The 72,089-nt window shown below is 42.8% G+C and overlaps 2 protein-coding genes across 2 annotated transcripts; both read left to right on the plus strand.

Moving 5' to 3' along the window:
- Positions 1-7,994: 7,994 nt before the first annotated feature.
- LOC122665394 (uncharacterized mitochondrial protein AtMg00810-like) lies at positions 7,995-8,825 on the plus strand. The gene has a single exon (XM_043861543.1). The coding sequence runs from the start codon at positions 7,995-7,997 to the stop codon at positions 8,823-8,825; it is 831 nt and encodes a 276-aa protein (XP_043717478.1).
- A 15,439-nt stretch (positions 8,826-24,264) lies between these two features.
- LOC122664510 (hydroquinone glucosyltransferase-like) lies at positions 24,265-38,865 on the plus strand. Its single transcript, XM_043860354.1, has 3 exons — positions 24,265-24,273; positions 37,171-37,177; positions 37,294-38,865. Exon 3 carries the CDS (start codon positions 37,308-37,310, stop codon positions 38,733-38,735), a length of 1,428 nt encoding a protein of 475 aa, XP_043716289.1. The 5' UTR covers positions 24,265-24,273; positions 37,171-37,177; positions 37,294-37,307; the 3' UTR covers positions 38,736-38,865.
- The last annotated feature ends 33,224 nt before the right edge of the window (positions 38,866-72,089 follow it).

The following is a 72,089-nucleotide window of genomic DNA, read 5'->3' on the forward strand; positions in this document are numbered from 1 at the left end:
TAATTTTCAAGTTCAACTAATTTTCTATCATATTCTTGAAATTTTTAAAAATTTCAAATACTTCATCTTTAGATTTTAACAGGTATAAATGACAATACCTAGAAAAATCATCTATAAATGTTATCAAATACTTTCAACCTCCTCTATTTGTATAGCTTTTAAAGTCACAAATGTCAGAGTGTATAAGTTCAAGAAGTTGAGTGCTCCTAGAAACCGATCTGAAAGGTTTTCTAGTTATTTTGGTTTGAGCACCCATTTCACATCTGTTAAATCTAATTGAAGTGTCTAATGGTAAATTATGAGTTTTAGCTAGTTTGAGCAATTTCTTATAGTTCACATGTTCTAACCTACAGTGTAGTATTTTGGGATCAAGTGAAATATGGTTAACCTGGTTTAATATCTCATTAGCTAAACTCAACCTAAATATACCATTCAAATTATATGCACATCCAAAATAAAAGGAGTTAACAGACAGTGTTATTCTACCATTACTAAAAGTAATAGACATGCCAGCATCAAGCAAAATTCCAATTGAAATTAAATTCTTTTCAAAACCAAGAAAGATTTTAACATTTTTCAAAGTTAGTATTTTACCTGATGATAGAACCAAGTTCGTTGTCTCTTGTTAAATCACTTCCACGACGTCTCCATTTGCAACAATGACAGTCTCTGCTACTTGAACAACATCAGTGAGGAGGTTCTTGCTATTGCAAACATGACAAGTCGCTTTAGAGTCTAACCACCAATCTGAAGATGTACTGGTCAACCCCTTACCGTTGCCAACCATGGCAACAATGTTAGTCGCTCCAGACTGCTGCCTCCAGCTAGTATTAATAGGAAAACTAAGGTTTAGGTCAGATGAGCTAATTACTAGATTGCCCCTCACAGCCTGAGTATTAATACAAGTAGGAATATATTAGAACATATGAAGGGATATTACATAAATACCCTTACAATTCTATATTTCTCAGTTGTGCTCTCTGTTTTCAATTTTTGAAAATTATTAGATATACAATATAGAGGGTGAAGAATTTCCAGTCAAATTGTGCTTTAGGGTTTGAATAGTGGCAAAACTAGCAATATGTACTTTAATTTTGCAGTGGTGGAATCTAGCAAACACTTTGATGTTGTTCTGTTTCTTTTCTGTAGGCTAAGGACTCATTGTTGTACAGAGTCCTACATAATTACAACTAATCAGCAACCAAGTGCATTGCATCCAATCTACAGATTTTTGCTTCCTCATTTTTTGTACAATAGGAATATGAATATCAATTCCCTTTCTTGGCTGGCCCTCATCACTGCAAATGGGATAATTGAGAGTTCCTTCGCACTATGTAAGTATTCAATTGAGCTTCATTATGTGACCTTTGAAAAATTCTGGTGATTTGACATGGAGGGTCTACCAGTAGACCTCAGTAGGAGGTACCACATATATGGTTTAAAGTTTTGAAATTAGGGAAAAAATAGCAATAGGAAACTATAGTGAAAATGTAAGTATAACATGAGTGTCATATCTAAGTCATGAATTGTATTGATGAATGATACAGATTTCAGATGCCTAATTAAGAATTTTAATTCAAAAGTTGACTATGATGCTCCTGAACATGGGTGCACTATAATGCTTTATAGTGCTAATGGAAGTAGGTAAGACAAGTAAATGTAAACTTTTATTGTTGAACGATTTTTTCAAATTGCTCTTTTGTGGGATAAGAAAGAATGGAATGAACGTGAAGGAGAAATAAAAAGAACTTATCGTGGATTCAGAAAGAAATCAAATGGTGGTGTTCAGTTTGACGCAACACAAAATCACTTTTTTTGGCTGCTGGTAAGAATCATAAGATAAATTTTTGGGATGTGGACAATGTCAACATTCTTTTTTTTTTTTGGTAAGAATAATTTCAACATTCTCACAACCACAGATTTTGAGGGAGGACTCCCAGAAGGTGTTGTTTTAATTTGATTATCATTATCCACTTGTAATTGACCTCATATTTAAATCAGATCCATGCATCATTGCTTTGATTACTTCAGAGTCTACCTCGCTTCCGATCTCACAAGGAAATCTTCTTCTTGTTACCATAATAGACAATGGTTTTTGTTGGTCAACTGGGTCAATTGAGGTTTGCTGGAGTGGTGTTGTTATTTTTGGCAACCTTATTAGCCATATTGGTGATCCGACAATGGTATTTGGTGAGTTGAAAGAGCTGAAATGGTCAAACAGTCACCTACATAGCTATAAGGGTATTTTGGTCATTTGACAGGGTTACAAGGGTACCTGCACTTGAAGAACACCATTTAACAGCATATTGAGTCCTTATATAGTGTTTGGCAAATGGGTGGAGCAGCAGGTGAAGGTTTCATTCTATTAAAGTTGTGATTTCACAGGTTCTTGCAATGGTAGTGACTTTAAGGTCATTTTTGGAAGGTTTAATGACATTTCTGGGTGAAGTGGTCTTCATGAGAAATGAATTTCGTCAAGTCCCGGTTCCATCGCAACTAGTCTTGCATTATTTAAGTGTTAGAGGAGAAAGTTACTGTTGTTTCCGTATCGATGTGCGAAAACGGAGCAAATCTAGAATAGGCAAAAAGTTTTATACTTAGCCAAATTTTTTGGTCATTTTTTTAAAGTGCTACTGGAGACAGGCGTTTCCCATTGTTTTATAAAGTTACAGAATCATGGTGGTCGTTGGATGTTGTTCATCATGTCATTTTTTATTGATCCGAACAGGCGCATCTCCATTGGCTAGTTCTTTGGTATTCGGTATAGCTGCGCTACATCGAATCAAGATCTCATTGAAACAAGCTGTCACCATATTTTGGAATGTGATCTCTCGGTCAATCTTGCAATGCAGATCGTGCCTTGTCGATTGTCACTAATATTTCTGAATATTACAATTTTGCCCTCCACTTGCCATTTTTGTATCATTCAACTTTGGAAGGCAATATCTCTCTCATTCGAAGTCCAAATAGGACAAAATTTTTTTTGATTTCGTGTATTTTTTTGAAAGGAATCCATTAGAGCCACTTGCAGAAGCAGAAAACGTAGAGAAAAAAAGTTTTATGCATGGAATACTTTAATGGATCGGTCTGTGAAGCTACAATGAACATTCGGATGTGTGCATCGACTCTCGAAGGGATACTATAGTAGATTGATCTCTGGAATACACAGGAGAGAGGTATTCTTTTATTTTACAAGTCCTATTAATTTTTTTTGGGGTTTGCTTATGTGTTGAAAACACCCCTAGTTTTGTTCATCCTTTGGGGAAGGGCTTGTAATTGATTTTCAATTTAACATTGTAATACCAATCAAGTTGAGGCTTGATTGGCTTTAGGGTTAAAGCCCTAGACTGTGTAGGATCATAGTCAAAAGCAGGTGTTGTTGCACCTGGATCGTTGTAGCGATCATAATTTGAGTAGTGTATTGGGGAAATACGAAGCCCTTTACAGGTATTCCTCTGTGGACATAGGCACTTTGGCCAAACCACGTATATCTGGTGTCATTACAGTGCTTTTATTTTCAACATATACTTGAAGTGATTGTTGTGCAGAGTGGTGGGACACTGTTTGGTAGACCCAACCACATTGTGGTGTGTGGTGGACATGTCTGTGTGTGATTGGTAATTACGGGACTGCCCCGGCTAATCTTGAATTGCAATAGGTGAAGTATCGCCAGTAAGTTGTTTGCTTGAGATTGGAAGAAAAATTATTGAGATCCACAGATTCACCCCCCCCCTCTCAGTGGCACCTGGGATTCACAAGTGGTATAAGAGCACACCAGGTTACCCGATTACAGAGTTTAACTACTTCGGGATAATTACTAAGGGACAGTGCAATGGCTTCAGGCGAAGGCAACAGTGGTCACAGCAACAACAAGGTTCCACAGTTTGACGGGTCAAACTACTCTTTCTGGAGCATCAGGATGGAAACATATCTGAAATCCCTTTGTTATTGAGTTTGGATGTCAGTGAAGAATGGTTACACAATCCCCACAACAGATATCACAGATGCAACTGAACTGAGGAAATATGACAATGATTCAAAGGCCAAGAACGCTCTATTAAGTGTGTTAATCAATACAGAGTTTGCTAGAGTTATGGATTGTGAGACTGCAAAGAAAGTCTGGGACAAGCTGCAAAGCATTCATGAAGGTGATGAGAAAATCAAAGAAGCTAAGCTGCAACATTTTAGGGCACAGTTTGAAAGCTTGAAGATGTCAAATGGAGATTCAATTGATCATTACATGAGCAAGGTGAATGATGTTATAAATGCAATCAGAGGACTTGGTGAAACTCTCAAAGATGCAGTGGTAGTTAAGAAGATCCTCCGATCCTTACCTGATATGTACAATCCAAAGGTGTCAGCCATAGAAGAGTCCAAGAATTTGAATGAGTTGACTCTGGATGAGTTACACGGTTCTTTAACTGCCTATGAGATGAGAATGGTGAAAACCAAACCCACAGAGAAAGAGGCCGCCTTTAAAGCTATGAAGAAACTCAAGATAAAGCAAGAAAGTGGTGATGAAGACTCTGAAGATGAATTAATTGTATACGTAGCAAGGAAGCTCAAGAGTGGAAAGAGAATATACAAGGAAAAACTTCCCTTAAAGTGCTTCAATTGTGGTGGCATAGGGCACTTTTCCTCTAAGTGTCCAAAGAAGGGAAAAACTGATGAATCAGATGATGAAGACCCACAAGTGAAGAAACCAAGTTTTAAGAAAAATAAGTCATTTCCTAAGAAGAAAAACAACTACAAGAAGAAGACTTTGATTACACACAAGGATAGCACTACCACAGATGAGTCATCTGAGGATGAGGAGTCTGATGATGAAAACTATGAGACTTTGTTCATGGCTACCTCCACCAATGATATACATGAAGGAGAAAAATTAGATAAGAAAGAAGAGCAATCAGAAGATGAGTATGATCTTCAAGAAGAACTATACACCGCCTTAAAGAAACTCAAGGTAGAAAGAAAGAAGATAAAAACTCTTGAGGCTCAACTTGCAGAAGAAAGTGAGAAGATCAGTCAATTGTTACTTATCATAGAAGAAACCAAGAAGATCAATGAAGATATAAGCTATAGCTTATCCTCAAAGATTGACGAATGCACTCAACTTGAAGAAGAAATTGTCACTTTGAGAGCTGAATGTGAATTGTTGAAAAATACTGACTATCGGGCAGCTGTTACCTCAACTCCAATAGTTATAGTGTCAAGTTCAAAAGGCAAAGAAGTAAGTGTACTAGTACCTGAGGAAGATCATCATGAAGTTCATGAGAGTACTATCTTGGATGAGATACTTAGTGTACAAAGACCCAGTAATGACAAATCTGGTCTTGGGTATGAGAAAGGAAGAGTTTCTAGTGGTGTGAAAACCAAAGGACAAGGCACGACACAAAATCCAGTTCTGTTTGTTGGGGGGAAAAGAAAGAAAAATGGCTCTAATTCTGAAAATTCAGATAAAAGGAAGGTTGATAAGGATGGATTCACTACAATCAATCATCATAGGTTAAATGGCTACAACAGAAACTTATGGCAGATTCATAGGTTCAATGGGTATTGCTATGGTTTCAACATGTTTGGGCATTGTGTGGTAGAGTGTAGAAGGAATGAAAAACCCACAAATTTTTTAAGCAAGAATAAATTTGCAGCTCTTGCAGATGATGGCATTGAGTGTTATAGGTGTGGAAAGATTGGTCATCTAGCAAGGAACTGCAAGACCTTACTTCCATCTCAATGACAAGCTATGAGAAGTCAAAAGCAAACCCTCCCAAATAGGCAACCTAAGAAAAAGAAGATGGTTATTGAAGAGAAGGCAAGAAAACCCATCACTGTTATTGAAAAAGCAGTTTGGGTTGAGAAGAAAAAGAGAAAGGACAACAATACCTCATTAATTGTTCAAACTGCTTTCAAGGTAAATAACAAACCATCTCCTTGGATTCTTGACAGCGGGTGTTCTATACATATGACTGGTGACAAGGGAAGTTTCTCTAATCTTGACAAGATTGAAGGTGGCTCAGTTAGGTTTGGGAACAATGATGGTGCCAAGATTGAAGGCAGGGGAACAGTTAACTTGGACCAAGGAAAAATCAAATCTAACAATGTATTGTATGTGAGTGGATTGAAACATAACCTTCTTAGTGTTAGCCAGATATGCGACCAGGGAAATGAGGTTGTATTTACAAAGGAAGGTTGTGTAATTAAGAGGACCAAAAATGGAAGAACTGTGGCTCATGGTTCCAGGACACCTAAAAATTTGTATGTCCTGTCAGAGAGTATGGAAGATAAATGCATGATTAGTCAAGAAGATGAAAATAATCTATGGCACAGAAGACTTGGACATATCAACTTAAAAAATTTAGCCAAGTTAAGTAAGAACAAGGCAGTGAGAGATCTTCCAAGAATAAAGAATCCAACAAATCATGTTTGTGGACCATGTCAAAAGGGTAAGCAAACAAGAGCTATCTATAAGTCAAAGGAGTATCACTCAAGTAAGCCATTGGACTAAATTCATACCGATTTGTGTGGACCAATGAGGACTCAAGTAATAGGAGGTGAGAGGTACTTTATGCTTTTTGTGGATGAGTTCTCTAGGATGACATGGGTTTCATTTCTCAAGGACAAAACTGAGGCCTTGGACTGTTTCAAGGTATTCAAGAAAAGGGTTGAGAATGAAATTGGCAAGTCAATCAAGTGCATCAGGTCTGACCAAGGAAAGGAGTTCACATGGAGTACTTTCTCAAGTTTTTGTAATGATCATGGCATCAAGATTCAACACTCAACAGCAAGAACCCCACAACAAAATGGGGTAGTTGAGAGGAAAAACAGAATAGTTCAAGAAATGGCAAGGGCTATGTTAATAGAAAATAATGTTGCAAAGCATTTTTGGAGAGAAGCCATCTACATGGCTGTCTACACATGTAATAGATACCTATTGAGACCAAAAGAATCCAAAACTCCATATGAATTATGGTTTAAGAGAAGAGCCACAGTGAAACACTTTAGAGTGTTTGGTAGCAAATGTTTCATCAAAAGAAAGGAAGATAACCTTGAAAAATTCGATGATAGAGCAGATGAAGGGATCTTCCTAGGCTACTCTTCCAAAAGCAAAGCTTATCGATGCTATAACAAAAGGTCTGGTAAGATTGTGGAAAGTTCTGATGTTAAGATTGATGAACAGATAGGATCTTCCAAACAAGTACAACCACATGGTACAATGTTTGAAGATGATGATTTTGATGATGATGTAGTTGATGTTGAGAAGCAGTCAGATAGTCATTTAGAAGTTCAACAACATGATGATTATGGCTCATATGGTCCGAAAATTGACACAGAGACTGAGAGAGATGGCAGACCTAAGGATACCCAAACACAGAAGAACCATCCTCCTCAACAGATCATCGGTGACCCAAGTGCTGGAATTCAAACAAGGAAAATAAAGAAGCCCAAGTAGATGTTTTCTTTATTGTCACAGGTTGAGCCCAAAACAGTTGATGAGGCAAGTAAAGATGAAAATTGGGTAAAGGCAATGAATGAAGAGTTGGATCAGATAGAGAAGAACAAAACATGGGAGTTAGTTCCCAGGCCTGCAACCAAAAATGTAATTGGCACCAAGTGGGTCTACAGGAACAAGTTAATGAAGACGGTAAAGTTGTCAGAACAAGGCTAGATTGGTTTGCAAAGGATATGCACAGGTTGAAGGAATCAATTTTGATGAGACTTTTGCACCAGTTGCAAGGCTTGAATCTATTCGGATGTTTTTGGCATTAGCAGTGTACAAGGGGTTCAAGGTATATCAGATAGACATGAAATTAGCCTTTTTGAATGGTAATCTTGAAGAAGAGGTATACATTGAACAACTTGATGGGTTTTAGCTTGGTGATGACCCCAATATGGTATGTAGACTAAAGAAAGCTTTATATGGCTTAAAGCAAGCACCACGAGCATGGTACTCAAGGTTAGATACATACTTACATTAGCTGGGGCTTCGCAAAGGTATGGTGGATAGTAACCTGTATGTTATGACAGAAGATAGCAGTAAACTAGTTATTGTTGTGTACGTTGATGATATCATCTTTGGAGGACATTGCAATGACCTATGCAAACAGTTTGCGGAGAAGATGAAATATGAGTTTGAGATGTCAATGCTTGGTGAACTCTCATATTTTCTTGGTTTACAAGTGAGTCAACGTCAAAAAGGTATTTTCATCTCTCAGATGAAATACACAAAAGAAATGTTAAAGAAGTTCCAGATGGAAGACAATAAACCAGTGGGTACACCCATGGTTGTGGGATGCAAATTGAGTACTGATGATGAATCCCCCTCCGTTGACCAGACACGTTACAGATCAATGATTGGCAGTCTGTTATACTTGACGGCGTCACGACCTGATATTCTACAAGCAGTATGTTTGGTGGCTAGATTTCAAGCAAGCCCGAAGGAGACACATCTTTTAGCAATCAAACGAATTTTCAAATATCTTAGGGGTACAGTTGATTATAGACTATGGTACTCCAAAACTGATAAATTCACTCTCACGACATTTTCAGATGCGGATTGGGAAGGCAGCATTGATGATAGGAAAAGTACTAGTGGCGGTACTTTCTATCTAGGACAGAGTTTGGTGGCATGGCACAGTAACAAACAAGAGTCTGTTTCATTATTGACAGCAGAGGCCGAATATATTGCAGCGACAGCTTGTTGCACTCAGTTGATATGGATGAAGAGGCAAGTTGCAGACTATGGCATCATTAGTGCTGAACTAATTCCTATTATGTGTCATAATATGAGCGCCATCAACATTTCCAAGAATCCGGTGCAACACTGAAGGACAAAGCATATCGACATTCGATATCACTTTTTGAAGGAGAAGGTGACAGATAATGAGGTGAGATTAGACTTTGTCCCTACATCAGAACAAGTGGCAGATATTTTCACAAAACCTCTTCCCAAGGAGAGTTTTGAGCGGCTTTGATACAAACTTGGAGTTGTGACTCCAATTGCACAGTAGATAGCACATGTTTAAAGGGAGCTTCTAGATAGGGGGAGTTTCCATGACCCTTTGTACTTGTTGTCAAAGGGGGTGAAGTTGGTGTGTGTGTAAAGGGTTGCCAATAATTCCAAAGGGGGAGATTATTGGTCAACTGGGTCAACTGAGGCTTGCTGGAGTGGTGTTGTCATTTTTGACAACATTATTAGTCATATTGGTGATGCGACAATGGTATTTGGTGAGTTGGAAGAGCTGAAATGGTCAAACAGTCACCTACACAGTTATAAGGGTATTTTGGTCATTTGACAGGGTTACAAGGATACCCGCACTTGAAGAACACCATTTAACAGCATATTGAGTCCTTATATAGTGTTTGGAAAATGGAAGGAGCAGCAGGTGAAGGTTTCATTCTGTTAAAGTTCTGATTTCACAGGTTTATGCAATGGCAGTGAATTTAAGGTCATTTTTGAAAAGTTTAATGGAATTTATGGGTGAGTTGGTCTTCATGAGAAATGAAGTTCGTCAATTCACGGTTCCAACGCAACTGGTCTTGCATCATTTAAGTTTCATAGGAGAAAGTTACAGTTATTTCCGTGTCGATACGCAAAAATGGAGCAAATCTGGAATAGGCAAAAAGTTTTATACTTAGCCAAATTTTTTGGTCGCTTTTTTTAAGTGCTACTGGAGACAGAAGTTTCCCATTGTTTTATAAAGTTACAGAATCATGGTGGTCGTTGGATGTTGTTCATCATGTCATTTTTTATTGATCCGAACGGGCGCATCTCTATTGGCTAGTTCTTTGGTATTGGGTATAGCTGCGCTACATCGAATCAAGATCTCATTGAAACAAGTTGTCACCATATTTTGGAATGTGATCTCTCGGTCAATATTGCTATGCAGGTCGTGCCTTGCCGATTGTCACTAATATTTTTTAATATTACAATTTCACCCTCCACTTGCCATTTTTGTATCATTCAACTTTGGAAGGCAATATCTCTCTCATTCGGAGTCCAAGTAGGATGAAATTTTTTTTTGATTTAGTGTATTTTTTCAAGAGGAATACATTGGAGCCACTTGTAGAAGCAGAAAATGTAGAGAAAATTTTTTTATGCATAGAATACTTTAATGGATCGATCTGTGAAGCTGCAATGAACATTCGGATGTGTGCATCGACTCTCGAAGGGGTACTGCAGTAGACTGATCTCTGGAATACACAGGAGAGAGGTATTCTTTTATTTTACAAGTCCTATTAATTTTTTTTGGGGTTTGCTTATGTGTTGAAAACACCCCTAGTTTTGTTCATCTTTTGGGGAAGGGCTTGTAATTGATTTTCAATTTAACATTGTAATACCAATCAAGTTGGGGCTTGATTGGCTTTGGGGTTGTAGCCCTAGACTGTGTAGGATCATAATCAGAAGCAGGTGTTGTTGCACCTGGATCGTTGTAGCGATCATAATTTGAGTAGTGTATTGGGGAAATATGAAACCCTTTACGGGTATTCCTCCGGGGACGTAGGCACTTTGGCCGAACCACGTATATCTGGTGTCTTTGCATTGATTTTATTTTCAACATATACTTGAAGTGATTGTTGTGCAGAGTGGTGGGACACTGTCTGGTAGACCCAACCACATTGTAGTGTGTGGTGGACGTGTCTATGTGTGATTGGTAATTACGGGACTGCCCCGGCCAATCTTGAATTGCAATAGGTGATGTGTCGCCAATAAGTTGTTTGCTTGAGATTGGAAGAAAAATTATTGAGATCCATTGATTCACCCCCCTTCTCAGTGGCACCTGGGATTCACAATTTTTTTTTTTGGGTTCTGATTGCTTCTATGGATGTTCAGTTATTTGTATTAATTTTGTCCATGAGTTCATCACTTTTATCAAGAGATTTCACTTTTGATTTTCCGAATCCAACCAATCTTTCAGCTGAACTTTAATCTATTATTTTAGAAGCAGTTTGAAACTTAAATGATAGTAGATGATCCCCCCTTCCCACACCCTCATGTTCTTCCCATAACCTTTATTTTCTTTGATCCCAAATTTATAGGTATTTCAGTACAATTTATTAATCAAATGCTTTTTTTTTTCCAATTTTAGTCTCACAACAAACCAGTTTTAAAGAATCAACAGTTACAATTGGTCAAGCACAGAAATCAAGAAAATTGGTTGAAAACTCATGAATCGAACAGTCCAATGGCAGGAGTTTAATACATTTATCAATACTATCATTATAATTAACTTTGTAACTAATGTGGCTGGATTGAGTTTTTATTTGTTTTGGTTACTTGAAAGTTTTATTTACCAAAAAGATAGGGCAACTACAGGAATGAAGCTTTTAAGCAATAATGATAGGAATGAATTCTTTGTCTTTAAAATTTTTGAGAGTATATTGGCAGACATTATCTTCTTTAAGAGAACATATGACTGTAGATGACATTGGTGTAGTCTCCTTTTAACACATGAACCTGTGAGAAAGTGCTAGATGATTTTTATGCCTATACTAATGCCATGTCTACCCTCTGCAATAAATTTTCTTCAAAGAAATCTCATCCTCCCTTATAATTGTTGAGTTTCAAAATGTGCTGCTACTCCCTCGCAGATATCAGAGCTTTCAGTAAAGGATTTGAAATTGTCTTAGCCATATTATTCAGTACCTATAGTTATGTTGGTTGTGGACAAAGAATCCTAAAAGGATAGTCAATCAATTCTATTTACTTCTCTCTCATCCAATTGAGTACACTCTTAGCTGAAATTGTGTTACTAATTTTCTACTCTTTAGCATTAGCCCATGGTATCACCGTCTCTCCTTTGCATAAACCTCTTATTATCCCCATCCATTTTTCTTACATCCCTTCCATTCTTTGTCTTCTCTATCTCATGTGCACACGTGAAATTTTACTAGTATATATATATAGATATATATATATATATATTAAATTATCTATCATTTAGATAAATGAACACATTTTTATTATTGTAAACGCTTCCACACTCTTGATTTTACATTTTTCCTATAATGTAAATGCGTTTTCGTTCCACACTCTGATGTGCTTGTGAGTTTGTATTAAGTTGATTGTGATTCAAGCCACTGCATCGAGATCCTGGTAGTGGTTTAGGATGTTGGGAAACATCCTAGTCATATCAAAACCTTAGGGTGGAGTTGGGGTGTGACACGAACCCATAGGAAAACCCCCCAAAATCCTCAGTTCCTAATTTAGGGTTTACATAATGGGTTGGGTCTTGAATGGGGAAGAAGGTGGGAACCATAAGAGGTTATTTAGTCTCACAATGATGGCATTAATGCCATCTATTTGCAGTTCTCCCTTTGGGTTGGTGAAGCCCCATTAATGGCTAAACACTCCCAAACCCAAAACCCAAAATAGAATGAATAGTGAGAGAGAGGGAAGAGATGGGGGAAGGGGACACTCACCAAGTGTGGAGTGAGTTGAGTTTGGCTCCTCTTCTTCTTCTCTTCTTCGATTAGGGCTTGTTGTGTTAAGAAATTGCTCAGCAGTCCTTCGAGTGTCGTAACCTGCAAAAGACCCTGGGTGACAAAGGAGAACCGGTGTGGTTCCGGCCTAGGACTCTCCGATGCCTAAGTTAGATCTCTCTGAGCAAACAGATGAATAGTAGTATTCAAAATGAGTTAAGATGTCCCTTGATGGGGCTGTGTACCTTGCCATTTATAGTAGAGCATGGCAGTGTGGAGAGTCCCACTTGATGTAGAGTGTTTGCCGTAGGTGATAGAGTCCCTGAGTAGTAGGGCTTATCCTTGATAGGTTGTCTTCCTGTGAGACGTAGTGTCATGATTGACTTAGCATCCTTGGTGGATAGACCTCATCTACGTGGTAGATGAGGTTCCTAGTATATGAGTCCGTTTATACGACGTGACTCAATAGGCGGTGGCCTAGAGTCCTTGGTGATGCGATATGTGTCTCGTTGATGGTGGTGGCGACTATCGTGTTTGAGGGAGACTGTGCCCGGGGATGACGTGTTCGGGGAATCCGTGTCCCGGGGTCTTCACCCCAAGGGGGTTGGTGCCCAGGGAGGTCAGCGCCCCCAAAGGGGGTTGGCGTCCAAGGGTGGCCGAGCCCGATGGGGTTTACGTCCGTGGGTGTTGGTGGTCGGTGCCTGCGGTTGGTCCTTTATGGGCCCTGTTTTGGCTCCCTTCCTTGGATCGGGACACGTGGCGACCTCTGATTGGTTGGAGTGAATTTGGGTTCATCATTTGCCCCCCACTCTCTTGGAACAGAGTGCTCAAGAGAGTATCCTTTGCATACTTGTACCAATTAGGGGGTTCCCTATAAATAATCTCTTCTCTGAGGATGTGCCTATGAATTACTTAGTGAGGGAGAGGTTGTCGGTTCAAACCTCTCCTCTCCCATTTTATTTTATTTTCTTTTTGTAGATATATGCTCTTGTCTCATTCTCCCTTTTCACTTCTTCTATTTCTCTTCCTCTCTCTCTTGTTTTTGCTCTCCTTGCTTTTTGCATCTTCCACTTTTTCTTGGGCTTTGAGTTTGGTTACTATTCATTGTTCCCCCCATGTGTTTGTTCTTGGGTCACAATGAGAAGTAGTGTTCTCCCTTTGCTTGCTTGATACCTCTTGGCTATTAGCTTTTACTTGGCTTGCTTCGATGTGCATGGCTTAGTACTTAGCCTTGGCTTTGTGCTTGTACTCTCTTGCTTGTTGATCTATGTTTAGCTTGCCTTGGTTGATGCTCGTCCATTGTTCGCCATCCACCATCTACGCCCTGCGGTCGACGCTCATTTCATCTGCATCGGGCTCTGATTGGCGCCCATCACGGTTGGCGCCTGGCTTGCTCCTAACTCGATCGGCGCCCTTCTAGTTCGCGCCTGGCTTGATCCGCGCCCTTCTTGATCAGCGCCCTTCTGATCCGCACCCTTCTGATTCGCGCCCTTCTTGGTCCACGCCCTTCTTGATCCGCACCCTTCTGATTCGCACCCTTCTTGGTCTGTGCCCTTCTTGGTCCGCGCCCTTCTCGTTTTGCACCCTTCTGATTTGCGCCCAAGTGTCCGCGCCCAACGATCTGCGCCCAAGAGATCCGTGTCCAGGTGTTCACCTGATGATCTACGCCCAAGTGATCTGCGCCTGAGCCTGTTCGACGTCCGCGCTTTGGTCGACGCCTACCCGATCGCGCCTGGTATGTTCTTTTCTTTCTCTTCTTCTCTTTTCTTCTCTCTTTTTTTTTATGTTTTTTTTTATTTTTTTATTTTTTTTTTGATTGGCTCTGCATTGGTGGTTGCAGGTTGTCATCCCTCTCTTCTCCTCAGTTGCTTAGTCCTGGGAGGTCATCGATCTAAGTAAGTAGTTAGTCTGCTTCATTGTTTTTCTATGTCATCATCGGACGACTCTGATCCAACTACGGTCGTTGTTGGATCTGCTAAGGAGTCCTCTTCGGGGTTGTCATCCCCCGCGAAACATTCTTCTTCTCTGCCTTCCCCTGCTGCTAGTGATGGGGAGGAGGAGGTTTCTAGAGGTTCCGCCCCTAATAGGGGTCGTAAGGCTTCTAGAGCCTCTACTTCAGTCGGTGACCCTAGGAGCAAGTTGGCTCACATTTCGAGCATCTTGACTTCTTCGGACTTGGCATCACTTCGCCGAGAGTACCATATACCCTCCGAGGTCGTGCTCCGCGTCCCTGGTCCTGATGACTGCGCTTACTCCCATCGAGCGGATGAGGTCTGCCTTTACCGTATCTTCTTCACCCATGGTCTTCGTTTCCCTGTCTCCCGTTTTGTGGAGTTAGTGTTGGAGCACTGGGGTCTCACTCCTGGGCAGGTGTTGCCCAACTCTTGACTTGTCATTCTGGGTTTCTATGTGTTCTTCTTCCGGATGGGGCGTGCCACCACCATTCCCCTGTTCTCGTACTTCTATGTGTTGAAGAAGGGGGAAGGAGGGTGTTACCACTTCGCTCGTCGTCTCCCCAAGGGGTCACTCGCCGTGCTTGATCCTCTGGTGGGGATCACCAGCTCGGTGAAGTATTGGTGTTATACCCGCACCCCGGGAGTATAATTAATTATTAATTCTTCCCCGTGACGTGTAGTTATCACTGCCACTTATGCTGGTGAGTTGTTCTCACTGGTGGTCAAACCCAGCTATAAAATTATTGACCATAGTACGAGTTTGCTTGTGGAAACTAGTCGGGACCACGGAGGTTGCACCTTGACATGTCAGGGGTAAGTAGTTGACCAAATTTGTTGTGTGCTTACTGCCCTCTCAAAGCCCTCGAAGTGTGGTCCAAAGGCCCTGACCTCTTATGGTGGGAACCACCTTCCTACTCGCATCGGAGGCAAGGTTACTGGTTGCCTCCGACCCTGCATCCAATGCTGCTAACAAGGACCCTTGTGGGTGAGACCCTGTGGCTAAGGTGCTATTGGTGCCCTGCCATGTTTGACCCTACCCAAATAGACCCTAGGGTACACTATGAGGCCTTATCCAAACAGGCCATTAATAGTGGTTTTCTATAAGAGAGAGGTGGGTAGGACTATTCATTAGTCTTGGCTCATTTCTACCTAACCTAACCTAACCGTGCTTGAGAAGGGAGTTATGAAGAGAGGAGGCGGCAAGGAGGAGAAGAAGGAGAAGGAAGGGAAGAAGAAGAAGGAAACGGCTGCTGGGTTTGGAGCTTTAAAGAGGGTACATCGTGTGTACCTCAAACCAGGTAAGCCAAGTGCCCTTTTCCCCCATTTTTCTCTCTTCCCCCTTGCTCGTTTGAGCTTGGGTGGTTCGTTGGTAGCAGCCCCAAGATGGGGTTTTCCTTTTTGAAACCCAAGGGGTTAGCTCGAGTCATGTGTAGTTTCCCCTTATAGGATGCTATCCCATTTTCATTACAACCCTGTAAAGACCTCTATTTGACCTCTTGCTGAATCTATTTGATTCTAAAGCTTCAACCACCAAAGAAAACCCCAAATCTGGATTTTGAGCTTTTGATCCTTTAAACCCCCTTAAATCTTTGAATGTTGGGTGTTTCTAAGACCCAAATAGACTCCAAGACATCCCTCCCTTGTCCCTTGAGGCTTAGAGAACCAAATGGGACAACCCTGGGCTTTTAAAGACCTTGAAATCACACTTGGGTTGCATCGGAGGCAAGACTGCGTGAGTCCGATGTTTGCCTCCGATGTGTCCTGAGCCTGCAGGGAAGGTCGGAGGCAAGGTCGGAGGCAGGCCTGCTGAGTCCGACGTTGCCTCCGATGCAGTTTTTAAGGCTTATAACTTATGTAAACGGTGGGGTTTCTCTATGAGGTCTCCCCTACACTCTCTCACACTCTTATTCACTTCCATAGGCGCCAACATATGTGCAATGGGGTGATTTTGAGCGGGAATCGTTGCGCTTATACAAACTCCATTTGAAGTAATTGGTGAGTGGGTTTGGGTGACTGTTTGAGCTTGTTTACTATTGCTTATTCATGCATTTATGAATTATATTGTGACATTATCATTCAAGCATGATTGCATATTTGCATTTATTCTTATTCGATGATGATGATTTGGATGATATGGATTTGTGTTGGGTTACGGTGCCGGGAAGTACTGGCACCGGAACCCCCGTATTACGTGGAATTGTATATTGCATCTCATTCTTGCCTGTATGCGCCGTGTTGTGCTGGTACCCGGGTGTTAGATGGAATGGGACGTTGACACACCCGGATGTACCTCTCAACACGATAGGATTCATGTAGTATATCTGTGGTTAGGCTCAGTTCCCTATGCTACGACCCTTACCAACAGGGGTTTAGGTGTTGGGTAGCCAGAGCACCTGCTGCCTGTGGAGAGTTAGAGAGGCCAGGCCAGGGGTAGTAATGGTTATCGGGGTCTGCCTCTGGGTGGTGATGACTACGACCGGCGCGGGCTCCATAGTAATAATTGAGGTTGCATTGTGGTGAGAATGGAAGGATCCACAATGTCTTCCCGAGTTATTGCAGTAGCATATACCCATTGACTTAGCATTGTGTGTTAGGTGGTAAATGAATTAATAATAGCATGCACCATGGACTATTTGTGATTGTGTGATTGTGCATCCCCTTTCTCTCTCACTAGCTCGGTGGAGCTAACCCCCGTGTACACATTCTTTTTAGATTTGGATGCAGATGATTACTGTGGAGCCAGAGACCGTGACTGAGGATCATGGCGATGGTTGCCCATGATGATTGTGCCTACGGGTTGTACTGTTACTTGGGATCGCTCCCATTTTATTATTATTTTAGAGCATTGTGCTTTGTATAAACTTTTATGTTTTACCTTTTTGGTAGCTACTTGATGGTCATAGGAATTTTGTAACTATGTTACTTATTATCATTAGCCAATGAACATCTTATAATCATTTCATTTACGCTTTCGCAAACTCTGACCTGTCTTGGAATGTAATATTCCTTTGTCTTTCGTACTCTGATATTATTGTATTTTAATATTGGTTTATGACTGTGAGTTGGCCACTGCATCGAGATCCTGGCGGTGAGGTGGGATGACGCGTGTCACCCCAATCATACCCTGATATTGTATTCTATCCCTTATCGGGATAGGGGTGTGACAATTGGAGAGACCGCTTCTTTTTGTCGTGGTCCCCTGATGTGCCTTGCGATCTACCTGGGAGGTTATTGATGTCAAGGGGGTGAACCGCCCTCTTGAGTTGAATGACTTTGAGCGCGACACCCTCCAGCGATGTCAAGGATGCGACCTGTTCGACGTCCATCAGCTGGATTCCGAGGCCTTCTTATGCCTTTGGAAGTTGATCCTGGTAAGACATTTGGCTTCTTTGGTATTTGCTTATGTACTTTTCTTTCGTGTACCTGTTGGCTGACTTGTTTTATGTTTCTTGATTGTATATTGCTATGTAGTGGATAGTCGACCTGATCTTACTGTCTTTCGCTCGGATCTACAGAAGAGGAGTACTCAGACTGGCGGTGAGGTGGGATGACGCGTGTCACCCCAATCATACCCTGATATTGTATTCTATCCCTTATCGGGATAGGGGTGTGACAACATGGTATCAGAGCAATGATGCTCTGCACCAACCACAGTCTTGCGGACTCTTGATTTACTCTCCACAATTAGGTTCTAAATTAAAAATCTTCAAGAACATAAATGATTGTGTGCAGACATAGGAGAAGACTGATTGTGGTGAAACAAGGACTTAGAAGATAATAGGTAACATGGAACTTAGGACTTGAACCATAGGCTGTTAAGCTACAACAATGTAATTGCTTGGTTGAGTCTTAAGTAGGTCATAGATGGGAAATTATATGCTATAATTCATAAACACTAATGAATCAATCATAACTAAGCACAATTATCAACAATGAATTAAACAAGAAAGAATTAATTAACTACATAGAGATACATATAAGATTAATTACAAATATCTAATTGTTCCAAATTTTCTTGGGAGGCAATCATATCCTTCCTATTTCAACATTCATTATTTCATCTATTCCAATAAAAACATATGACTCCATCCTGCTCAATCAAGAGATACCAATCTAAACACCATAATTGTTCCAGATTCTCTGTTTGGGCATAACTGTGCCTTTCCCAACTCAGAATGCAAGACCCCATTTGTTCCAACTCAAACATTTGATTATGTTCATCTCAGATTAAATATACAAGTCTACCATTTCTAAAAGTTCCCAGTTGTTCATCCTAAGACAAGAACTAGAAGAACTGATCCGGGATAACTTCAATTTGTTGAGAGAAAGTTGGGATAGTCATTTGCACCACCGCCACCATCGCGACCAAGAAAGGTGTTGATATCATCTACCCCTCTCTCGATACCCTCTAGGCGCCGAGTCTGGTCGAAGAGTTGCTTCGTGACCTCATCGAAGCCATCCACCACTCGTAGGTTCAACCGCCTTATGGTCGTCAGAATGTCAATACCTCCCACCTGATGAAGGTATAGGGATTCCTTCTAGGTGAACAATAGGTCTTTGCTCCTCCAATGGACATGTTGATAACGCCGATCAAGCTGTCTGCGATGAAGGCTATAGGAACCCCCTTGACATATGAGACAACCTGATAATTTTGTATGCCCGGGTTCTCGGTGTCCAGATTTGTATAGAAATGGCGAATGAGTTTCAAGTAGTATGGTTCAGGAAGGTTGAGAATGTTGGTCCACCCCAATGCCTCAAATCTCTGCCCCACCTTGTAAGCTTGAGATCATCCAACACTACATCCCGCCCTTCCATTATATTTCTGAAGCGGAAGTAGTCTCGATAAAGCTCTTGGTCCTCTATCTTTTGGAACCATAGTGGATCTAGGACAGTTGGTGCAATTTGTTCTACGCATGTACGTCGTGTTCTTGGAGCCATTGATTGTTTTAACCTGCAGCCAAAAGCCAAGTAGATAGCAAAGTAATACCTTGAATATTAAGGCCTAAGTAGATGATCAATGTAAGGTTATGGGGTTTAAAACCTAGCCTTTGATTCTTTTTTCAAGGCAATTAAGTTACAGCAGGATTCTTAGGCTAGAAAATTCTGATTTTTTTATCAAATTGTGATCTAAGAAGTTGGAGAAAAAGGAAAGGCATGGCCATTATGTGAATGACATGATAAATAATGAAGATTCATGGTCATAATATGCATAAAAAGTAATATTTTATACAAAATAGTGGGTTCAAGCAAGAAATGGGTTTATTCAATCATGGAGCATGCCTTGAACTTCAAAGAAAATTTTCAGATTTTGTGGTTGAAAGTTTGAATCTTGGGAAACAAGTAAATATGATTTGTGACAACTTAGAGAATGTAAGCTAAGCCCTATCTAGTAAGACCGAATCAAATATGGCAAAAGAGAAGAGGAAAGATTCTAAGGATTTTATCAACAATCATGTATACAAGGAAATATGTTTGAAGATAAGACAATGTGATAATTTTCTATGAGATTTTATGGCATGTAAAAGAATTAGATTTGAACTTGGAGAGTTTTCCCAAAATATTGTGAATTGATAACTTTACCACAATCAAAACCTGAACATAATCCTAGTAAAATTCAACTAGACTTGACAAACATAGCAACAATCTCTAAAATGCTTGCAAAGACTTGAAAATTTATAAAAGATGCAATAATCAAACAAGGATCCAACAACTTAGTGTCATCGATCAAATAGGGCTTGATTTACACCTAAAAACCCTAGTTCCGACCAATCGATTTTGGCATGGACTTGGTGTACATGGCTATGGGATTACAAGCAAAATCAAGACATGATCACAACTTGAGATGATTCATCCCAAATCCAAGAAAAGAGGAAGTAGAAATGGGAAGAAAGTCATATCATGAACAAGTAAGAGTTGAACCTTGAGGCTTAAGATTACAAGAAAACCACCTAAGGGGAGCTTGAACGAAAGTCCCTGTAGAGCTTTTTCTCCCTGCGGTTATGTCCTTTTCTTTGGAGCCAAAAAATGCGTTTTAAAACTCGTGGCTCTGTTTTGTTAAAATTCTACGAACAGACGAACGAACGGATCCACTTCTCGTGAATCCGCTCTGCACAAAACTTGAAATTATCATTTTAAAACTGTGCGGATCAACGAACGGATCCACACTCATGCGTCCATCCGTAGATCTGTTTGACTTCAACTCTCTCGGCCTTTGAGACTTCTGAGATCGGACGAACGAACGGATTTGCATTCCACATCCGCCCGTTAGTCCGCTCTACCTATTTTCACGGAGGAGCCACGAATGCACCCGGAGTGCTGACGTCGCTCGTGAGTCCACCCGATTTTCTTTTAAGATTTTGAGCCTATGTTGGAGACCTTTTGACCACACCTATATGTGATGATCTTGTGCCTATACCCTAGATCGGACACCCCTGTTGTGTGACCCATTTGTGGGGACCACATGAGTCTAGTTAATACCTTGAAATTGAAAGAGGTTAGGACTTGTACCCGACTGGGCCAGCTAATAAGAACTAGCAGGCATTGGTAACCGCTGTGACTCCTCTCTTACCTAAAAGGAGAAGAGTTACCCTTGAGGATGAAGATCCTTAGACCCTATGAATGTAAGGACTCAAACCTTATGGATAGGGAAACCTAAATCTATGCGGGTAGAGACCCTTAAGGTGGTGCGTAGAATCTAAACCTGTGGGTAGGTACTAGGAAAGGAAAGTAATAGGCTGGTTTGGGCTGTTTATTTGAGTAAGCCATGAAGGTCACGTGTATTTGGAAGTCACTCATAACACCTCAAGCTAGTGATGACTCTATTTGGACTTTACTTGGTCCATCCAAACCTTGTTTAGACTCATAGAGAAAGTCCTACACCGTGATTCGACTTTCCAAAGAAAGGACTTAGCGAACCGTACCTGAGAACTTCTTGTTCTGGTGGATTGACCTAGATGACAGATATGTCCATAGGAATTTGAATGTAATTATTGAATCTATGCCTACATATTGGTGTGATATATATATATATATATATATCCCTTAGAACCTTGGACTTGTGTGACTAGAGTGATTCTCTGGTACTATAAGTATGACTTACCTCGACCTTGCTGGGAAACTAGTTGGAGCCCTGACCTTGGTTGACCAAACCTTAGGGTAATGAATAATGAATTTAATGACCGAGTAGGTTAATTTATTGAGACCTGCTTGAAGAGTTGACTTGGACCAAAACTATTAAAGGGTTATTGGTTCTCGAAAGAGGACTGATGTGGACTCTTCCTTGTGGGATAACTGTGTAGTAGGTTTAAAGGTTGTGAAAGTTGAAACTGAAGGATGTAATAAGACCTTCTCCAACGACAGATATGAATGGGGTAATGGATCACCAAATGCGTTCCCTCCGTACTGGGAGTGAACAATAGGAGATTCCATCAATATTCTAAATCATTCTAAAATTGGGTTAGGTAATGAGACAACCAGATGTGAAAGCCTTCAGAATGTAAACCCTATGTTGGGTTATGGACAGGTTAAATCCTGTAACCCAAGAATGACCAGAGTAGTGAAGGCTAGAGTGGTATCACCTGATCTGGAAGATCTAGGGAACCTTTGTTCCTTGAGACTTAACTTAGTAGTTGGAACCCTGTTTTCCTAGGGTTATTGTGAACCACACCCCTGTGGTAATTTGACCCTGTAAGGAAAAGAGAATTGTGGAACCTGACTTGCTGTGACATGTAGGCACTGCCTCATCTTGACTCGACCTTTGACTTAGTTTAAGATGTGGGTGACTTGGGATGTTGTTATCCAACAGCCCTTATCACTTGAGACCCTAGCTGCCTCAAATTTCGGGGACGAAATTTCTTGTAAGGTGGGGAGAATGTTATACCCGCACCCCGGGAGTATAATTAATTATTAATTCTTCCCGTGACGTGTAGTTATCACGCCACTTATCTTTGGTGAGTTGTTCTCACTTGGTGGTCAAACCCAGCTATAAAATTATTGACCATAGTACGAGTTTGCTTGTGGAAACTAGTCGGGACCACGGAGGTTGCACCTTGACATGTCAGGGGTAAGTAGTTGACCAAATTTGTTGTGTGCTTACTGCCCTCTCAAAGCCCTCGAAGTGTGGTCCAAAGGCCCTGACCTCTTATGGTGGGAACCACCTTCCTACTCGCATCGGAGGCAAGGTTACTGGTTGCCTCCGACCCTGCATCCAATGCTGCTAACAAGGACCCTTGTGGGTGAGACCCTGTGGCTAAGGTGCTATTGGTGCCCTGCCATGTTTGACCCTACCCAAATAGACCCTAGGGTACACTATGAGGCCTTATCCAAACAGGCCATTAATAGTGGTTTTCTATAAGAGAGAGGTGGGTAGGACTATTCATTAGTCTTGGCTCATTTCTACCTAACCTAACCTAACCGTGCTTGAGAAGGGAGTTATGAAGAGAGGAGGCGGCAAGGAGGAGAAGAAGGAGAAGGAAGGGAAGAAGAAGAAGGAAACACTTGGGTTTGGAGCTTTAAAGAGGGTACATCGTGTGTACCTCAAACCAGGTAAGCCAAGTGCCCTTTTCCCCCATTTTTCTCTCTTCCCCCTTGCTCGTTTGAGCTTGGGTGGTTCGTTGGTAGCAGCCCCAAGATGGGGTTTTCCTTTTTGAAACCCAAGGGGTTAGCTCGAGTCATGTGTAGTTTCCCCTTATAGGATGCTATCCCATTTTCATTACAACCCTGTAAAGACCTCTATTTGACCTCTTGCTGAATCTATTTGATTCTAAAGCTTCAACCACCAAAGAAAACCCCAAATCTGGATTTTGAGCTTTTGATCCTTTAAACCCCCTTAAATCTTTGAATGTTGGGTGTTTCTAAGACCCAAATAGACTCCAAGACACCCCTCCCTTGTCCCTTGAGGCTTAGAGAACCAAATGGGACAACCCTGGGCTTTTAAAGACCTTGAAATCACACTTGGGTTGCATCGGAGGCAAGACTGCGTGAGTCCGATGTTTGCCTCCGATGTGTCCTGAGCCTGCAGGGAAGGTCGGAGGCAAGGTCGGAGGCAAGCCTGCTGAGTCCGACGTTGCCTCCGATGCAGTTTTTAAGGCTTATAACTTATGTAAATGGTGGGGTTTCTCTATGAGGTCTCCCCTACACTCTCTCACACTCTTATTCACTTCCATAGGCGCCAACATATGTGCAATGGGGTGATTTTGAGCGGGAATCGTTGCGCTTATACAAACTCCATTTGAAGTAATTGGTGAGTGGGTTTGGGTGACTGTTTGAGCTTGTTTACTATTGCTTATTCATGCATTTATGAATTATATTGTGACATTATCATTCAAGCATGATTGCATATTTGCATTTATTCTTATTCGATGATGATGATTTGGATGATATGGATTTGTGTTGGGTTACGGTCGGGAAATCGGCATCGGAACCCCGTTACGTGGAATTGTATATTGCATCTCATTCTTGCCTGTATGCGCCGTGTTGTCTTGGTACCGGGTGTTAGATGGAATGGGACGTTGACACACCGGATGTACCTCTCAACACGATAGGATTCATGTAGTATATCGTGGTTAGGCTCGAGTTCCTATGCTACGACCCTTACCAACAGGGGTTTAGGTGTTGGGTAGCGAGCACTGCTGCTGTGGAGAGTTAGAGAGGCCAGGCCGGGGTAGTAATGGTTATCGGTGCGCCTGCGGGTGGTGATGACTACGACCGGCGCGGGCTCCATAGTAATAATTGAGGTTGCATTGTGGTGAGAATGGAAGGATCCACAATGTCTTCCCGAGTTATTGCGTAGCATATACCCATTGACTTAGCATTGTGTGTTAGGTGGTAAATGAATTAATAATAGCATGCACCATGGACTATTTGTGATTGTGTGATTGTGCATCCCCTTTCTCTCTCACTAGCTCGGTGGAGCTAACCCCGTGTACACATTCTTTTTAGATTTGGATGCGGATGATTCTTGTGGAGCCAGAGACCGTGGATCGAGGATCATGGCGATGGTTGCCCATGATGATTGTGCCTACGGGTTGTCTTGTTACTTGGGATCGTTCCGTTTTATTATTATTTTAGAGCATTGTGCTTTGTATAAACTTTTATGTTTTACCTTTTTGGTAGCTACTTGATGGTCATAGGAATTTTGTAACTATGTTACTTATTATCATTAGCCAATGAACATCTTATAATCATTTCATTTACGCTTTCGCAAACTCTGACCTGTCTTGGAATGTAATATTCCTTTGTCTTTCGTACTCTGATATTATTGTATTTTAATATTGGTTTATGACTGTGAGTTGGCCACTGCATCGAGATCCTGGCGGTGAGGTGGGATGACGCGTGTCACCCCAATCATACCCTGATATTGTATTCTATCCCTTATCGGGATAGGGGTGTGACAATTGGAGAGACCGCTTCTTTTTGTCGTGGTCCCCTGATGTGCCTTGCGATCTACCTGGGAGGTTATTGATGTCAAGGGGGTGAACCGCCCTCTGGAGTTGAATGACTTTGAGCGCGACACCCTCCAGCGATGTCAAGGATGCGACCTGTTCGACGTCCATCAGCTGGATTCCGAGGCCTTCTTATGCCTTTGGAAGTTGATCCTGGTAAGACATTTGGCTTCTTTGGTATTTGCTTATGTACTTTTCTTTCGTGTACCTGTTGGCTGACTTGTTTTATGTTTCTTGATTGTATATTGCTATGTAGTGGATAGTCGACCTGATCTTACTGTCTTTCGCTCGGATCTACAGAAGAGGAGTACTCAGACTGCTCCACCTGGGGTTGGTTCTTTTGTTGTTGATCCTCCAGTTCCTACTTCTTCTCCTTCCGAGGTCGCTGGGACTAAGCGGAAGGGAGGCCCTGACCCCCTGGCCCGGTGAGGACTAGACCGCGGGTTATCCTTTCACGGTAATCTCATACTGTCACTGCTCCTGGATCCTCTGTTCCACCCCCTTCTAGAGGCAAAGGGGTGGTCTCCTCTTCTTCTGACACTGTTGCTGATCCATCCACCTCCTCTCCTTTGGTGCTACCTTGGGATCTTCAGCAGGGAGCGACGTTGACCAGTCGCGGTGTATGCCGAGAGTGGCTGGATATGGGGAGGCTTCTCGATGAGCGTTCAGTCCTACAGGGGTTTATCGATGCCTTCCTGACATAGTCCCTCTACCAGGTCATGGCTTCTGTGAGTTGTACTTCTCACTCTTTTGCTTTTGGTGTTGTTATTGTTCTTGTACTTGGGATGATTCTTTGTGGCTATATTGCTTGCAGGTCCAACATCGTGTCACGGAGACGGTGCTTCATCTGGAGAGTCATGCCTTCCGAGAGATCCAGCTGAACCATAGGTTCCAGGGCTTGGAGAAGGAGCTTCAGGGGCATAAGGTTACCCTAGAGGAGGCCGTGGCACAAGAGAGGAGTGTGGCTGAGGAGCTCAGGGTGGCGTCTGCTGCAATGGCCAAGAGCTCATCTAGAGCTCGTGCCCTGGAGGAGGAGCTTCGCGCCTTGAGGCGGAGTCATGAGGTTGAAGTGTCCGAGGCCGGGGAGAGAGCAGTGGCAGCTTATCAGAAGTCTCCTGAGATCACTGCGTACTTTTATATGTACAACCAGGAGATATATGACATAGGCATCCGAGACTTGGCGGTCCGCATTCTGGAGACGACCCCCGACTATGATTTCTCTGGGTTCCTGGAGGTCACCACGTTGTTTCCTGCGACTGCGGCTGTGGCTCGTGCTTCTTCGGAGGGTGACGTTGTGGCAACGAAGGAGGGGGTAGTCTTGCTAGAGGAGAGTGTTGCGCACCTTGCTGAGGCTGATATGATGTCCCCCGCTGGGTCGGATGTCATCCCTTCGTCTGATGTACCCTGAGTTGATAGGTGTTTTTTTATTTTTGGATGTTGAACTTTGGATTGTGATTACTTTTGGATTGTATGCACTTAACTTTTTATCTTCTTCAATGTGGATGTTGCATGTAGGTAATCCTTGTTGCTTTGACGGTTTTCTTACCTTTGTAACCCCCAACGGTCTGTAGTTCTTAGTGATGTTTACGCCTTGGCGGTCTACGGACCTTGGTGGCCAACGGACTTTGGCGGCGTAACGCCTTGGTGGTCATCGAACCTTGATGGCCAACAGGCCTTGGTGGCATAACGCCTTGGTGGTCATCGAACCTTGGTGGCCAACGGTCCTTGGTGGCCAATGGGCCTTGGTGGCATAACGCCTTGGTGGTCAACGGACCTTGGTGGCATAACGCCTTGGTGGTCAACGGACCTTGGAGTGGTGGCAATGATCCGGTCGAGTAGTAGAAGATGAGTATTTTCGAAACCAACTCTTTACTTCAATAAAAAATTTCAAATTATTCTTGAAACAGTGATGCCATCTACTACTACTGCTACTACTACTGTTACCACTACTGTTACTATTTTACTGCTGCTATTGGTGGTGGTGCTGTTCTGCTGCTGTTACTTCTACTGATAGTACTTCTTCAGGTGTTCTGAGTTCCAGGTACGGTCTACCTTCTTGCCCCCCGGAGTTTTCAAGCGGTATGTCCCTGGACGTATCTGTTTGGAAACTATGTATGGTCCTTCCCAGTTTGCTGATAGCTTCCCTTCTTTCCACGGCTGCGATGCACTTGCCCTCCTTGGGACTAGGTTCCCCTGGTGAAATAACCTCTCTCGCACCCTGGCGTTGTAGTATTTGGCTGTGCACTTCTGGTACGCTACGTTTCTCAGGAGTGCATGCTCTCGTACCTCATCCAAGAAGTCTAGATTTGCTCGTAGTCCATCTGTGTTGGTCCTTTCGTTGAAGTGCAGTACTCTGTGGGACATGGAGAGGACCTCTACCGGTGCTAGTGCCTCTGTGCCATATGCTAGGCGGAATGGGCTTTCCCTTGTGGGTGTTCTTACTGTGGTGCGGTATGCCCACAGGACACTCAGTAGTTCTTCGACCCACTTCCCTTTGGCTCCTTCTAGTCTTTTCTTTATGCCATCCAGTAGGGTTCGGTTTGTTACCTCCACTTGACCATTGGCCTATGGGTATGCTACCGAAACAGGCCGATAGTCAATGTTATAGCTTTAGCAGAAGGCTCTGAACTTGGGGTTGTTGAATTTCTTCCCATTGTCGGAGACTATGATTTTTGGCACACCGAACCTGTAGATGATCTCGTCATGGACGAACTTCTCAATTTCATTCTTTGTGATCTTGGCTAATGGTTTGGCCTCTACCCACTTGGTGAAGTAGTCGATGGCAACCACCAAGTACTTGCGGTTGTCTGATGCTGCTGTGAAGTCTCCCAAGATGTCTACCCCCCACATGGCAAAGGGAATAGGGTTGAGGATCGATGTCAGTTTAGTGGCGGGTAGATGGGGTACCGGGGCGAACAATTGACATTGCTCGCAAGCCTTGACGTATTACACCGCTTCCTCTTGCATTCTCGGCCAGTAGAGTCCTTGTCGAAGGACTTTGTAGGCTAGATGTCGTCCTCCCATGTGGCTTCCACAGATCCCCTCATGTACTTTTGCTAGGGCATATTGGGCTCGCTTAGGTCCTAGGCACCGAAGCAGTGGTGCTGTGGCCCCCCTCTTGTACAGTACTCTGTACAGGAGGGTGTACTTTGCAGCTCTCATCCTTATCTTCCTTGCTTCGACCTTGTCTTCTGGTAAGACGTCGTTCTGTAGGTAGTTGAGTATAGGGTCCATCCAGCTAGGGCCTTCCTCAATTTTGTTGACTTGCTTCTCCTGGTATGTTGGTTCATGCAATATTTCCACGTACATTGCACTAGCCAAGTTTCTGAGTTCACCATTGCCTAGCCTGGACAGTGCAACGACGGTGGCATTTTCTACCCTGGGAACTCAAACCATCTCGAACTTCACGAACCCCTCGATCAATTCCTGAGCACGTGCTAGATATGACGCCATTCGCTCGACCTTTGCCTCATAATCTCCATTCACCTGATTTACCACTAGCTGGAAGTCACTCCAGATGTATAGGTGTGTGACTTGAATGGCTTTGGCCACCCAGAGTCCAGCTAGTAGTGCTTCGTACTCTGCTTCATTGTTGGATGCTGGAAAAGCGAACCGAAGAGCATATTGGATTCGAAATCCTTTGGGACTGGTGAGTATGAAACCAGCTCCGCTTCCTGTGGCGTTACTCAAACCATCCACGAACATCTCCCATGATCCTTGGTCTTGGTCCTCTAGTTCCTCTGCTTCTACCTCCGTCTCAAGTAGGGTGCATTTGGCGATGAAGTCCGCTAGAGCTTGGCCTTTAATGGCCGTCCTGGGTTGGTACTTGATGTCGTGTTCGCTCAGTTCAACCGCCCAGGTGATCAACCTCCCGGAGATGTCTGGCTTGTGCAGTACCTTCTTCAATGGTAAGTTGGTGAGGACTGTGATAGTATGGGCTTGGAAGTAAGGTTTGAGCTTCCTAGCCGCGATCACCAGTGCATATGCTACCTTCTCAATCCTTGTGTACTTGGTCTCTGCATCAATTAAGACATGGCTGACATAATAGATGGGTCTCTGTATCTTACCCTCTTCTTTTAGTAGCACTGCGCTTACTACGACGGGTGTCGTAGCCAAGTAGATCTGCAACTCTTCATTGGGTTCTGGGTGCCCAAGCAATGGTGGATTCTCGAGGTACACCTTCAGCTCTTCAAATGCTTTTTGGCATTCCTCTGTCCATGTAAAGTCTTTAGGACTTCAAAGGTTCTTCAACGTCTTGAAGAATGGCAGGCACTTGTCTCCCGACAGTGACACAAACCTTGAAAGGGCAGCAATCCTTCCATTCAATCTCTGTATTTCTCTGACTGTCCAGGGTGGTGCCATCTCTTGGATGGCCTTGATCTTGGATGGGTTGGCTTCTATTCCCCGTACTGAGACCATGAACCCCAAGAATTTTCCTGACGTCACCCCGAAGGCGCACTTCGCAGGGTTTAGCATCATCTGGTTCCTTCTCAGCATGGCGAACGCTTCTTCTAGGTCGGTCAGGTGTTGGTGGGCTTGGACACCTTTCACGAGCATGTCATCTATGTACACCTCCATATTGCGCCCAATCTGTCCTTCAAACATCTTATTGACCATCCTCTGGTAGGTGGCCCCTGCATTCTTCAATCCGAACGGTATAACATGATAGCAATAGTTCTCCTTGTCCGTTCGAAAGGCGGTGTAAAACTCATCATCCTCATGCATGAGGATTTGATTGTAGCCAGAATAGGCATCCATGAAACTCAGCATCTCATGTCCGACGGTGGCGTCGATCAGCAGATCGATCCTAGCTAATGGGTACTCGTCTTTTGGGCATGCCTTGTTCAAGTCAGTGTAGTCGACGCACATTCTCTACTTCCCATTAGGCTTGGGTACCATGACCACGTTTGCGAGCCAGGTAGGGAACTTCTCTTCCCTGATGAACCCTGCTCGGCTCAACTTCTCGACCTCTTCTTTGATGGCTGCCTGTCGGTCGAGGGTGAAATTTCTTCTCTTCTGCTGGATGGGCTTCCTGGTTGGGTCTACATGCAATCTATGCTCTGCTATGGATCTGGGTATGCCTGGCATGTCTGCAGTTGACCATGCGAAGACATCCATGTTAGTCTAGAGGAGGTGCCCCAGCTCTTCTTTCTATTCATCGCTCAATAATGAGCCAACCTATAGGACCTACGAAGGGTCATCTTTTCTGAGTGCCAGGGGATGAGGTCCTCCACCGGTCTTCGTCTTTTTTCTGTCATTTCATCTCTCTGGTCACTGACCAGGTTCTCTACGCATAGTGCCATCCCCCGTGTGTTACCGTTGTTCTTCTTCACGAAGGTGGCATAATAGTCTCTGGGCTTCTTCTGATCACCTCGAACTTCCCCCACTCCGTTGCTAGTGGGGAACTTCATCTTCAGGTGGAGTGGAGACACCACACCTCTAAGGGCTATCAGGGAAGGTCGCCCTAGGAGGCCATTGAACAACACCACGGACCTAACAACCATGAAGTTTACCATGATGGTCACCTGTCGAGGGTGCTCTCCAAAGGTGACGGACAGCTCTATGGTGCCTCTGATGGAGGCTGTGGCGCCAGAGAATCCATGGAGGTAGGTGGGCTCTTGCTTGAGTTGATCGTCTCCGAATCCAAACTTGCAGTAGGCTTCAGTGAGAGTACATCCACGGACGCCTCTGTGTCTATCAGTACCCTGTGCATGGGTTGGTTGGCTATCTCCACCTGTACTACCAAGGTGTCCTTATGTGGAAAGCTCACACCTTCCAAGTCATCATCCAAGAAGGAGATCACCATCTCGGTCTTGCCATCTTGCTTGGCTTCTCTGCTACTCCCACGAACCTGGCATGGGCTTTGGCCTTCCTGGTTGATTCTTGCCCCGGTCCTCCAAGTATGGTGAGGATGGGGGCTCCCTTGGTGCCGCTGGGCTCTACTACATCTCTTCTTTCATCAGTGCGGTCTCTCTCCCTATCTTGGTCCGCTCTTTTTTCTTCCCGCCTTGGTTCTCTTTCTCGGTCACGTCCTCAATCTCCTTGGCTCGAACGGCCATCACGTCTCCCCTTCACGTACTTGTTCAAACTCCCTACTTTCACAAGGCCTTCTATCTCCCTATTCAGTTGGTAGCAGTCTTCCGTGTCATGCCCATAGTCCTTGTGGAAGAGACAGTACTTGTTGGGATTATGCTTCTCATGTCCTGCTAGCATGGGTCGTGGCTATCGAATTAGGTCACGGTCCTGGATCTGCATAAGGATTTTGGAACCTGGTGGTGTTCAGCGGTGTGAACTCTGGATTGCCTGCTCTCTCACTCCTCTCTGGGCGACGGTCACTTCTTCCTATTGGGCGATCGCCCTTCTCTTGTCGACGTTCAGTCCTCGACCTCTTACTCTCTTTACAGTCATCTGGTGCTGACCTCCTGCTGTCCTGTGGCTTGGCTTCAATTGCCTTCTTCCGAGCTTGTACTATCTCGGCCATGTTGGCAAACTCATTGCATCGTTCCAAGAGCTCCTTCATAGTCCTGGTCTCATGACATGCCAGGTCCTTGATCAACTCCATGTCTCGGATGCCCCCTGCCAAGGCGGCATGCTGGGCCTAATCGTCTAGGTCTCTGACTTCTAAGGACTCCTTGGTGAACCTGCTGACATACTCCCTGAGGGACTCCCCAGGATTTTATATCACGTTCAGTAGATTGACTGTGGTCTTCTTTTGCTTGACATTGCTCTAGAAGCGGGTCACAAACTGTTCGTATAGTTCTACAAACGACCCAATCGACCGAGGTCGCCGCACCCTTGAGGGATGCAAGGAATGCTCGATAGGATACCACGTCCGATCCACCATATAGCGTCATCATGCCATTGAAATAGTTGATGTGGTCATTAAGGTCGGTGGTACCACTGTAGAGTTCAAAGGTGGGTAGCCTGAACCTGGATGGGAGTGAGGCTGACATAATCTCTTCTGAGAAGGGGTGTTGTCCAGGGATTGAGTGTGTCTCACCCTTGGTCTGCTTCTTCAACCCTTCCAGCTTCTCGTCCAACTCTCGGAGTCGCTTGTCTAGCTCTTCATCCCGCGTTTGTCCTTCACGTCTGACTGGTTGTTAGCTGCGAGCTAGTTCGCGTCCTCTCCTGGAAGTCCCCTCCCGTCTTGACTATTGGCGAGATGGTGAAGGGTCGCGTCGTGATGAATCTTGTCTTGCTTCATGGTAAGTCCGGCTTTGCTCTGGCGTATAGCTTCCTCCTAGTCGACCATCAAACACCGACCTCTGGATGGACCCTTCAGGATTAGGTACCACGGATCGGTGCGATGGTGTTCTCCCCTGATTTGACCTTGCTGGAGGATCCGTCGATCTCCCCCTAGGTTGGGAAGGCTCTCCCAGCTGCCTAGTGTGCCTCTCTGATCTGTCACCCCTGGGAGGGGTCCTCCTGGGGCTCTGTTCACGTCGAGGGTCCGTCCTGCGATGGTGTGATGTTGCACGCTGCCTCAGGTAGTCATGGAAGAGTCGTTGATCCTCGAGGATCTGTCACTGTAGGTCATTGATCTGACCCATAGTTACTGGGGCATTGGGGTCAGGTACCATCTCCACCACCACTTCGTTGTTGGGTTCGACCACCGCAACTTGATCATCGTCTAGGATCTCCCTCTCCAGAGAGACATGGTCCTAGTTATTGACTCTGTGATGTGAGCTCTCTAGAGGAGGTGATCCATTCCCCTCCCTCGGGGCATTGTTGGTGGAGGGAGCGGTCTTCTTGCCTCGTGGTGCCATGGTATGAACAGTTATGGAAACAAGCTAGTAAAGGTAATGGCTAGCGTCGTTCCCACAGACGGTGCCAATTTGTTGCGTCAAGAAATCGCTCAGCGGTCCTTTGAGTGCTGTAACCTGTAAAAGACCCTGGGTGACAAAGGAGAACAGGTGTGGTTCTGGCCTAGGACTCTCCGATGCCTAAGTTAGATCTCTCTGAGTAAACAGATGAATAGTAGTATTCAAGATGAGTTAAAATGTCCCTTGATGGGGCTGTGTACCTTGCCTTTTATAGTAGAGCATGGCGGTGTGGAGAGTCCCAGTTGATGTAGAGTGTTCCCTGAGTAGCAGGGCTTATCCTTGATAGGTTGTCTTCCAGTGAGACGTAGTGTCATGATTGACTTAGCATCCTTGGTGGATAGACCTCATCTACGTGGTAGATGAGGTTCCTAGTATATGAGTCCGTTCATACTACGTGACTCAATAGGCGGTGGCTTAGAGTCCTTGGCGATGCGATCTGTGTCTTGTTGATGGCGGTGGCGACTGTCGTGTTCGAGGGAGACTGTGCCCGGGGATGACGTGTTCGGGGAATCCATGTCCCGGGGTCTTCGCCCCAAGGGGGTTGGCGCCCAAAGGTGGCCGCGCCCGATGGGGTTCGCGCGCCATGGGTGTTGGTGGTCAGTGCCTGCGGTTGGTCCTTTACGGGCCCTGTTTTGGCTCCCTTCCTTGGACTGGGACACATGGTGACCTCTGATTGGTTGGAGTGAATTTGGCTTCATCAGGGCTTTTAGGAATTAGAAAATCCCCAAATCCTGAGAAATTGTTTGATTTAAGGACTTAAATGCACTAGGGCTTGTTTGGTTGTGTGCCCTACACTATTCACCCAATCTACATTAATTTACTTGTTAACCCCTATACAGTTGTATTCTAAACACCACTTAGGGTGAAATTAGTACCCTTAGTCTAGGCTAGCATTAAGTAGGAGTAGATCCCACTTAGAGCTGGGTGGGGCCCACATCCATTTAATTTAATTTATTTTTATTTATAGGTCACTATTCATATTTAAAACATAGAATCCGTGAATATTGGCTCACCTCACGCATATGGAGATAGTGTCGGGAATAATCTCCTCTCTTCCACACAGTCTTCATACATGCACGGAGGGGCATCTTCATAAGCTGGTCTCGGGTATTTTCTTCTACTCTCTTCACTCCACTCACTCTATGGAGGATAGTCGACGAACCTACCATAGTCCACAGATCTATTCGAAGTCCAATTAATGAACTTTTCTTCGACAGCGTCTTCCAACACTCGATTAATGATTTTGAATGTCGGTTTGACAGTGGCAGTCCATAGAGCGACAATGTAGGCGGTTTTCGAAGCTACGGTAAATTCACAAAAGTTTAAATTAGTACGGGGTTTTGGACATGAGTGTAACAACGCATGTACTGTCAAACCCCATTCCATAGACATGTCCATATCAGAGCGTTTGTGTACGCGATCGAAAACCGTAAAACGCGATCAAACATTTTAATAAAAAATTACATATAATCTATCATTTTATGTGAAAAGAAGTTTTGCAAAAATCATTTTAAAATGGTACTGGATCCAGAATCTAATCCGACCATTCACAAACAATCTCTATTTTGATGTTCCCCAATCGAGCAGTGGAGAACATGTTGAGTAACCCTCTCACTAATGAAATGTTTGCGCATTCCAAAAACACCGACTTTGATTTTCTTAAATCTTAGTCATTGATGATCCAAAGAATGTGTTCACGTTTTGCAGTGACGAGGTCCTCTCAAATACTGGTCTCGGTGACACATGTCTATCCCAATCCTACATCTGGCAGTAATACATGAGGGAATCAACAAATTAGATTCTTCGCCAATGCACATCATGATGTGTACTCACATTCGTACCCTAACATCAACAAGTTTAGGCATACCTAATGCGACGACCATATGATAAGGGTGCCTAGCCCAAACCCTAGTCGTGACTACCATCTTAAGTTAAACTTACAGACACATAATGCTCAAAAAATTTATATCACAAGTGATCATATTAAACCAAAATGTATAAATGGTTCAATACAATATAAATCGGACCGAACCGAAACAAACCGGGTTCGATGGACACATAAATCCAACAATCCCTTACCTGGTCCCTAACCTGAAGTTCTCATCCCCTTCCCCTTTCCTTGAAAGTTTATCACACCATTTATTCATTGTTGAAAGTTTGGTGGATCATAAAAATGAGGTTGACTAACAGATTCTCACCTAAGGTAATATGGTAGCCATGAAACTGTGGCTGAGTTCAAGAAATTTTAATTTTTTTCAAAGTTTATATAAAAGAAATGGGGTGCTGATCTCTATGCCGCAGCGTAGCCTGCGTCCAGGCACATGGAGGTGGGCATAATGACCACCCTGCCCCCTACATAGACTGTCCATGTGCTTCGATGTAGGTTGCAATGCGGCACAGAGAATATTCTCCCAAAAGAAATATATATATATATAAATATAAAGGTTACTTTTTGCTCAGTTTGGTGTTGCAAAAAATGGTTCATTAGGGTTTCTTCCGTCTGTCTTCCTTTATTTCTTTTTATATCATTGAAAATATGGGATTATAAAATCACCGTAACAGTACTGCTCAACCACTAAAGGGTTTTTTCTAAAAGAATCTCTCATACATGTAATTATTTAGTAATAATATTACACTCAACCGCTCAATCGGGATTCTTGGGATTCTACTGCCAAAAGAATAAAAATAATCTTGGGTTCGCTTTATCTACCATCTCTAGATCTTATGGGTTTTTTTTATTGTTTTTCTAAATTTTATTTCTCCTCCCCAGATCAACATCGATGATCCTCTTGGTTTACCATCCAATTTAAAAAGAAAGCCCCACCACGCTCTCTCTCAATAATGGCAAACTTTTGGGGTTTCAATGTTTTAATCAAACTTAAAAAAGAAAATAACCTTTTCGTATCACCGAACCTTTTTTTTTTATTTTTCGGTAAATCGTATCACCGAACCGAACTAGTGAAATAATGAGCTGGTGCTTGATTACAAAAGCATTACGTAGACCTGACGTCTCATTACAAAACAAATTTTGAGACAATTACTATCACTACCCTACACTTAGCCTATATTTATTAAAACTACCTTATCTTAAATTTTTTTTCTAAAACTACCCTGCTTTTAAACTTTTACATCCCCTTCTACCCTCATGTTTTTAAATACCTAGATTACTCTTCCTTTTCACCTACTAACCTGCTAATCTATGTAACCTACCATTCTTCTTCTAATTTTTAATATTTTTGTCATTAAAATAGCTAAAAATGAAAGGATCCACCTGCTTCTTCTTTGTCCCATTTTTTACTCCATTCATTTTTTTTTTTAAATTTTTCTATTTAATTAATCTTTTTATTCAACATTTCATACTCATCATTCTTCTTCGAACAGATCATGGTTCTAAGTATCGATATCGTATTGGATGATACGTATCGATTTTTCTAGTTATCGATACCATATCAGTAGCATGGTACAGACAAGGGATAAAATGGTTAGAAAACTCATTTTTAAGGAGATTCAAAGGTAATTTTGTTTGATACAGCTGATCCAGATCGATACCGTATCGATATCGTATCAGTTTTACAGGTCATCGATATTTGTTCCGATACCATGAACTAAAACCATGGAACAGATCGACTCTCTCAAAGCACCCCACTTTTTCTCTCTCTTCCTCTTTTTATTCAATTTGTCTTTCCGTGTTTTTTTATTTTTTATTACCCTACAACATGATTCTCGAATCGTCACTCTTCTTCTCCCTCTTCATATTCACAGAAGTAGAAGGCAACCCTCCCTCTCCGTTACAATTGATCTCTACACGACCATCTTCATCTCTCCTCAACCTCGCAACCATGGGATAGAATGGCACAAGATTAATCATCGGATTTTCTCTGCCTTCTTGGTGATTTCAATTGAGAATCCATGAAAGATAGATCGATTTCAGAAAAGGGAACGCTCCTATAACGGAGACGAAGGAGAAGAATTGGATCATAGTGAGGATCAGGTCGATCTGTTCGAAGAAGAACAATGAGGATGAAATGTTGAATAAAAAATTAATTAAATAGAAAAATTGAAGAAAAAACAAAAAAAAATTCGAATGGAGTAAAAAACGGGAGAGAGAAGAAGCGAGTTGGCGCTCTCATTTTTTACTATTTTAATGACAAAAATAATAAAAAATAAAAGAAGAAAGGTAGGTTAAATAGATTAGGAGGTTACTAGGTGAGAAGGAAGAGCAATCTGGGTATTTAAAAACATAAGACTAGAAAGAGATGTAAAAGTTAAAAAACAGGGTAATTTCAGAAAAGAAGTTTAAGATAGGATAGTTTCAATAAATATAGACTAAATGTAGGATAATGATAGTAATTACCCCAACAATTTCAATGTTCCCCTTCCTTTGTTTCTAGAAAGTTATTGAAGACCCACACGTTAGCATCCCTCTGTCCTTGATTCTTTCCCCATTTCTCCACCACCTCATATCTTCGCCCAAACAAAAAAGAGAAAAAATATTAATTAATCCCTTGAAACTTCCACCCTCTCGTTTACACAACAGTGTACAAAAACTTTTCCCAAAAAAAATTGAATTAAATAAGCAACAGAACCCACTTATCTTATATAAAGCCCCTTCTCTTCGATCTCAATTCTCTCATCTCTCAAACTCTCAATTCTCATCATCTCTTACCATGGCAGAAACCCAGGAAGATCGTCCTGTCATCACTCTTCTACCTAGTCCAGGGATGGGTCATCTCATCCCCCTCGCCGAGTTTGCCAAGAAGCTCGTCCAATACCACAACTTCTCTGTCACCTTCATTTTCCCAACAGATGGTCCACTCTCATCAGCTCAAAAAACTGTTTTAGAATCTCTCCCCACATCCATAAACTTCATGACCCTCCCTCCCGTGAACTTCGATGACCTCCCCAAAGATGTGAAGATCGAGACCCGTATCTCACTCACTGTGACTCGTTCCATTCCTTCTCTCCGCGAAGCATTCAAGGTCTTAACAGCCACTCATCGTGTTTCTGCTTTGGTTATTGATCTCTTCGGTACAGATGCCTTCGATGTTGCCAAGGAATTCAATGTTTCTCCTTATATCTTTTACCCTACCACAGCTATGTGTTTGTCTCTGTTCCTCCATTTACCTAAACTCGATGAGATGTACTCTTGTGAGTATAGAGACATGCCTGAACTGCTCGAGTTGCCAGGGTGTGTGCCTATTCATGGAGGAGAGCTGTTGGACCCTTCCCAAGACAAGAAAAATGATGCCTATAAATGGCTTCTACACAATTGCAGGCGTTACAGAGAGGCTGAAGGCATTTTGATAAACAGCTTTGTGGGCTTGGAATCAGGTGCTATCAAGGGTTTCAAAGGTGCAGACTCAACAGTACCGCCGGTCTACCCAATTGGACCCCTGATTCAGAATGGTACGAGGGAGTCGGCCGAGGGCGTCGTAGGTTCGGAGTGTTTGAAGTGGTTGGACGATCAGCCAAGTGGGTCTGTTATATTTGTTTCTTTTGGGAGTGGTGGAGTCCTCTCGCCGGAGCAACAAATTGAATTGGCCTTCGGATTGGAATTGAGTGAACAGAAGTTCTTGTGGGTTACAAGGAGTCCAACTCGGGTAGCAAACGCCACTTATTTCACTGCCAAAAGCATCGATGACCCAATGGCATTCTTGCCTGATGGGTTCTTGGAAAGGACCAAAGGGCAAGGTTTGGTGCTTCCATCATGGGCCCCACAGATCCAAGTGCTGAGTCATGATTCGACCGGTGGGTTCCTCAGCCATTGCGGCTGGAACTCGACCTTAGAGAGTGTGGTACAAGGTGTACCTATGATCACATGGCCACTCTTTGCCGAACAGAAAATGAATGCAAAGATTTTAGTGGATGGTCTGAAGGTTGCACTGAGGCCCAAACCGGCGGAGGATGCACTAATTGGGCGAGTGGAGATCGCGAGGATGATGAAAGGCCTGATTGAAGGTGAAGAAGGGAAGATGATAAGGAATAGAATGAGAGTACTCAAAGAGGCAGCTTCTATGGTCCTGAGTGAAGATGGGTCTTCAACAAAGTCATTATCAGAAGTTGCCAACAAATGGAAGGCCAAAGTAAGCACGTGAAGATTTTGGGTGTGTGTGTTTTGTTTTGGTTTTTTTTCTTTTCTTTCGGATTTATTGTTCTTCCTCTACGGTCTTAGTGGGGGTACTTGGGGCTATTCTATATAGACTCTGTACACTGAAGTTGATGCTATTGCTGTTTTGTTACTTCAAGCATGAATATCCATTCTCTTCTAGAAAAAAAAAAATTTTAATGGGAGAAAATTGTGTGGGTGGGCGGGTGGTTGTATACCCTACCTCAAGACAAAAGGGGTGAATGATCGCACTGTCTCCAATGAAAGACGATAATTGACCGCCATACCGTTGTCTGCCTATATTTTCATTGGTCCCGTGAGCCGCCAGACTGCCCCACATAGAACTGTTAGCCATAAATAATTTAGAATAGTAAATAAGCACAAAAAAAAACAAAAAAAAAAAAAACATAGCGACTGCTTTTTATGCCCAATGAAACAATGACACTAGGAATTAAGTATTGACATTAGAACCCTTTTTTCTATGATGGAACATGGAAAGTTTGTCCAATAATGGGTAGTAGGTGGGAGTGTTGAAAGAGACGTGCCAACTTGGGAATAAGAATCTTATCTTAATTAATTAAGGTTCCTTGTTTTTAGGGAAAATTTCATAGACACCCCCCTATAAGTATCCAATATATTACGGACATGCCAAACTTTGAAAAAATATCACAAACTATCCTTATTTTATGTTTTTATTTTAACTTGGTCCACTCCGTTAGGTCTGTGCAGTTAAGTTGCTGTTTGTTCTTTTATAATGACAAAATTACTCTTTCCACATGGTGAACTTCCTATAATACCCTTGAGGGTAAAACCTAAAGTGAAATGTCATATTTCAGGCTATTAAAGGAGAGATTGAGCACCTTTAAATTTCGCAGAGATGAAATGCAGGTGGCAATCCCTCCAACAATGGAGTTATTTGCAAGATTGAGGACTGTGAGCGAATCAATTGAAGTAGAGAGAAACAAGGAATCCCTTAAACAAAAAAAATAAAAGAGCTGAAATTGTATCTGGCGGAAGTCACCAGATCTGATTTGAACTTGGGTATGGAACTCACGATAGCAGAGGATTCGGGAGTCAGGATTCGAGAGGGGAGACTCTTAGGTTTTAAGTTGCTTCAAAGGGGCTTCCTTCTCTCCAAATCTCAGATGCACGAAGGAATTCAAACTCTCTGATTAGGTCTGCAAGTACCCTCTAGAAATAGGACTGGGAATGAAGCTTTAAGATTAAAAGAAATTAGGAAGAAGGGCAAGAAATAAGAAGCAACGTAAAGGGAGTAAGAGAGAGAGGGAGAGATTGATAAAAATGAAACCTCGGTGGACAAGATTATTTTGTCCTCATCTCTCTAAATCTGTTCTGTTTCTATCACCAAAAAACCAAACGCCCGAAAATGGAAACTGCCCCTGGGTTTCTGCCTTCCCTTGTTTTTTCTCAAACATAAAACAAAATTTCCTATAAATCCCCAGTAAAACTCCCTCTGATTTGAAAGTAAACCAAAAACCCTCTCAAAACCATCTCCCTTTCTTTATGTATGTATTATCTGTCTCTAGATTCATTCCAGAATACAAAAATTTTAGCACCCATCCGCATTACAGGAGAAAGAATTGGGGGCTTTCGGCATGGTGAGACAGGGGAGCATGGTGGGGAAAAAGAGAACGATAGTAATGTTAACAAAGGGGTTTCTTTTATTGCTATGATTCGTTTCCATTTGAGGAAATATAGTGTTTATGAGGTTTGAATCACTACTCACATCCTTTGGGATACGTTTGCGGAACAGAGGGTATAGCGAGCGAGGGTTGCAAAACTAAGGGCATGGATGGGGTGGGGTTGCAAGGAGTGTAGGTCTGGGCGACGATTATAGCGGTAGATTATTGCGGAGGTTGGGGTTCGCAAAGGGGGCTAGTGGTTGTATAGGTGGTGGTGGTGGTGACGGATGACTCTCAGTTGAAAACGAGAAGAAGAAGAAGAATAAACAGTAGGTAACAGTAGGTGGGTCCCACTTATTTGATTAAAAAAATGTTAATAAGGAAAATGATGGAATTATAAGAGTTTTTTTATTAAATTACTAAAAGGGTAAAATGGACTTTTTAACTTGGGTGCTAACTATGCTTAACGTCAGGGGGAAGATTGCCATTTTGACCAAGTTTGGCAAGTCCGTGACATATTGAATACTTAGAGGGGGTGTCTGTGAAATTTTTCCTTTTTTTTTTAATAATTTTATATAATCAATGTTCAAGGCATAGAAGAATGAAAATAAATGTGTGGAAGGGAACTACATACTTGATAAACCCAAAATTACACCGACCAATCGTGGCAGATGTGTGGAAGGGAACTACATACTTGATAAACCCAAAATTACACCGACTAATCGTGAGCTGCCACGTGTCCCGATCCAAAGAGTGGGCCAACCCAGACCTGGAGGAGAACCAGCTCAGACATGATCTGCAAACACGTTCACAGGCGCGACCTCATGGGCGCGACCTCATGGGCATGGCCTCACAGGCGCGACCTCTTGGGCACGACCTCCTCTTGGGCGCGGCCTCCCACGGGCGCGACCTCCCTTGGGAGCAGCCTCCTCGCTGGGCGCGGCCTCTCCAGACGTGGCCTCATCAGGTTCTACATCACAGATATGGCCTACGCGGACGTCGCGACACCTAGCCTATGATCCAGCCATCATTGTAGACATGCACCATCTCCAGGACTCTAGGCCACCTCCTAGAAGTCACGTCGCCCTAACGGACTCAAACACCAAAGGTTTTATCACCACACGCAAGTGTTTATCTATCAAGGATCCCAACACCACTGGGACACTCCCTCCCGTAGGGAGACGACCAACCAAGAAAGAGCCCTGCTACCCAGGGACTCTATCAACTACGAAGACCACTCTACGTCAACTGGGACTCTCCACACCGCCATACTCTACTATAAAAGGGAAGGTATTCTATTCCATTAACCCATCTTGAATTCTAATGATTCATCTGTTTGCTCAGAGAGATCTAACTTAGGCATCGGAGAGTCCTAGGCCGGAACCACACCGGTTCTCCTTTATCACCCTGGTCCTTTTGCAGGTTACGGCACTCGAGGGACCACCAAGCAATTTCTTGACGCAACAGATTGGCGCTGTCTGTGGGAATGACGCTAGCCATCACACTACTAGCTTGTTTCCATAACTATTCAACCATGGCACCACGAGGCAAGAAGACCGCTACCTCCACCAACAACGCCCCGAGGGAGGGGAACGGATGACCTCCCCCAGAGAGCTCACGTCGCAGAGCCACTGACCATGTCTCTCAGGAGGAGGAGATCCCAGAGAATCAACAGGTAGGGGTTGTCAACCTCAATCCAGATGTAGCTATTGCAGCCACCGTGGAGCTAATACCTGACCCCAATGCACCAGCGACTGTAGGTCAGATCAACGACTTGCAGTGCCAGATCCTTTGTGACCAAAAACTCTTCCGCGACTACCTGAGGCAGCGTGCAGCCACTCACCATCGTAGGATAGATCCTCGATGGGAACAGAGCCCTAAGAGGTCACCTCCCAGGGGTGATAGGTTCGAGAGACACACCAGGCAGCGGGGAGATCCCTCCTAACATCCTAGGAGAACGACGGACATCCTAGTATGGTCAGACCATGGGGGAACACCATCGCATAGATCCGTGGTACCCAGTCCAGAAGGCTCAATAAGAAGATCGGTATTCCAAGGTCAACTAGGAGGAAGTCACACACCAGGGCAGAGCCAGACCTATCGAGAAGAAAGCCCCTCACGTTCACGCTAGGGGTCATCATGACATGACCATTCGCCATCCCGCCAACACTCAAGATGGGAGGGAACTTCAAGGAGAGGTCGAGAGCGAGGTCGCAGTGAACATCTAGCCAGACGTGAGGGACAGTCATGAGAAGAGGAGCTAGACAAGAGACTTCGAGATTTAGATGAGAAGCTGGAAGGATTGAAGAAGCAGGCCAAGGGCTAGACACACTCGATGCCTGGGCAACACCCATTCTCGGTAGAGATCATGGCAGCCACACTCCCCTCCAGGTTCAGGTTACCCGCCTTCGAACTCTACAGTGGTACCACAGATCCTAATGATCACATCAACTAGTTCAACGGGATGATGACCTTATATGGGGGATCAGACGTGGTCTCCTGCCGAGCGTTCCCTGCATCCCCCAAGGGTGCAGCTACATCATGGTTTTCCAGACTACGACCGAGGTCGATAAGTTCGTTCACAGAGTTATGTGGATAATTCGTCACCCACTTCTAGAGTAGCGTCAAGCAGAAGAAGACCATAGTCAATTTACTGAAAGTGGTACAGAACCCTGGCGAGTCCCTCAGGGAGTACGTCACCAGGTTCACCAAGGAGTCCTTGGAGGTCAAAGACTTAGACGATCAGACCCAGCATGCAGCCTTGGCTGGGGGCATTAGAGACCTAGACTTGATCAAGGACCTGGCGCGACATGAGACTAGGACCATGAAGGAGCTTCTGGAGCAGTGTAACGAGTTTGCCAACATGGCCGAGGCACTACAGGCTCGAAAGTAGGTGATCGATGCCAAGCCATAGGATAACAAGAGATCAGCGTCGGACGACTGTAAAGAGAGCAAGAGGTTGAGGTCTGAGGACGATCGCCAATGGCCACAGACAAGAGACCACAGCCAAGAGACCACGGCCAAGAGGCCACCGCCAAAAGACCATGACCAAGAGACCACGGCCAAAGGGCCATGGTCGTCATCAATGGGCGTCACCTATTAAGAAAGAGAAGAAGAGAAAAGATGAGAGAAAAGAAAGGAAAAAAAAAAAATTTTCATGAATGGGAACCATTCGCCAATGGGCGCCGCCCAATAGCAAAGAAGAAAAGAGAGAAGAAAGAAAAATAAAAATGGGGTCTTTGGCCACGGCTAAGGACCGCGATCGACAGGCCTTGGGCATGGACGAGGTTCGAGGTCTGAGGTTCGAGGTTGAAGTTCGAGGTTCGAGGTCCGAGGTCAGAGTTCACTAAGGTTCGAGGTCCGAGGTCAGAGTTCGCGAGGGTTCAAGGTCGAGGTTCGAGCAAAGATGTGTCTGTGGCCAAAGACCAATTCAAGTAAAAAAAAAAAGCTATAGCCAAGGACCGTAGGCGACAAGCCATGGACGAGGTTCGAGGTCCGAGGTCAGAGTTTGCCAGGGTTCGAGCAAAGATGTGTCTGTGGCCAAAGACCAATTCAAGTCAATAAAAAAAAAAAAAAAAAAAAAAAGGGGCTACAGCCAAGGACCATAGACGACAAGCCATGGACGAGGTTTGAGGTTCAAGGTTCGAGGTCTGAGGTTTGAGGTCGAAGTTCAAGGTTCGAGGTCGAAGTTCACGAAGGTTTGAGGTCCAACGTCAGAGTTCATGAGGGTTCAAGGTCGAGGTTCAAGCAAAGATGTGTCTGTGCCAAAGACCAATTCGAGTCAAATAAAAAAAAAAAAAAAAAAGCAAAACAAAAAAGGGAGAAGTACGAGATGTCATATTTGACTCGAGTTCGAGGTTTAGAGGCAGAGTCCTGGAAGTTTGTGGAGTTCGAGAAGTTTGAGATGGTTCGAATACCAAGGCGCAATGCCACCAAGGTCCGCAGACCACCAAGGCCCGTTGGCCACAAAGGTCGGTAGACCATCAAGGCATAATGCCACCAAGGCCCATTGGCCACCAAGGTCCGTAGACCACCAAGGCATAATGCCACCAAGGCCCGTTGGCCACCAAGGTCCGTAGACCACCAAGGCGTAATGCCACCATGGCCCGTTGGCCACCAAGGTCCGTAGACCACCAAGGCGTAATGCCACCAAGGTCCGTAGACCACCAAGGCACAATGCCACCAAGGTTCGTAGACCACCAAGGCGCAATACCACCAAGGTCCGTAGACCACCAAGGCACAATTCCACCAAGGTTCGTAGACCACCAAGGCGCAATACCACCAAGGTCTGTAGACCACCAAGGCATAATGCCACCAAGGTCCATAGACCACCAAGGCGCAATGCCACCAAGGTCCTTGGACCATCGAGGCGTAAGGCCACCGAGGTCAAATGACCACCAAGGTGCAAGGCCACCAAGGTTCGACAACCACTAAGGCTCAAGGCCACTAAGGTTGAACGACTACTAAGGCCTATTTGCCACATACGAAGGGCGAGGAACAACAACACCCAGAAGGGAGACAGAGCTCCAAAAACAAAAATGAAAAAGGCTACTCTCTTGAACACTCCGTTCCTTGAGAGTGGGGGGCAAATGATAAACCCAAAATCACACCGACCAATCGTGAGCTGCCACGTGTCTCGATCCAAAGGGTGGGCCGACCCAGACCTGGAGGAGAACCAGCTCAGACATGATCCGCAAACACGTTCACAGACGTGACCTTATGGGCGTGGCCTCACAGGCGCGGCCTCATAGGCGCGACCTCTTGGGAGCGACCTCCTCTTGGGCGCGGCCTCCCATAGGCATGGCCTCCCATGGGTGCGGCTTCCCTTGGGCGCAGCTTCCTCGCTCGGCGCGACCTCTCCAGACGGGGCCTCATAAGGTTCTACGTCACAGATATGGCCTACGCGGACGTCGCTACACCTAGCCTACGATCCAGCCATCACTGTAGACATGCACCATCTTTAGGACTCTAGGCCACCGCCTCGAAGTCACGTCTCCCTGACGGACTTAAACACCAAAGGTTTTATCACCACATGCAGGTGTCTATCTATCAAGGATCCTAACACCACTGGGACACTCCCTCCCGTAGGGAGACGACCAACCAAGAAAGAGCCCTGCTACCCAGGGACTCTATCAATTATGAAGACCATTCTACGTCAACTGGGACTCTCCACACCGCCATACTCTACTATAAAAGGGAAGGTATTCTATTCCATCAACCCATCTTGAGTTCTAATGAATCATTTGTTTGCTCAGAGAGATCTAACTTAGGCATCAGAGAGTCCTAGGCCGAAACCACACCGGTTCTCCTTTGTCACCCTGGCCCTTTTGCAGGTTACGGCACTCGAGGGACCACCGAGCGATTTCTCGATGCAACAATACCGCTTGTGTGTTTTAGCATCTCCTATGCCAAGTCAATGGGTCATGGACAGAGAGAGAGAGAGTGTGTGTGTGTGTGCATCGTTATCCTCTCCTGTTACAGCACGATACTGTAACGCATCATGCGGGCACTGCAGAGACCATGTGGCACAGCAGGCCCCACATGGTGCACATGGCCTCTGCAGCTGCCGTACGATGCGTTACAGCACCATGCTGTAATAGGAGAGGATAAAAATTTGTGTGTGTACACGTAAGAGGATGTGTACTATTGACAATGATTCAAATGGATCAATGGGGCAAATCAACGTCGGGTTTGCTAAATAGATAATTTGAATGTTGTTTGCGGATTGGTTGCATGTTAAATTTAGTGGTCTATACTCAAATTATATCTCTAACTCATTGATTCATTTTAGACTTCTTGCCAAATAGAGAATTCTAATGAGATTTTATCCACGCAATAAGTTTTAGTGCCACATAATTGTTTGGGAAAATTTCATGGATACCCCCTGTAAGTATACCAAATATCATAGACACCCCAAACATTGTCAAAATATCATAGACACCCCCTACTTTATTACTTTTTTTCAACTTAGTCCACTCTGTTATGTCTTTGCAGTTAAGTGACTATTAACTCTTTAAATGGCAAAATTGCCCTTACCACAGTGTGAACTCCTCAAAATACCCTTTAAGGTAAAATCCCCTATTCCTATCTTCATTATCTTCGTTGGGCGGAAGGAAGATGATGTTGAACGGGTCTACGTACCGACCTCTTAGACACCATCTTCAAATCCTATCTCCAGATCACCGGTTGTTCATCCCCTTCTCCAAGTTCCCCTCCGAACGACTCCATTTCAAGGTTTCCATTAGCACTGGCGAACCAATCAGTTCTTCAACAAGAAAACCCTCTTCTCTCGGCAATTTCTTAATCAGTCCTTCCATCGTAAGGGGAAGAAGCTTGGGATCTCGAAGAAATGACATAATTGTTGGGCATGAATTCAAGATGGTATTGTAAGTGCAAAACGAGAATTGAATGTCTGAATCCTTCATCTTGCGAAGCCATGATACCATTTCTGATAGCTCAGAATGGGTAGCATACGACGAAAGAATACCCTTCATCGTCCATCAGTCCAAGAACTCTTCGCATCTCCGTGAAAGATCCCATTCTCCCATACCCATTTATGATACACCTAAATTCATAGGGAGAGGGCTTGAATCCTTTCAAAACCATCATCTCCTCTATTAATGTGCACAAGCCTCGTAGCATCATCTTGGAAGGTCGTCGTTTCAGAGAAAATTGGGGAAAAGGACAGGAGTTGCTTCAGATGTCCATAAGACCAGATAACACCTTGCTTCGATCTGCGCTTGGATAGGAATCAATCAGATCACAATAAAAGAGAGCTAGGTCTTGGTCTCCATCTTGAAACCCTAACTTCTGAACTGATTCAGAGAGTAGGGTTTCTTCAAACTGTCCTTATTGGTCCAGTAAAGCAATGAGGCATGCCACCAGCTTAGGGTTCCAATAAAACCAAGAAGTTGTGGTGATCCTTGTGTACAACTGTAAGGGTACAATGAATGAATGAATTAATGAATGGTGGATATACAGAGAGTTATAAACAAATCAATACAGAAAGTAAATTACAGAGGAGAAGGGAGAGTTATGGTTATGGGGAAAGCCAAAGAGGAGAGATTGGGGTGGATGTTGTCGGAAGAGAGGAGATGAGAGGGCGTTGAGAGCAATCAGCTTGGATGATGAGGCAACAAACTTCCAGATGAGATGTTGGGCAGCGGAGGAGTCTCCAGCTATGGCGACAAGGAAGGAGAAGAAGTGGTGGCCCTGCTTGCTCAGGGCACAGATTGTGGTAGACAACGGTTGCCGCTGCTAGTGCTGGTGGTGGAGATTCCATTAAAATGGAAGGGACACCTGTACTCTACCTGCCATTAAATTACTATTACGATTGCTGCTTCCTTACATCTGATATTGTGATCTCTGTTTATGTCACACCCCGCCTTGGACAGCCCAGGCGTAGCATGAATCGATGCAAATCTCGCACCCAACCTAGCCAAGAAGCTTAGTGCAGCATAATTACAAAGAAAATAAAACAGAGAATTTAAGCAGCGGAAAGAAACTATATACTTAAATATTTATAAGAAGTCCATTGAGGACCAAATGGTAACTTGTATATGTAGATTCAGTTATGTACCCCAAAACCCATATGTACAGTCATCCAAGAGAGTGTATTTACATATATAAAGTTCCATACATACACAAAAGGGAACTAACAAAAAATACAGCCTAATCCATCAGGCCAACCTACGAGAAAGCACATTGGTCACAGAAGCAAGACCCATCATGCTCTTTGGGCTCTTGTTCTGTAAAGTCCTCACTGTCGTCATCCACGAGCTCACACACAGGCAGTTCGTCACCTGTAAAGTCATCTAAAAAGGGTTTTTCCATGAGTGTGAGCTCCACTAAGCCCAATGAGGGGAACACAAAATATACAATGATGCACATGACATATGTTATTAAATACAATTTTCAAACTCATGATGCATGTACTATCCCATTTTATTAATCCACCTATCAAACAGATTAAGTCATTGGTTTGAACAACAGTATTGACTCAAGGAGTACTTTGGGTCACTTCTTCGTCATCGCCATCGTATTCCCTCAGTCAATACCACGAGGAGCCCACCTCCACGCTTGGTACCTAGTACCAAACCTTCGGGCAGACCTCAATTACCAAGTACACCTTACCCTGGGTTAATCCCTTTCTCCAAGTGTCAGGAACCTGATTACCCAGCACCTAAACACCTAATGATAAGGGTTGTAGTTCGGGGTTTTCATCCTAACCATGTGTGCTAGATGATGACATTCTGTGTTCAAGAGTGCATCGTGTTCCATATACACGTCCACTCAAGAACACAGGGCCACACAAGCAACCATTATGCATATCAATTCAAATCAACATTTACAATCCAGACATTCATAACCATTCATCATTATTGGAATCAACTCATAAAAATAGCATTCTATCATATGCAATGTAATATTATCAATACATGAACAATATTAATAAGATGTAATCCTAAGCACACATCATTGGAACTAAAATGGAATTTAAATTCATATTAAGGAATTCAGATTTGAAGACATTGTTCATGCATATAAGAAAATCAAATAGAATTCATGAGAAACACCAAAACCCAACTCACCTTGGGTTACTTGATCAAAGCCCAACAACCAAGAGAGATCCAATCCAAAGAAGGAGGTTTAGAGAAGATGCAGGGCCCTAGAAGCTATCACAAGAGGTCAGGGGAAGTCCCAAAAGTCCTATACACAAAATGTTTGGGCTGAAATACACACCTCAACGGGAGCCGGATCTTCAACCTAGGCTGGGCCAGTTGACCTCCTCTGAAGGGCCGGCCCCTGAAACAGAGCCCAAATGGGCTGGCTCCTTTGACTGGGTTTTTGGCCCCAACCATGGTGCAACAGGTCTAGGGGCTTAGAGGGAGGGAAGAACACCCATTATGGGTCAATTGCTTAGATTGCATGTATGATCAAGGGATTATACATGCCTTTCACAACCCCAAACAAGAATAGAAAGAACTGAAGAGGAATTGGTGAGTTGAGTTGTAATAACTCACGGACAGGCACATAAGCTGAATTGAAGTAATCCCAAGAAGAATTAAGCTAAAGAATCAGATTCAAAACTTACCTGATGGTGGATTAGCATGAGATTTGTAAGAAAATCAAACATGCAAGCCAAGATTTGAGCCAACAAGACCCAATCCCTGGCAAGCTTCTCCTTCTCCTATTCCTTCCAAGACTGATTTTAACATCCAAGCTTTAAGAATATATATATATATATATATATATATATATGTCTTTAGCCCTTGGGGCTTGATTTGCTAAGGGTTAGTTAATAAAATGTGTTTTTAGAAGGTCATTCTAATCTAGTGGAAGCCGATTCCGTAATTTGAAATGTATAACTCCGATAATTAATAATATCAGATCGGCATACGACATGGGGTTCTAATGGGACTAGAACGTACGGGGCCCGCAAGGTAAGGCTAGGCATCAGGCCGGCACGGCCAGTCATAGTGGTAGACTGATACACAGCCAGTCGATATGAGCATAAAATAATAAACTTATTTTAAATACAAGACATGTATTGTTACCTATTGTTTGGAAACCAACACGATAAACGCTGCAAGTGATCTGCCAAACACTCCTCGCAGGCAAAAACTATGTGTAACAAACCATTGGGCTCCTCAGATTCCATCAGAGCTATGTTAGATGGTTCCTCGGCAGTCGGTGCAACAGGGTATGGGTTTGTCTCAATGACGGGCAATGCCCACAATGCGGAGACGGTCATGGAATTTAAATCCGCACCCACTGAACCTCACATTCCAAAAACTCAAATTAGGCCTGATTTTAGAGATGGGCTTCACACTCCCCCCACCATATAAAAATTTTGTACGCGAAATTGTCATACCTTGTAGACCATAAAGTCAAGGGTATTTCTCCCGCATGGAATCTTCCCGTTCCCAGGAGGCTTCTTCAGGCGAATGGTTACTCCATTTGACTTTGATGTAGGAGATGGTACGATTTTGCAAGTTGTGTTCTTTGCGATCCAGGATTTCTTTAGGTACCTGCTCGTAAGTTAAGTCAGAAGTAAGCTCATTAGGCTGATGTGTCAAAATATGAGCAGGATCATATACATACTGTCTCAGCATGGATACATGGAAGACGTCGTGGATGCCAGCTAGGGATGGGGCAGTGCAAGCTTATAGGCAACTGATCCCACTTTATGTAAGATTTCGAAGGGACCGATGAATCTTGGGCTCAACTTTCCTTTCTTTCCAAACCGAAACACTCCTTTGGTCGTTGATACCTTGAGAAAGATTTTCTCACTAACATTAAATTTTAGATGTCGCCTTCTTTCATTAGCGTAGCTTTTATGCCAAGATTGAGCTGCTTTAATCTTCTCCTTGATGAGATCTACTTTCTCACAAGTGCTTTGAATCAATTCCGGCCCAAGTATACACCGCTCTCCAACTTCATCCTAGTACAAGGGAGTGCGACAAGTTCTGCCATAAAGGGTGCCATCTCGATGGTTGCTTGATAGCTATTGTTGTAAGCAAACTCTATCAAGGGTGTATGGTCATCCCAACTACCACCCATTTCCATCACACATGCCCTGAGCATGTCATCCAAAGTTTGTACTATCCTTTCAGATTGACCATCAATCTAAGGGTGATGTGCCGAGCTAAGCTTCAAGTTTGTACCCATCGCTTTTTGCAAACTTTCCTAAAATCTATATGTAAATCTGGGATCCTTGTCTGATATGATACTAACTGGTACTCCATGCAGACGAACCACATTGAGGATATGTAGGTTTGCTATTTGGTCCATGGAGTAAGTGAGTTTCATTGGAATGAATGGGCTGTTTTAGTTAACCGATCAACAATAACCCATATAGTATCAGACCTTTCTTGGTATGGGGTAAACCGGTGACAAAATCCATAGTTATATGATCCCATTTCCATTCTGGTATCAATAGTGGTTGCAGTAATCCTTGTGGCTTCTGTCTGACAGCTTTGACTTGCTAGCAGGTCAGGCACTTATACACATAGGTTGCCACGTCATTTTTTATTCCGTTCCACCAAAAGTATTGCTTCAGGTCCTTATACATTTTTGTAGTACCTGGGTGTACAGAGAATGGAGATTGGTATGCTTCTTCTAAAATCAAATCCTTCCAGTTACCTTCTATAGGTATCCACAACCGGTCCTTGTACATAAGAACCCCATCAGTAGTCAATGTAAAATTTGCATCCTTTTGTGTCCCCTCATGGATTTTATTTATTAATTTTTAAAGTTCTGCATCAGAAGGCTGTTTTGATATTATTTAAGCTCTGAGCGTCGGTTGCACTATGAGTACTGAGAGCAATCCATCGTTATCACCATCTACAAATCCCAACTCAAACTTTATAGTTTCCTTCGTTAGATGCTCCTCAACAAATAATTTGTTTAGTGACAAATCTGGCGACCTTCTACTGAGGGCATCGGCCACCACATTAGCCTTACCTGGATGATATTGAATTTCACAATCATAGTCTTTTACAAGTTCAAGCCGTCTCCTTTGCCTCATGTTTAATTCTTTCTGAGTGAAGAAATACTTGAGACTCTTATGATATATAAATATCTTTATTTTGTCCCTATACAAGTAGTGCCTCCAAATTTTTAATGCAAAAACTACACCTGCTAGTTCTAGGTCATGTATGGGGTAATTTTTCTCATATTCCTTTAGTTCTCGAGAAGCATATGCAACTACCTTCCCGTGTTGCATCAACATATAGCCCAACTCTATCTTCGAGGCATCTGTATATACTACCATTCCACCCATGGCATCTGGTATTGTCAACACTGGTGCTGTTACAAGTTTCTGTTTGAGCTCTTGGAAGCTTTTCTCACAAGCTTCGGACCATTCAAACTTAACACCCTTTCGTGTGAGTCGGGTCATAGGCGCTGCTATTCTGTAGAAATTTTCAATAAATCGCTGTTGATAATAGCCAGCCAGTCCTAGAAAACTTCTTATCTCTATTACAATCTTGGGGCTTTCCCAGTTCACCACTGCTTCTACTTTACTAGGATCGACTTCGATTCCCCTGGCTGAAACTATACATGACCAAGAAATACTACCTGAGATAGGCAAAATTTGCACTTGCTAAGTTTGGCGAATAGTTGTTTGTCTCTTAACCTTTGTAACATAAATCTCAAGTGCTTTGCATGTTCTTCTTCACTCTTGGAGTAAACAAGGATATCATCAATAAACACGATCACGAATTTGTCTAGCACATCATGAAAAACCCTATTCATGAGATCCATAAATGTTGTTAGAGCATTCGTGAGACCGAAGGACATCACCAGAAATTCATAATGTCCATATAGAGTTTGAAAGGCTGTTTTGCTTGTGTCGCCCTCTCTAACCCTCAACTGATGATATCTGGACCTCAGATCTATCTTCGAAAATACTTTTGCATATAGAATTTGATTAAAGAGATCATCAATTCTTGGCAGAGGGTACCGATTCTTGATTGTCAATTTATTCAATTCTCGGTAGTCGATACACATCCGCATATTACCGTCCTTCTTTTTAACAAACAGCACCAGAGCACCTCAAGGTGAAACACTTGGTCTTATGAAACCTTTCTTTAATAAGTCTTGCAACTAAATTTGCAATTCTGTCAACTCACTTGGTGCCATTCTATAAGGCGCCTTCGACACCGGTGTTGCTCCGGGGATTAGGTCGATTACAAATTCTGTTTCCCTAACCGCTGGTAGACCTGGTAGGTCATCAGGAAAACATCAAGAAATTCTTTCACAACTGGAATTTCTGATATAGGCCTAACCTCCTTCTCAGTATCCCTTACAGACACAAGATATCCCTGATACCCTTTATCAAGCATCTTCTTCATTTAAAGTGCCGATATGATTATTCTTCTAGGTTTCTTCTTCTTGTCACCGACAATAGTAAATTTACTTGCACCCTTAGGCTTAAACAAGATTTCTCTCTTATCACAAATTATATTTGCCTTGTGTGCTAATAACCAATCCATACCCAAAATGACATCAAAATCAGTTATATTAAGTTGAATTAGATGTGCAATCATATTTTGGTTAGAAATCTGTACACGACAAGGTTCGTATGCTGTGTTAAGCTTAATCACCATCCCTGTGGGTGTATTGACATCTAATCCCTTGGCTAATTTTTTTGGTAAAATACCCATTTTTTTTTTTTGCAAAGGACGGAGATACAAATGAATGTGTAGCACCTGTGTCAAATAATGTAAACGTCAGTGATAAACAAATAGGAACAGTACCTGTCATAACTTCCTAATTTGCTTCAGCTTCCTCCACCATCGTAGAATATACTTGACCTTGGGTTTTGTTACCTTAACATTGTTGAGAATACCCTACATTCCTTCTAGTGGCACAATCTCTTACGATTGACCTGACCAACCATATTTGAAGCATTTATCTTCCTGACAATCTGCCACCTCTGCAGTCCCTATGGTGTTTGAACTTTTATAGGCTGATTTAGAACCTTGATCAGACGATCCAGCTCCTCTTTTTCGAAAGTGCCAGGGGGTGTGAGGATCTGTTCCTTTCTAGGATAGCGCAGTATTTTTCCCGTAGCTATTCGGACGGTTTGGGGGTTTATGCTCCTCGATTGGAGAGAGAGAAGGAATGCGTCTTCTCAAATGGTTATGATTTATCAGGGGATGGGGGTCATACAATTAAATGAAATGGAGTCGTCACCTAGGATTAGGGCCTAGGACCCATTGGTGCAGCCCTATGAAGGGCTACGGGACTTCGTTTGGTCTGGTCAGAGATTCGGTAAGTGGTCAGGTTACGAGAGTGGGAAGGTGTTAGGCACCCACCTCGCCCTGTAAAACCGGTCTTTCTACTAGATGCTAGTTTTCGAATATTCTTCCTTCATAAATGTCCTATCCCCCACATGTATAGCTAAAATGATGCACAATCAGCTTAATTTAAACTAACTACTGTACACTACACGAGTATAATTTAAAAGTCTACATTGTTACAAAATTAAACTGCGATAATAGGATTAAATACCTGTATGCGTTTAAACCAATGCAGTAATATGGGATGAATCGCGTCCCTCAGCTCAGGTGGAGGTAAAAGACTGGCTTTGTCCTTCGTCGAATAGAGTAATGGCATCGAAAAGTAGTTACCTGGATATCAGGTAGAAATATTCTAGTTATTTAATTTGCTGAATTATTCGGACCGAACTATTCCAAATAAAACGATTAGTTCTTGGCGAATCCAATTTAAAAATATTAATTGGAAAAAGTCGCACCTTATTAGAACTATTTAAAAAAGCGCGTTATATTCGGATGAACCGAATTGTATACGAATAATTTAGTTAGTTAAAAAAACCAAAAAAAAATCCCTTAATCCCTCTATCCCTTATTCCCTAATTCCCTTAGGGTTAAACTTTCACCCCTTTAACCCTCGTTTTACAGTTTTACCGTGACTCCGTGAGAGAGACAGAGTCAAAGACTCAAAGACCAAGACTGCCGTCTGGGGTGCTTCTTCTTGTCTGACTCCAGTGTCCGACCACCGCTATAGGAAGCAAACTTACTACCTGTAAGGCTGTAACTACTGTCTCGTACTCTCGCGACTCTTGTCCCACATCCCATCTACCTCCTTCAGAGATTTCAGCGTCGGGAACACTCCATCTGAAGCTATTGAGCCTCTGCCCCCTTCTTCTTTTCCTTCTGTATTCGGCCAGCGAGACTCTCTCTCTTCTCCATCTCCCTTTGTAAGTATTTTCTCAGCCATAATGGTCTGATTTATGTCTCTGTTTGCTTGTATTCATGGGTTTTTTTTTTAAATTAAATTTCTCAGTGTTATTGATGGGTTTTACTTTTACTTTAAAAATATCTTCTTCAAGCTGTGAATTCTACTGTGATGGATTCGAGTCAGCTCAAGGTTTTGTGTAAATTGGATCTGTGGTGTGTATATTGGTTTACAAAATTTCAGAATCTATGATTTTAATCTTAAAGAGGAATTCAGGAATGGTTCAAACCTATAAATCTCATCTGGTGCCATGCAGATATATAATGAGACCATGAATCATGGAAAACAGAGGAGCTTCCTTTGAGTTAATAATTGTTTTATAAATGGGTGAATGGTACCCCATCTAGTGCCATGCCGGAATATTACACTTTTTGTCCTCCAATTGGTAGCATATAATGAGACCATGAATCATGGAAAAAATATTTATTTACTAAGAGAACCATGCATGTCTCTGAGAGAAAGAGGGGTAAGGGGTCCCCATTAGCTCTAGACCATCCACCGTGATGATCTACACATACATATTTATTATTTCTTTTATAGTTAGACTATGTATGGGGGAAAAAGCTAATTGCCTTAATATCCTCCCTCCATCCCTCCCTCCCTCCCTCTCTCTCTCTCTCTCTCTCAAATGAACGTGTGAGACTTTGCTTTTATCCAAAGAAACAGAGTAAGATATATCTCTTCTAATATAAAAAGTCCCAAAATCTATCTTACGTACTCTTTGCAGGGCTATCCATGTTTCTCCCTTTTTTCTCTTATTGGGATTTCATGGGAGGTTTAAAAAAGCACATGGTGCCATGCAAGAATATTTCATTTTTTTAATGTTGCTTTTTTCAATCTGAATTTTTTAATGTTGCTTTTTCCCATTGTCCTCTGCATTGGCTTTTTGGGAAACTAATTCATATGGTGTTACTTTTACCAATATGAGTTTGTCTTATTTAGATTTTTTTATGGTATCATAAGCATTGTTTTGTTTGCTTCAACAAGTAGGAAAAATGGGAAGGCAAAAAGACAAGTTTTGGCAACATGCTGATCAACTTGATAATGGCCATTTCAAATGTAAATTTTGTGAAAACAGTTTTACGGAGGGGTCACTCACCTCAAGTATCATTTGGCTAAAATTAGTGGACATGATATTGCCCCGAGTATAACTACTGAGAGTGTGATTGGTTCGACTTCTTTCACCACAACAACACATGGTCAAAGGCAGTCCACTATGGAGGAAATGATCCCTAATATGGATAAGCCATATTGGGAGAAATGCCTCCGTGAATTCTTTATTAAGAATAATATTCCATTTAATGTTGTTCAATCAGAGGCGTTCATTAAGTTGTTGAAGTGTGCTGCTCGATATGGTCCTAGTATTCCGATTCCAAATTATTCTACCCTTCGTGGTAGAATATTCCCTGAAGCAAGAATGGACCTTGAGAAATATGCTGAAGAAGTAAAGTTATCGTGGATAGAAACCGGTTGCACTATAATGTCTGACTCATGGACTGATTTAAAGAAGCGGCATTTTCTTAATGTGATCGCTTATTCCCAGGGTGGTGCCCTTTTTTTGAAGTCAGAAGAGTGTTCACATGCTAGGATTACTGGTGACTTTATATTTGGTATTCTTGATAGAGAGATTCAAAGTGTTGGTCCAAAAGTTGTTGTTCAGATAATTTCAGATAATGCTTCCAATTATGGAAATGCATTTGATATGCTTCTTGGAGGATACCGTTGGTTGTTCAAGACTCAATATGCAGCCCATGGTATTAATCTTATGTTAAAGGATATATATGAAGAAGTTATATGGGTTCAAGACATTTTTGATGAAGCAAAGAGCATTATTGATTACTTGTACAGGTCTACAATTGTTTTACAGTTGATGAGGAAATTCACAAACAAGGATCTAAAATATCCTTGTAAGACTAGATTTGCTTCAAACTTTTTAATGCTTTAGTCCATTGTTGAAATGGAAGAGAAGCTTAGACTCTTAGTTGCATCAGCTGAGTGGAGGAGTCTAAGAAATTCTAGATCTGTTGAGGCAGATAGGGTGGTAAATGTTATTCAAAGGGAGACATTTTAGAATGAGTCAAAAAAGATTTTGAAGTTTTTGGAACCAATCATTCAAGTTCTTCGTTTGGTCAATGTTGATGGGGCTACCTCAGCGTACTTGTATGATGCAATGGAAAGTGCAAGAGAGGTATTAGAGAAGTTTAAGGAGGCAAACTATCGATATGGCCAGATTTTGAGAATCTTTGATAAGAGAAGGGATGGAAATATTTTAGGTATGATTCACTATGCAGTTGTTATTTTCAACCCTGCTTATTATTGTAGTCCAAGATTCAAAAAGATTCCTCAAATCAAAGAAGCAACAGAGTTCATTGGTGATGTATTGGTTCCAGAAGATGAGAGGGAAGAATATTATGGACAATTGGCTTCATACCAAATGAAGAACTTAATAATTTTTTCTTCTAGTGCCATGATAATGATGAAGTCACAACATCCTCGTAAGTGTACTACAAAATTTCAATTTATTTATTTATTTATTAAATATACAAATTACTTGTCATTTAGAATTGTATATTTATATTGTTTTATCTTTTTACCAATGTAGGGGTTTGGTGGTCTCTTCAAGGTGATAGTGTTCCTATCTTACGGAAGTATGCCATTCGAATTTGTAAGCCAACCATGTAGTTCTTCAGCTTGTGAAAGAAATTGGAGTGCCTGGGATGCAACACAAACAAAAAAGAGGAACATATTGTCAACAGCGATGTTAAATGATTTAGTCTATGTTAGGATGAATTCGTTGATGATGGAAAAGAGGGCTGAAGTTGAATAGAAGAACATGTTGGCTATTAATCTAGACAGCATTAGTGTCGACAATTTTGATGAGAGCATTGAGACTGTTGATAGAGAGCTCGAGAGAATGTTGGATGATATGGACGATAGCATTGCCGAAGACATGTTATTTGGTGCAATGAGCACTTTTACTGAGAGTGAGACTCAACCCTCAGACAGTTTTATTTGATTTATTTGAGTTATGTGATGTAATTATTATTATGCTTTTATGATTGTTATGTTTTGTTTATAGTACTTTTATTTTGCATGGATGATGGAATTAGGTGGACTAAATGTTATGATTTTTATTTTGATTATGCTTTAGACCATTGTGACTATTTTGTTTTGTTTATAGTACTTTTTTTTGCATGGATGATGGAATTAGGTAGGCTAAATGTTATGATTTTGATTTTTGTTATGCTTTAGACCATTGTAATTCTTGTTATGCTTTTATGGATGATCGAATTAGTTGACTATAAATGCTTGTATTCCCAATTTTATGTCACTTATATCTTATGCAAGTATGTTAATTGATTGATAATGTTAAACAGATACTATAAATATTAAAAATAACTTCCGAATTTTTTACCCGACTTTTATTTTGGTTAACGAATAATTCCCGAATCCAAATCAGAATTTTATTATATCTGCTTTTTTGACCGAAATCTTAAATTAACAAAATGAATCATTCCGTATAATTCTTTATTCGAATAATTCCTGAATCCGAATTTGCTAACTAGGGGCAGAATAACAGCGTCGAAAAATATTTGGAGAGTACTTAGCCGGATGTCAGACAGCGTAACGGCGTACGAGTGTCAGATGCTAAGACCTCAATCAGAGTAACACCATCGAAGAGCTTCGGAAGCTAGACTTCTTCAAATATCGGGAAGAGTAATGATGCACGGGCGTCAGATACTATGACCTCGGATAGAATAACGACATCGAAAAGCTTTGGAAACTAGGCTTCTTCAAATATCAGGCAAAGTAATGGTGCATAGGCGTCGAATACGAGGACCTCGAACAAAATAATGGTGTCGAAAAATGCTTCAAAAATTGGGGATTAGGACATCAGGCAGGGTGGCTAGACCATGGGAGGCTTCGGGTTTTCGGACAGAACCAGGTAAGGAAAGGCGGGTCTAGAGGACCGGGACTCCAGATAGAGGGACTAGGCTTGAAGGCTCGAAATTGGGCAGGGGTAGGGCCCTGAAACTAGAAAAAGGAAAAATTTGAAAAACTGGAGCTTTGGGGGTCCCCCCCTCTCCTCCACTTGAGACCTGGTTGAAATGAGGGGTGGGGGGGGGGGGGGCTATTTATTGACAAAAATTGGTCTGGCTGCACCGCGGGGGTTTTGGCGGCACCGCCCGATGAAAAAAACTCATTTTAGGTACCCTGGTGGCACCGCGGCCCAGGGCGCAGCGCTACCGCACGGCGTCACAGAGGGTGAGATTTCGCTGGCTGCGGGCCGCTGCCACATTGCGTCGTGGCCCAGCGTGGCGCTACCAGGCAGTGCCACGATCGAGCATGGTGCTACCAGGCGGTGCAGCGACAGAGCACGGTGTTGTTGAGCAGTGCCGGAGCCACGTACGTTGCTGTCAGGCGGTGCCGCGGTTACGCGTGAAACCACTGGGTCAGGGCTTTAAGCATGGGCATCGTGGGGGGTCATTCCGAGAATGCGGGGGAACCATGGGTGGAAACAAAATGGAACAGGGGGTGTCCGAGTTACCCAAAAGGAAAGGAGTATTTAAAGGGCATTGCCAGTCTTTCGCGTCCTGTTGTCGTCATCCTTGGGAGGGGTGGTGGCAAAATTCAGTGTCTATAGTCTGCCCCTCTTTGGCCGAGACCTGTGCCAACAGACGAAGGGCAAAGACAAAAGTTCACTTGATTTTGTCACCAGGAGCATGCATCACCGCCACTTTGCTCATAGGTGGTAGAGTTGAACAATAAAGTCGGGTCTCGGTAAACCATTCGATAAATCTTCTAAATAATTACTATCATCACTTTGCTCATAGGCGAAGGAGTTTTGAACAATAAAACCCAGCGCAAATTGCTTGGTGAATGATAAAACCTATCTCGGCAAATCATTTGATGAAAATTCTTTTTGTAATTCTGAACACCAAAACCTATCTCGGCAAATGGGTGATCAAAAGATTAAAAAGGGCAATGGCTTTGAGCAATGCTTGATTTGAAAGGCATACTGATCGAATTTTTCCTTGGGGACGTACGATGAGATGGCATCACGACTAAATGATGAGATGGCATCGCGACCAAATGATAAGATGGCATCGTGGCCAAACAATGAGATGGCATCGCAATCAAACGATGGGATGGCATCATGACCAAATGATGAGATGGCATCACAACCAAACGATGAGAGGGCATCACAACCAAACAATGAGATGGCATCATGACCAAACGATGAGATGGCATCGCGACCTAACGATGAGAAGGCATCCGATCAAACAATGAGATGGCATCACGACCAAACTATGAGATGGCATAGCGACCCAACGATGAGATGGCATCGCGACCCAACAATGAGATGGCATCGTAACCAAATGATGAGATGGCATCACGATTGATTTTTGAAATTTGTAACTGTTGGGTAATCACTTCCCTCCCCAATCATTGGTTTTGATGATAACAAACAAACCTGTTTGAAAATGGACATCAAGCCAAGAAGTCAAGAAGTTATGAAGCCCAGAACCAAAGAACTTGGATGATCAAGGATGCTGAAAAGCCATACGAAGCTTCTTCAATAAGAAGATCTAATCAAGATCTTTTGAAGATTGAAGAACATCTTTGAAGATGTCAATATGAAGCTCAAGATCGAAGACTCAACCCTATAGACATACACCACTTACGCACAATGTACTGCATATTAATTTTAAATGAAAATTACATTGCATACATCATGCATTTTAGAGACCTTAGGAGGCTAGATTATATACCATAATGGCCTTAGTTTAAATAGGGTTTAATATATATAAGTACCCACTGAGAAAAATCCTTCGAAAACTACCAGTGTATGAACCAGTTACAGAACCGATTGACCGGTTGGTCTGTACACAGATCGATCGCCAGTCATAGAGACTGAAGTGGGATGAACCAGTTGGGGAACCAGTCGCCCAACACCAACCGATTCCACAAGCGATCGATCGGTTAATCAAATTTGTCTCCAACAGCTATTTTTCCAACTGCTCTTTTAAAGAGATCGACTGGCACATAAAGTGGTCGACCTGTTTGACTAAAAACTAGCCGATTTTAATCCATTGTGACTTAAACTTAACCCAATTTTTTTGTATAAATAGAGCATCTTCTTAGCTCTAAATACAACACTTGAAACCCCCCAAGTACTAGCCATTGAAGACTTGTTTGTGTGAGTTTCAAATCAAGTGAGAGCTATATTCAAGCATCAATCTCAAGCTCTCTTTGTTGAATTCTGGCCATCTCTTACAAGCATCATTCAAGAGAACTTCAACACATCAAAGACCTTCTCCAAATTCATATTTTAAGCTTTATTATGTTGAAGGCATTACATAGAGCATTCATATACATATCATTCTTCACTGGCAAGGAATACATGTCACATTCATTGCCTAGGTAATCCTTACATTTTATCTTTCAATTGTTTATGCTTTTGAGTTAAGAAAGCATTTTTACATTAATCTAGACTGTACTTAGATTAGTGTGTAGGATCCTCTTATCCTGTGAAAAAGAGTTAGGATCCTCTTATCCTGTGAAAAAGAGTTAGGATTCTCTTATCTTGTGAAAAAGATTGTAAAGGTGTTCTTCCCACTTGCTGTACTGAAAGGAAGTTACTAGTGAAATTCTCTCAAGGTTGAGAGGAGTGGATGTAGGCTTGGTTTAGCCGAACCACTATAAATCTTATGTCTTTCTATTTTCGCATTATTTTTGTTTACCTTTTTATCTTATACACTTAATTGGAAGATAAACCGAAAAAGGGTAAAATTCACTAGTGATAACCTATTCACCCCCCTCTAGGTTATCTCACAGTGACGATGAAAAGACATCACGACCGAATGAGACAGCATCACGATCGAATTTTGAATTGTGCAATGATAAGACGGCATCGCGACCGAATTTTAAAAGGTGCAACGATGAGACTGCATCGCGACCAAATTTTAAAATGTGCACCGATGAGACAGCATCATGACCGATTTTTGAAATGAATAATGATGAGAAGACCTCATGACCAATTTATGAAATGAGTAGCGATGAGGCGGCATCGCGACCCACTGGGAAAAAATGTACGATGAGATGGCACTGTGACCAACTTTTGGAAAATGTATGATGAGATGGCACCTCAACCACTGAGAAAAAATATACGATGAGATGGGCCTGCGGCCAGTTTTTGGAAAATGTACGATGATATGGCATTGCGACCTACTTGGGAAAAAATATACGATGAGGTGGCATCGCGACCAATTTTTGGAAAACGTACGATGAGATGGCATTGCGACCACTGGGGAAAAAAATATATGATGAGATGGTCTCGCAGCCAGGGGAAAAAAATATATGATGAGATGGCCATGCGGCTAATTTTTGGAAAACGTACGATGAGATGGCATCGCGACCATTTTTTGAGAAAAAAGTACGATGAGGTGGCATCACGACCAATTTTTGAAAAACGTACGATAAGATGGCATCGCGACCACTAGGGAAAAAAATATATGATGAGATGGCCTCGCGGCCAGTTTTTGGAAAACGTAAGATGAGATGGCAATGCGACCAATGTTTGAGAAAAAAAGTACGATGAGGTGGCATCACAACCAATTTTTGAGAAAAATGTATGATGAGGTGGCATCGTGACTGATCTTTTTTTTTTCCGTAAAAGTAACGATGAGACGGCATCATGACTAATTTTTTAAGAAGCAGCGATGAGATGGCCTAGTAACTAGAAAGACGGGGTCACCAAATGATCGAGCCATACGCAAGTATCGCAGGGATCGAAAAACCACAGGAGATCAGACTATACACGAGTATAGTGGAGATCGGGAGACCACGGGAGGTCGGACTATACGTGAGTATAGTAAAAATTAGGAGACTACGGGAGGTCAGACTACATGCAAGTATAGTGGAGATTGGACAACGAAAGATCGAGCTATACGCGAGTATAACGGAGATTGGGAGACCACGGGAGGTCGGACTATACACGAGCATAAGTACCGCGGTCCCCAGTAACAGGGTTTCCTCAGCCTTATTGGCAACAGTTTGTTGGCTGGTTAGTGGGGGTATCATTTTGACACATCATTATGGGGTAGGGGTAATGCTTCATAAGAATATTAAAAAAAATGAGGAGTCGCCACCTAGGGTTAGGGCCTAGGACCCAATGGCTGTAGCCCTATCTGTTATGAATGGAAACGGGCCACGAGATTCTATATGATTTGGTCAGAGATTTGGGTAAGGGGTCAGGTTACAAGCATGGGAAGGTGTTAGGCACCCATCTTGCCCGGTAAAGACCGGTCTTTCCATCATAGATGCCAAAAGGGCAAATATTCTCTCTCCGTGACATAGGGCTGTATAATATACATTCTATTGATATTTACATTATGTACATGAAAATGAGAAAACACGAAAGACTACATTGTAATGGTAAAAATGTAATAATTATATCTTTATATGAGTATTCCTCGGATCTTAGCGATCCCCTGGCTCAGGTGGAGACGGATGAATGAATCAACACCGGCTCTTTGAACAGAGTAATGGTTCTCTTGATGTATCTTTCGTTATCTATAAGCGGACAGAATAACGGTTATAAAAAGGAAGTTTCATTATCCGTATACAGACAAAATAACGGCTTGATTAGGACGGGATTGTTATTCACTCGAATAGGTAATCGATGGATCTACCCATAACTCAGGAATCTTGCTCAGAGAGACACTCACAAGAGAGGGAATGAGGGCAAAAAGGGTTAGAAACAGGCTGAGAGGGTCTCCCTACCCTTTGAATTCATCAAATGAGGGGAGGGGAACCCTCCTATTTATAGGGGGTACCCCACTTCTTACGGCATTGGATAAGTCCACCACGGCACCGTGGAGACCTCCACGGTGCCGTGGAGGAGGCTGGCATCGCAGCCTCCGGCGGCGGCGTGGTTTTCTACCACGTTGTTGGGGGAGGCCTCCACGGTGCCATGGGGGACTGACCATGGCACCGTGGACAGTGTGGGCCATTCCTCCTACTTTTTTAGCCTTAAATGGGCTTCCTTGGTGTTTTTGGGTATGTCTGAGCCTGTGGGCCTTGTGTTCTTAGGTTTTTCAGGGGGAAATGGTGCGATGTTCCTCATCCGTGTCCCGTTGTCATCATTACTAGGGGTGGTGGCAAAATTTTAGTGTCTACAACGAGTATAGCAGAAATTAGGAGACCATTGGAGGTTCGACTACATGTGAGCAGAGTGAAGATCGGACAAAGGGAGATCGAGCTATACGCGAGTATAATGAAGATCGGGAGACCACGGGAGGTAGGACTATACACGAGTATAGAAGAGCTTAGGAGACCATGGGGGGTCGGGTTATACGTGAGTATAACAAAAATTAGTAGACCACGAGAGGTCGGACTATACGCGAGTGTAGCAGAAATCATAAGACCACGGGGGGTCGGACTATTTACGAGTATAGCGAAAATCAGGAGACCACGGGAGGTCGGACTATACGTGAGTATAGCAAAAATTAGGAGACCACGGGAGGTTGGACTATATGCGAGTATAGAAGAAATCAAGAGACCATGGGAGGTCAGTCTATACGCGAGTATAGCAGAGATCAGAAGAGTTAACGATTAACTTGCAAGGATGATCAGATGATGGGTCAATTTGTACGTGAGTACAATGAGGACCGAAAGATTTATGGGTGATTGAAGTATGCACGAGTATAGCGAGGATCAAAAAGGTCAATGATCTAATTGTACACGAGTACAAGAGGGGTCAGATTCATAGGATGATCAAACTATACATGAGTATAGCAAGAATAATCAAGTTATACACGAGTATAGTAGAGATCAATAAGATCAAATTGCACAATCAATTTGCATACAGGTACAGTTGAGACCAGAAGATTCACATGTGATTATACCATACGCGTGTATAGTGGGATTGAATGATCCAGCTATGCACAAGTCTAGAAGGGATCAATAGGATCAAATTGCACAAGAGTGTAGAATTTTTAAAGGTCATTGATGAATCCAATAGTGGTCGGATAATCAAATTGCACGCAAGTACAGAAGAGTTTGAAGGTTTGGTCAAGCCATATGTGAGTATGGTAGGAGCCAAATGATATGAGATCAGGTTGTATGTGAGTGCAACAAAAATCAACGTTTAAACATGTGACAATGCAATCCTTATGCATGAAATTTTATTTTTATTTTATGTAAAGAGATGAAATAATCAATTTTATGCAAATATTTATGATGCAAACATGGGCAAATGAAAAGCAATCATATACAATCATAAATGCTTACCAAATATCCTTCATTTCTGTATTGCACAACACCTGTTCTTCACAAATGGTTAGTGAACAAGTGTGATGGCAGCTTCAAAAACCTAGGTAGAGACAAACATTTTCCATAATTGTGATTCACACCCTTTTTTTTTTTCTTTTTTTTTTTTTTTTATCTTTTTCTTATTTTTTTCTTTGAAAAACATTTAATTGCAAAAGTATTTCATTTTGAAATTCTATTGCACAATTCCATGTAGGCATATTATTAACGTCCCTGTTACTTGCATAGGCTCGACAGACATTGAGGGGCCAAAATCGAATGGGCAGAACTTTGCCCCAGTAGGTCAGAATGGATGCAACTAAGATGGGTGGATAGGTCATTCTTCCCTTCCTCTATGAGTAGCATCATCTTTCTCTTCTACATAGTCATTTCATCCCTATAGGCCGAGATTCTTCAATGATTAGGAACTGCTCCCCATGGATGGAATGCCCCTCTTGTTTCAGACGCTCTTTCCCGGAAGACTGCCCCCGAGAAATAAACTTTCTTCCTCATGCCCCATCATCTCAGATAGAGATTGCCCCAGTGATAACTTGATTCCTCTTCTAGTATTCCCCTGGTCACCTTCCTGGTTAAAAGGATGAGTACACTGCTACTGATGCTCCGATCCTTAGGATTTTACAAACCATAAATTCGCTTGATATTGGTAGATAGGCTATCTTTTTTTTTTAATCTTTCTTTTTATCTATCATTGGGTCGCATCAAAGAGAGAGCTACTGACGAATGAGGGAATAGAGTGGAAATATGGTGTCACACCCCAAACCACCCCCTAGGAGGATTGGACAAGTGACCCGGATGTATAACAACATCTGTCAAATCCCCAGGATCCAGAAGTAGTTAATATAACTCACAAACACAGACACCCATAACAATGGATAAAAAGAGATACAGAGTGTTGCAGCAGCTAAAGCTTATCATTAAACATTCAAAAATAAATAGTACATTGTTCATTGCTCAATTTCACCACTTGATTATGCAGTCCATACTTTTCTAACCAATACCTTTACAAAATACAAAAGAGGGCTACAACATCAAGATCCCAAGTAAGCTATACAAGATAAGGGGGGGGGGGGGGGTTTAGCATATCCTATCTACCCAAAGAGAGTCCCCAAAAGGCTAGATTAGTATGTTGCCCATCCCTTAAGGATCGTCCTCAAGGGCCACCCTGGTCACCCGCACAAAAGGGATAACCTCCATCGGGGTCCAAACCCAAAAGAACGTAATCACCACCATCCTCCTCAGCGAAATGAGTGTCCCAACTGTCGAGATGTTCACCTGTAGTATTATCTAAAAAATAAATATACAAGAGTGTGAGCTCCTTCGAGCCCGTGAATGAAATATAACCATGCATGCACATGCAAGCATAACCAAATGAATCCTATATAAAATGAGGTTCTTTATTATTATTAAGGCACCTAGCATCAAAACTAAGGCAGGTAAAAGTGCTACTAAAATCCATAATACATGTATCCCTGGTGCAGGCCTCTAACCCCTTCCCGCGATACACCCATTAAGTTGTCAGAGAAGACCAGTCGGGTCCAGCATCCTTTCCCAAGGTCAGCCCGACCGGCCCTCTAGGTTACCACTGTGCAACCACCAGCCCTATTAACTGATGGGCCAACAGACATCACCTGTCCTAGTGACCCGATGAGCCAACTGACCGAGCAACGCCCTTTAGGACATTGGCCTCACACTTTTGTGGTATCCAACACCTAAACCCCTATTGGCAAGGGTTCGTAGCATGGGTGATGATTTTCTAGCCATATGCATTCTATATGACATAGTATGAGTCGGGTGGTGTCAACCGTATCCCATTCTACGGGCTACCATTGGGCTCATTTTCAAGTCGGCTATGGCATCTAATCTAGCATTTTTACATATAAGCATTATCATCCATTTTCAATGTCCATCAGATAAGATTCAAAATTTAAATAAAAATATAAAGCAATTTAAAGTAATTAAAGACATTAAACATTATTGTTGTTGTCATGACCCATCAGTCATGTTACACCTACACTCATGGTGTAATTTCACTCACCTTGTACTAGTCCCGCTTGCTCTGTAGTCAGCTCGGTCCCAGCCGGTATCTGACACTGCACCTTGTATTCGGGGTTATAACCTATGTTAACCGGACCATTAAAATATGTCAAACATGGTTTAGAATAGGTTAATGTCCTAGGGTTGGTCTAGGTTTGAATGGATTCAGATTTGAGTACTTAAGCATTAAGTTATAATTCTCTGGGACTTGCACTAGGCCTTTGGGTCAAACACCCAGTGCATCACCCAGAGAATAAAATACAGCAATAGTGGGGGTTCCTTCTGGGTTTCCCCCATTCTAAGTGTTATGCCTCCATCCTGATGAAAGATATTTTACAATAAAGGGGGTGATTAGGACAACACGTGTCATCCCAATACCTACCAGGATCACAGATACAGTGTCCCGAGCCACAGTCCACCCTATCATCAAGTCATGATAACAACAAGGAACGTACCCATTGGAATAAATTATTCCAATTACAGAGTTAGCGGAAGCAAAATTAAATTAAATTATGTGAATTATAGAGCATCGGTTCTCTAATGATAACACATAGTACAATTTAAATGTTTGTAACCATTCATTTCTCTCCTAATAATTAAACATAAAGTTTATACATGATTGTAAATGAACACAAAAATTAAATAATAAATCACGCCACTAGGGCACCATTTTTGGGTGTACATCGACATCCAAGTCACAGCCACCGGCTCCACTTGACTCGTATCCAATGGTGCTCATCAAGAGATTACCTGCATATCAATTAAAAGGGGTTGCACAACAGGGTTAGCTACACTAGCTAGTGAGGGAGTAAAGGGGAATGCACATACACACAAACATGCAATTTCAAGCAATATGATGCATACTAATGTTAGATTCATTTTTCACCTAGCACACAATTGAATAAGTCAAGTGTATGCTACTGTGATAACTCAGGAGACACTAAGGGTCACTTGACTTATCGCCCCAGTGAAACCTCGATTATCACACGGGAGCCTACGCTAGTAGAAGCCATTAGACGACCCAGTGGCAGACCCCAATAGCCATCACTACCCCTGACCTGGCCTCTCCCACCTCCACAGGCAACAGGTGCTCAGACTATCCAACACATAAACCCCTATTGGCAAGTGTCGTAGCATAAGGGAGCAAGCATCCTAGCCACAGATATACTACATGCAAGTCCTATCATCCCGAGAGGTATTCTGGGTTCATGAACATCCCATTCCATCTAGTACCCGGGTACCAGCACGGCACAACGCATACAGATCAAGATGACATATAACAAATTTTAGAAATAAAATTGGGGTCTCGGTACCGGCACACCCGGCACCGTAACCCGATACAATGGTGAGAATGATATCACATTCATAACAATTCACATTTAAGATAGATAATGCAATGAGCACAATGCTTATATTTATATAATAGCGTGATAATGGTTGCTTAATATGTATATTCAAGCCCAACAAAGTCACCCGGAACCCACTCACCGAACTCGGGTGTCACCCGACGTGGTTGACATGAATCACACCGGTGCATCAGCTATCCATCAAGTTGGGTAGCCTAAAAATACTAAAGCAATCATCAAAAGATTTATAGAGGGGTCCCATATTATGCCCCCAAGGTTAAAATCAAGTTTCAAACAAGATAGCACGAGCGGACTCACAGACGGAAGCAACAGGGTGAGTCCGTCCCTGACTCCGTTCAGGCTAAAAGGTCAAAACACAAGGAGCGGATCCATGGATGGAACTTCTTGCTTAGATCAGTTCCTGTATTCGTTCGATTTCTGTGACACACCAGAGAGCGAGCAGATCCACGGATGGATGCGCCATCTTAATTCTCCCTTGCATCCGTTCGATCCTTGAGACATACCCGAGAGGGAACAGACCCACGGGCGGAGGCAATAGAGTAAATCTATTCCTTCATCCGTTCAGGTCCAGTCACTGGGATTATACTGGATGGACTGACGGACAGAACCACGACGGTGAATCCGTTCATGTGTCCGTCAGAATTCTTTTCTGAGATTTTTCAGGGTTTTTCTTCCAGCTTGAAGCCTGAAGTTCACCTTGCACTCAGGGTCATGGGGGGTGTGTCTTAGGTCTCCCTAGGGTCATTAGAACCTAGGCTTACCTCATGGATCCAAGATCTCATAAGGATTTGGTCCTATTTGGTCTGAAGGTAGGTTGTCCTGGTTTAAAACCAAGGGTTCAGCAACAATGGCTGCAATGCAGCTCATAGCAACCTCTTGTAAGGTTTGGTCAACACCATTTGAGTTCCAACTAAGGATCGAGCTTCACCTTAAGTCCCAAATGGAACCCTAGGTTAACCCAAGCTCAAGGAATCTATCAAAATGGAAATGGAAAGAGGGATGTACCAAGGGTTTAGGTCATACCTTGGTGAGAGGAGATCCAATTCTAGCCCTAGCCGGCCTTGAAGATCCACCTCCTTTTCCTTCCTCCCTTCCTTTCCATCTCTTCTTTTTCTTCTCTTCTTCAAGCCTTGTTCGGACAGTAAGAGGAGGAGATGTGGGGCAGCCAGCCATCTTGGCATGGCCTCCATCTTCTTCCCTTCCCTTCTCATTCCTTTCCTACTTCCACTTCTTCTTCTTCCTTGTCTCTTCTCCTCCACGGTTTGCTTGGGAGGGGGAGAGATAAGGGAATGAGGCTTGTTTTATCTTTTAAGGATTAAAAGGGACCTTAGGTCTTATTTGCTTAGGTGACCCTAAAACATAAGTTAGTCTTTTGGGTTTAATTAGGCCTTAGTTCTTGTTTGGCCCATGTCATAACCCATTAGGTCTAGTTAGTTAATTAGGACATGTTTGGGTTAGTCCTATGTCTCATCAGACCTATTTGTCCTTTAAGGGTTGTTTGGTTTAAGATAGGATATAAAACTCATTATTTATTTAAGTTAGGCCTTGTGGGCCCACTTTCATGGCCCAATTAACCAATTAATGGTAAGGGTGGGGGTCCATCTGATATGGGGATCTAATTATGGTGTCCGGGACACGGGCATGTGAGTCCCACAAGAAAATAAATCAAAAAGGCAAGTAACAGCACGGGCGGATCCACAAGCGGTATTGGTCAAGTGAGTCCGTTCGTGACTCCGTTGCTGTTATTAGGGCCCAAACTTTAAGGAAAGTTACGGGGCTTTGACCTGTACTCTCAGGACTTCGAGGGGACACTTATAATAAAATATTAGGTTCAAGGTCATAGATGTTGACCATTGCCACCATGACATTACCCTTTGGTAAGGTCTAATTTGCCCCGGGGTATTAGGGTATATTTCGGGTGCGGGTGTAACATCCCCCCAACCTTACTAAAAATTTTGTCCCCAAAATTTGACGCATCTAAAGGTCTCTCTGGGTGAGGATTGTTGAATAACAACACCTTTAATCACCCACTACATGAACTAAGTCAAGAGTTCAATCAAGGTGGGGCAGTGCCTACATGGCACCACAAGTAAGATTTTATAATTTCTTTTCCTTATAGGGTCACATTACCACAGGAGGTATGGTTCACAGTAACCCTGGGCTCCATTGGGTTAAGAGCCATTGGTTACAATATTCCTGGGGGGTAACATAAGGCCTAAAACACTAAGTTAAGCCACAAGGAACAGAAGGTTCCTTACGTCTTCTAGATCAGGTTGGTATTACACTCTGGTCATCCTTGAGTTACGGGTTCCAATTTCATTTAGACCCGATCATAGGGTTCATATTGAATGCTTTCACTTCGGGTCATCTCATTACCTAACCCAACTTTAGAATAATTTAGAATATTGATGGAATCTCCTATTGTTCACTCCCAGTAAGGAGGGAATGCATTGGGTGATCCATTACCCCATTCATATCTGTTGTTGGAGAAGGTCTTGTTACATCCTTCAGTTTTAGCCTTCACAACCTTATAAACCTACTACACAGTCATCCCACAGGAGAAAGTCCATATTAGTCCTCTTTCGAGGGCCAACAATCTTTTAATAGGTTTCGGTCTAAGTCAACTCCTTTGAGCAGGTCTTAACTATTAGCCTAACCGATCATTGTCAAATTCATTACCTATTAACCTAGGATTTGGTTGACCAAGGTCGGGGCTCAAACTAGCTACCATAATATGGTCAAGGCAAGTTCACATTTATAGTGAAGGAGGAATAGTCTAGCCACACACTTCAAAATTTTAAGGAATATATTCATTTTATTTTGAATTCACACATATACATAAGTATATGTTTAGTAATTACATTCATATCCCTATGGACGTATCTGCCACCTAGGTAGGTCTTCAAGGGTAGCAAGTCTCATGTATGGTATACTAGGTCATTTTGGAAGTCTAAACACGACTCGAGACTCCACTTATGAGTCTAAATAAAGGATTGGATGGACCAAGCAAACTTCAAATGGAGTTGTCACTGGCCTGTGAGGTGTCACGAATGACCTTCACTTCTACAAGGTCTCTATTGGTCACCCAAACTTAATTATTTGAAACCAGCCTAATAATTTTCCTTCTTATTATCTAACTACGAGTTCAGATTCTATACACCCCATTAAGGGTTTCTACACCGCAGAGATTTAGGCTTC

Source organism: Telopea speciosissima, chromosome 6 (genome assembly GCF_018873765.1).
Source record: "Telopea speciosissima isolate NSW1024214 ecotype Mountain lineage chromosome 6, Tspe_v1, whole genome shotgun sequence".
NCBI lineage: Eukaryota > Viridiplantae > Streptophyta > Magnoliopsida > Proteales > Proteaceae > Telopea > Telopea speciosissima.

What these genes read in the sequence shown, in the direction of transcription:
- LOC122664510 (XM_043860354.1), top strand. Translation starts at nt 37,308, where the DNA reads ATGGCAGAAACCCAGGAAGATCGTCCTGTCATCACTCTTCTACCTAGT.
- LOC122665394 (XM_043861543.1), top strand. Translation starts at nt 7,995, where the DNA reads ATGGTGGATAGTAACCTGTATGTTATGACAGAAGATAGCAGTAAACTA.